This window comes from Trachurus trachurus (assembly GCF_905171665.1).
Source record: "Trachurus trachurus genome assembly, chromosome: 1".
NCBI lineage: Eukaryota > Metazoa > Chordata > Actinopteri > Carangiformes > Carangidae > Trachurus > Trachurus trachurus.
In genome coordinates this window covers 39,699,798-39,765,543 of record NC_139891.1, presented here as the reverse complement: position 1 = coordinate 39,765,543, position 65,746 = coordinate 39,699,798, and the positions used below count along the sequence as shown (strand labels likewise).

At 44.2% G+C, this 65,746-nt stretch overlaps 3 protein-coding genes across 3 annotated transcripts; 1 reads left to right on the top strand and 2 right to left on the bottom strand.

Annotated features, from left to right (window-relative positions):
• Window positions 1-5,369: 5,369 nt before the first annotated feature.
• LOC310993806 (E3 ubiquitin-protein ligase TRIM21-like) lies at window positions 5,370-9,141 on the bottom strand (the record flags this gene model as incomplete). Its single annotated transcript, XM_083982285.1, has 2 exons — window positions 5,370-6,774; window positions 8,984-9,141. 2 exons carry the CDS (start codon window positions 9,139-9,141, stop codon window positions 5,370-5,372), a joined length of 1,563 nt encoding a protein of 520 aa, XP_083838411.1.
• Window positions 9,142-14,187: 5,046 nt separating this feature from the next.
• Window positions 14,188-31,025, top strand: LOC310990679 (double zinc ribbon and ankyrin repeat-containing protein 1-like; the record flags this gene model as incomplete). The annotated part of the gene is made up of 19 exons (XM_083978157.1): window positions 14,188-14,296; window positions 15,555-15,696; window positions 16,607-16,740; window positions 17,860-17,956; window positions 18,098-18,201; window positions 18,519-18,582; window positions 18,812-18,929; window positions 21,200-21,313; window positions 21,584-21,664; window positions 21,789-21,890; window positions 22,793-22,954; window positions 23,487-23,766; window positions 24,973-25,076; window positions 26,410-26,617; window positions 28,925-28,983; window positions 29,345-29,422; window positions 29,672-29,802; window positions 30,445-30,519; window positions 30,829-31,025. 19 exons carry the CDS (start codon window positions 14,188-14,190, stop codon window positions 30,989-30,991), a joined length of 2,325 nt encoding a protein of 774 aa, XP_083834283.1. The 3' UTR covers window positions 30,992-31,025.
• Window positions 31,026-37,906: 6,881 nt separating this feature from the next.
• Window positions 37,907-60,496, bottom strand: LOC310990671 (E3 ubiquitin-protein ligase TRIM21-like; the record flags this gene model as incomplete). Its single annotated transcript, XM_083978145.1, has 8 exons — window positions 37,907-39,139; window positions 39,181-39,330; window positions 54,010-54,084; window positions 54,255-54,312; window positions 54,442-54,529; window positions 55,791-55,979; window positions 56,098-56,469; window positions 60,481-60,496. 8 exons carry the CDS (start codon window positions 60,494-60,496, stop codon window positions 37,907-37,909), a joined length of 2,181 nt encoding a protein of 726 aa, XP_083834271.1.
• Window positions 60,497-65,746: the final 5,250 nt, after the last annotated feature.

Below are 65,746 nucleotides of genomic sequence, written 5' to 3'. Positions count from 1 at the left end.
GAGGTCATAAGAGTGCCTATTAGTTAATAACAACTGCTGTCTTCCTATTGGCTGAGACGTGCGTAACGTGATGTGTGCGTACTTTGGTTCAGTTATGATTATGGAGGCGAGGAGAGCACACTAGTTTTTGACCATGCTAATGATTATTGCCTGATCTTGGATTGCTACACAGTTTTTTTTACACATTTTTTGGTTGTAACTTGAAGAAAGGTTTCAATAAACCCCTGTGAGAAAGAAGAACTGTGGAGTTTTTGTGGCTTAAGACACGTGTCAACTACATGCTCACGCTCCATAGTTTTAGTGTGTGTTTAAAAAAGTAAAAAGAGACGGAGCCACACTTTACAACCTGTTCCGCCACTTATCTGGTGGTTGTTTCTTCTCTTTACCTCTTTCTATCTTGGTTTGTGTTAACTGCTTCTTGTTCATACGGCTGCTACTTTGGAAACCAAGAAAGCAGCAGAGACAAAGCACAGCTCTTGAATGATTTGCATTCATCATTTCTTGTCCTGCGCTGCCCACTAATGGATGTCACAGGCAGAATAGGCTTTATGCACAGCTCCACTACTTCCTGAACTTAAGACAGCTCCTTTATTTCCTGTTTTACATTATTGGACAAATTGATTAATCCAGGTGTGTCTGAACTCACAACAATGGTCAGACACCTGGAGTAATCAGTTTGTCCAATAATGTTTTTTGTTTTCTCTTTTCTCAATTTTAGCATGTTTATGTATTTATTGTTTCTTTATTGATCAAATGTATCTTTATGCATCCTGATACATTGTATTTCTTTATTTTATTTTTATTTTGTCAACCTCTGCTTTTTGTGTGATATTTATTACACACTCCCTGTACTTCACTGTTGTTTCATGTTTGTATGATGTCATGTTGTTTGTATAATGTCTTTAATATGATAATAACGTTTGTTAAAAAAAACTGACGGAAAAGGATTTTTATTTTAATTCTCTGTGTATTTTTAATCATGTACGAACATGACATTTGACATGTGAAATTTTAACATACATATGAAAAGAAAAACCAACCAAGACGATGTGGTTTATTGTTGAACTGAGACAGTTCGTCTCAACTCGTGATTTATTTTTCAATGACAGTATATATTTTTTTATTTTTTATTTCCCAAAGCAATGTGAGTGATGAAAATGAAATTACAAACTGCAATAAAACTTGTAAAGGTGCGTTCACACCGGACTTTTTATTTTTGTCGCTGTCGCTCGTATCGCTCCGAAAAAAACGCTCAGACGCTCAGCTGCAGTCACTCGTCAATTTGGCACAGACTCGCATTTTCTCTTTGATGACGTCATGCCCACTGCCTGTGTCTCTGTTTACACCGACACCACCGGGATTACTGCAGCCAATCAGCGCTGAGCGACTGACGACCGGAGAATTGGGATTTCTCATCTCGAGCGACAGGAGCGACTTGAGCGAAAAAACGCTCCGAGCCCCAGCGTTTTTTCGCCTGGGCGATTAAACGCTCCATCGCTTGTTTGCATTCACTTAACATGTAAACTCGTCGCTCGTTCTAAAAACAAAAGGTCCGGTGTGAACGCAGCTTTAGGAAAACTCTCTCTCACACACACAAGGCACTGTTTTAGTTGGTCAAAGGAATGGTTACACAATTAAAATTGAGATATTCACAAAATAAATTTAACACTAATTTCATATTTTCCGTATTGGCTTAAACTATTCAAAAGATATATATAACTGTATAAAAATGTGTGTGACTTTAACTTCACTGTGGGGATTTGAACATAACAATAAGACAGTTGATGTAAAAAACAACAACTTTTTAATGCTAATATTTTTCACACAGATCAGAAAGTGAAAATTGAAACAAAATAATCATAGTACTTCTAATGTTCACCTGTAAATGTCCCTATTGAAATGAACACACCTGCAGAATGAAGTTTTGTCTGTTTGTTTTTCAAAACAGAGAGAACAAACTTCATTTCAAACAAATGAACAGAGAATAAATAAACCTCCATACTGTCTGTCATCCATCACACCGCAAATCAAAGAAGAAGGAAACAGGTCTGTAGCGGTGCAGCCCGGCGGGGCGGACGGGGATGTCACGGTGATTAAAACGAGCGCTGCGGCTGTCGTGCAGAAGTGGTTTCTATGGCGACGTGTCTGTAAACTGACCAGAGTACCAGAAAGCGATGAAAGTTGCAAAAACTACTTATTTTTCCAACCTTGTGTCTAGTAACATTAATAGGCCTAAAGCTCTCTTTAATGTTCTGGAATCCATTGTCAACCCTTGTAATAGTGACCCAATAACACCTACTCCTGCTCTCTGTGATAGTTTTATTAACTTTTTTGTTGACAAAATCTCTGCTTTGCGATCAGTCTCACCTGCTGCTTCCCCTGACCCCTCTGAGCCCCACTTGTGCTCAGCTGTTTTTAACCAGTTTGAGCTGATAGCACTAGAGGAGCTGTCAGATGTTGTTAAAGAGCTTCGCCCCACAAACTGCACGTCTGACTGTATTCCCTCTCGCCTCTTTAAGAATGTTTTTTAACTCTACTGGCTCTTTCATTCTGAGGTTAGTCCATGCCATACACCGCGGAACCGGGGGGACCATGGCCCAGGTAACTTTTGTTCTCTGATTATTTTATGAAGCTGTAGTAAAAAGTTGTATCTGTGTTTTTAAGAGCCAAGTCACCACCACGCACACCTTCACTGCTGCCGATAAAAAACTGTCACTGAGTACTGCATTTCGATTTGAATTTGTGAGTCTATGAAGTGCATTGTAGGCGTATCATGAAGCGAGCTCAGCATACCCGGGGTTAGCCTACTCTCAGCCTATCCAGCTGAACCGATCCACAACACTGTCACTCCGGATCAGCGGTAGCCTACCACGACGCTGGTTATCAACTCGGTAACTCAACCCCGGCTTGTCTTGCTGTGAATCTATGAACGCGCACGTATAAAGGGCGGATTCAAGGCAGCAGACAAATCACAACCGGAGCACCGCAGAGTAGCGAGGTGAGCGCAGCACACGCCTTATTTCTCCTGTGATGAAGAAAAAAAAAAAGAAGCCCGTGGTCCGACCTGACCCGAGTTATTGAATGTTTACGTTTATTTAGAAGAAGTTTAATTGGTGCTGATTAAACTTGTAAATGATGCTGCTCTGGATCCGATTCTTTCCTTATATTCTGACTCTTTTAAACAGTGGCCAATCAGCAGAACCATTTTATTATATTAGACTAGGCTATAGCCTATATTTTCCATCTTTGCTGAGCATTAGGTTTGTTCTAAATTAAATAAAAGCCTGTCCCATATTAGACGCGTGTCTCTCTAGACGGGTCCGCTCGGCGCACACACACACACCCTCCAAAAAAAACCAAAACTATTGTCAGAAGTCCGGGCAGTGAGAACCGGCAGCCTACCTCTGGTATGGATAATCAGCGTGATGATCCAATGGATTTGATCGATCCCGGAAAATCTGTTGTTGTGATAGACTCATGTGTTTTCATAATGTTTCATAAACTGGATACAATCACCGCAACTCTGTCCGGAGTTTCGCTACTTTTATTTCCGTATCCTTGGTAACAATAACCCCCGGTACAAGGACACCCCCCCCTCCCCCCTCTCCCCGCTTGACTTGAAGTTATGGCCCCCCCTTGTCCAGATGTGTTCCGCGGTCCATGGTCCATGCTTGTTTCAGCTTGGGGTGTTTCCCAGCATCTCTGAAACATGCTATAGTACAGCCACTTATTAAAAAACCTAACCTCGACCCCACTGTTCTCTCTAATTTCTCCAAACTTTCATTTTTATCCAAAGTGCTAGAGAAGGTAATGGCTAACCAGCTATCGTCATTTTTGGAGGAGAACAACATTTCTGAAAAGTTTCAGTCCGGCTTCAGGTCTCGTCATAGCTGTGAAACTGCCCTGCTGAAAGTATTTAATGACATTGCTTTAACTTTAGATTCAGGATGCCCAGCAATGCTAATGACTCTGGACTTGACAGCAGCATTTGATACTGTAGACCATGGGACACTGTTGTCACGTTTAGAGCATCATGTGGGTATTAAAGGGACAGCCCTCATGCTGATTAAGTCATATTTGAGTGATAGGAGTTTTTCTTACAGATAGGCAGTTTTTCCTCTATCGTGGCCCCCCTCACGTGTGGAGTACCCCAGGTGTCGATTTTAGGCCCCCTGTTATTTTCTCTGTATATGTTGCCTCTGGGATCTATCTTCCGTAAGCACAATATAGCCTTCCATTGTTATGCGGATGATGTGCAGATCTACCTCCCTCTCCGGCTGTACGCCAAGGACCCACTGAAACCTCTCTTAGCTTGTCTTGCCCACATTAAGAGTTGGATGACTCTCAGCCAACTTAACCTCAATGATAGTAAAACTGAGGTAACTGTTTTTGGCCTTCCTGAAGGCTGTTTAAATTCATTTGATGGACAGGATCTCCTTGCTTTTAAAACCACCCCCTTTATAAAAAGCCTTGGTGTAACTCTCGATTCCAACCTTGATTTTAAAAAACAAATCAGCACAGTGGTAAAAGGGTCTTTTCATTAAATTCGTACTCTTTTTAAAGTCAAGCCTTATTTATCTTTTAATGACCTGGAAAGTGTCATCCATGCTTTTATATCCTGCAAACTTGATTACTGTAACTCCCTATATGTTGGTCTAGATCACAGCTCGCTTCACTGCCTGCCGCTGGTACAGAATGCTGCTGCTCGCCTTTTGACTGGCACCAAAAAAAAGTAAACACATCACCCCTGTTCTGGCTTCCCTCCACTGGCTTCCCATCCGTTTTAGAATTGATTTTAAAGTGTTATTAATTGTTTTTAAAATTTTAACTGGTCTGGCCCCACTATATCTTAAAGAACTCATACAAGTCCGATATCCAGCTAGAGCTCTGCGTTCATCTGGAGAACCGTTGCTGGATATACCTCAACAAAATTAAAGACCAAAGGTGACCGAGCCTTCTCAGTAGCTGCCCCCAAGCTCTGGAATAGCCTGCCACTACATATTAGACTTGCAGGATCAGTGGAGAGGTTCAAGTCTGCCTTAAAGACTTATCTTTTTTTCCCTGGCTTTCGGATCATGATCGAACTGATGTGTTCTCACCATGGTTATGTGTATATATTTATACGTGTACATAGCATGTGTATATTTCTGTATGTGTATTGATATGTGTGTGTGAATTGTTATGTAATTTTGTCTTTTTTTTAACTTCTGCGCTGTAAAGCACTTTGGCTGAGTGACAGGTCTCTTAAACGTGCTATATAAATAAAGATGAACTTGAACTTGAACTTGACCGCAGACCAAACTCAGTAGAAAACCAAAATATTTACATTGTTAAGTATTGACATTAAATATTTACATTTGTTCCCTGAATTAAAAATAAATCAGTTTATCCATAGAACTAGATTTTTTGATCTGAACAGTACAGATGATCAGAGGGGCAGAGTTTTTACCTCCATCATTAACACAGGGACCAAAGTATGGGTGTAGTTTGTCATTAAAGCAGCAGCCAGTGAAGGAGTAGATGAGAGCTGCAGCATCTACGTCATAAAAGGAGACCAGACCCTCCTCATAATCCACAAACACCCCCACCTTCTCAAGACCAGACCTCAGAGTGAGACGGACTGGGGGGCTAGCAGCAGCATCGTACTCATTTCCATTTCTCAAACATATCGTCCAGTAACCATCCTGAGGAGTCAGTGTGATGTCCCCCTTCCTGTTGATCGACTCTCTGGCCACTCCCACTGTCCAGTCAGTTTTTCCTTTGACCTGAACGTCAAAGTAAAATCTGCCTGAAGAGAAACTCTGTTTTCCTAAGACAGTGGCACATTTATAAAATCTCTCTGGGTTGTCTGGGAGTTTCTTCTTCACATCACCATGATGAACTTGTTTTCCATCATCAGACAGGATGAGTTCAGGATGTGCTGTATCAGGATCCAGAGTCACATCCACTGCAAACTGCTGGACCATCTTTATCTTCATCTTCATCTCAGCCTCCATCTTCATCTCCTCCATCTGTCCACGGAGCGTCTCCTCCAGCTGAGTCACAGCTCTCACCACAGTCCTTTCATATGATGGTGGACAGACTCTGACCTGTGTCCAGTCCTTGGTGGGTGCAGCAGCTTTCAGGGATGGGAAGCTTTGGAGGAGGTGGAGGTGGTCTTCAGAGAGTGAGAGCTGCTCCACCTCAGTGCTTCTCTTCTCCAGCTCAGAGATTTCCTGTTCCAGCTCTGTGATGAAGTCTTCAGCCTGTTTCTCTGAGCTTTTCTGTTTCTCTTCCATCTTCTTGATGAACTGCTTCAGGCCTCTGTCAACAGACTCCTTCAGAGCAGTGAAGACCTCAACACCTTCTGCTTTCTCTCTGTCTGCAGCAGCTTTACTGATCTTCACTGACTCTTTGATCTCCTTAATCTTCAGTTGTCTCTTCTGCATCATCTGCTGAGTTTCAGCCTTTGTCTTCTGCAGCTCTGCCTTCTTTCCTTCATATGCTTTTCTCAGAGGAACAAACTCATGAGTCTTGTGGTCTAAAACAGAGCAGAGCGTGCAGACACATGTCTGGTCGGTCTGACAGAACAGCTCCAGAGGTTTATTGTGCTTCGTACACATCCTGTCCTCCAGGTTCTCCACAGGCTCCATCAGCTGATGTCTCCTCAGACGTGACACTGTCAGATGAGGCTCCAGGTGAGTCTCACAGTAGGAGGCCAGACACACCAGGCAGGACTTCAGGGCCTTCAGTTTGGTTCCAGTGCAGACGTCACAGGGAACTCCTCCTTTCCACCTGTATTGGGTGTGGTGGAGGAAGTTTGAGAAGCTCTGGTTTACACAGTTTAAACAAATATGACAACTGTTCTGACATGATATTAGTTACAGTCACTTTGAATCATACAGTATGTTTAATGTTTTCATCACGTCACTGAAAGAGAAAACCTCTGACAGAGCTGAGCTGAGCGACAAGGACACTGTGTTTCCTCTGGCTGATTCACAATAAAGGTGTGAGGCTTTTATTGTGAAGTAAGGCAGCAGTAGGAAGTGATACCTTGACAGCATGAAAGCAGGAAATGAGGTGACGTAGAGAGTGAAGCTCAGAGACTGAGTGAGGAGTTCCAACAGGGGATCATCCCTATGTTCCCCAATTTGTATGGGACTGGGGAACACAGGACCCTTTTTCTAAAAAAAGGGTCCTATGTTCTCCGCTGTGTATGTGATGGGGGAACATAAGACCCTTTTTTAGAAAAAAGGTCTTATGTTTCCCGTTTTTCCCAAAGGACCCGGGGAACATGTAATTTTGGCCCCATACCTGGGAGTGGAGTTGTAACTCTGGGGTTTAGGCAATGAAGAAAGGAGTTGGTTAAGTTTAGTAAAAAAGACCAGGTAGAGGCTAGACAGGCAAGATAGAGAGAGAGAGAGTCCAGATAAGTAGAGAGAGTCCATCAACCGGCAACAATGTTCCCCAGTAACATAGGACCCTTTTTGGGAAAACGGGGAACATAGGACCCGGGGAACATAGGTACGTTCCCTTCTAAAAGTCACTGGCTCTGCTCTTTCCTGGCTCAAATCATACCTCACCGACAGACATCAGTTCATCAACATCAACAACTGCACCTCCTCCACTGTCCCCCTCCCTCAAGGCGTCCCCCAGGGCTCGGTGCTTGGTCCCCTCCTCTTCATCCTCTACCTACTCCCCATTGGTTCCATCATCGGCCGTCACGGTCTCTGTTTCCACTGCTACGCCGGCGACATCCAAATCTACATTTCTACAAAATCCATCTCCTCTTCCACCCACTCCACCCTCACCAACTGTCTGACAGAACTAAAATCATGGCTGCAAACTAACTTCCTACAACTGAACTGTGACAAATCAGAAATCATACTCATCGGCCCAAAATCCCTCGCCACATCGGCCCAGAACTTCTCCCGCAGCATTGCCCATTCATCCGTAACCTTGGTATAATTTTTGCCTCACCCAAACTGCTTTCTTCCACCTCAAGAACATCGCTCGCCTTCATCCATTACTCTCCTTCTCTGCCGCCGAAACTCTCATCCATGCATTATTTTATTTTATTTTATTTATTTATTTAAAAGGGACAATACACATTAATGAACATTCGTACGTGTGCACAAATGTAAATGCGTCAGAGTTAGCAACTCGCTAATTTGCATCCGTAGTCCCTTGGCAGGTAACACACAAACAGACAGAAATGCACAAGAATTATACAGTGGTTCACAATCATATACACATTCATACCTATACATAAAGTGCATGTGATCTGTAAAGTGCCTGGTATAAAGTGCCAGTTTCTAAAGGGCAAGTGCAAGTTTAAATAGGTAAAGTGCAAGTCTAAATGAATGGATCCAGAATGTGATGGCCCGCACCCGCCGCCTGGGGTGGACCAAGACATTGGAGACTACAGTAGCAGCAGTTATATTGTGCCATTCACACACATACTTACAGAGATAAATTGCAATATAGAAAAATAAGACAAATGCAGTGCATGCATACATATGTATATGCAGGCATGCACTGCACAACAACAAGAAAACCAGACGAATGACCACACAAAAAAACAAGGCAAGTGCAGCGCACGCATACATACGTATATGTAGGCGCGCACTGCACAACAAAACAAAAATCATGACAGCCAAAAGTATAGAGTAAGGCGGATGGACACCGAGCACGGCGCATGTGTCGCGCTCCGCGAAGGTCCCGCCTAGTCATGATTACAGACTTGGTTTGTTTTAAGCCAGTTTTTGAGGTGGACCATTCATTACCTCACGACTCGACTACTGCAATAGCATCCTCTATGGCTCATCATCCAAGGTTCTCAACAAACTTCAGTACATTCAAAACTCAGCTGCCCGCCTCCTCACCCACACCCGCTCCCGCTCACCCCTGTACTGCAAAACTTACATTGGCTCCCTGTCCCACACCGAATTACAAGCTCCTCCTTCTCACCCACAAAGCCCTCCATCACCAAGCCCCTCCCTACCTCACAGGCATGCTCCACCACCACACTCCCTCCCGCAACCTCCGATCATCTGATGCAAACCTCCTCTCACACCCGCTCAGGACCAAGCACCGCACCTGGGGCGACAGAGCCTTCTCCGTAGCCGCACCCTCCCTCTGGAATGCCCTCCCCAAACACATCCGTGACTTTACTGACCCATCCACCTTCAAATCATCACTCAAAACCCACCTTTTTAAATCTGCTTTTAACCTGTAACCTTAGCTGTCTTTCTCTGTGCCCCCCATCAGTTTTCTTAATCACAAACACACATAGTTATTGCACATTGTTTGTCCTTTCAATGTATTTTTCATTCGTCTCTCTTTCTTCCTCTCTGCACTGAGCACTTATGTATTTTTGTTGTTGTATTTTATTTCCTCTGTATTTGGTTTTATGTAAAGCGTCTTTGAGAGCTGTAAAAGCGCTGTATAAATAAAATGTATTATTATTATTATTATTAAAACTGCTGCTCACACAGTGAATATGATGAGCTGTACTCACCAGTGTTTGGTAGAGACTCTGCTGTGTTGCTGACAAACTCCTGATGGACTCACTTTGACTTTCTGTCTCGTCTCTGCTGCAGCTCAGTCGTCCTCCTCTCACACTTTACTTTCTCCTCTGGACTCTGCAGCTAGGTGTGCCTGTAGGGGGCGTGGTGGAGGAAGTTTGAGAAGCTCTGGCTTAAAGTAAATCTGTTTACCCTGGCATCAATGTGGAAGTGAAGTTTAGCCTAGTTTCCAGTCTATGGTTATTGTGCTATGTCGCTATGTCACAAGATGCAGAGCTTATTGACTTATTAGATTATTTAACATCCACAAACTCGAAACATGTTTTCATGACGTCACTGAAAGAGAAAACCTCTGACAGAGCTGAGCTGAGTGACAAGGACACTGTGTTTCCTCTGACTGCTACACAATAAAAGTGTGAGGCTTTTATTGTGAAAGAGCTGCAGGAAGTGTGAAGTAAGGCAGCAGTAGGAAGTGATACCTTGACAGCATGAAAGCAGGAAATGAGGTGAAGTAGAGAGTGAAGCTCAGAGACTGTGGGGCTGTCCCATTCCTCCACACTTGGCTCAGTGCGCTTGGTTACGCACACACTTTGGTGACGTTTTGCCGGCGGAACGTATATTTGCATAGTGTGCAAGCATGGATGAAGTGGTCAAGCGTGTGGGGGGAGATTTAAAAGCAATCGGGACATACTTGACAAGTGCAGCCTGTGCTGTTGTGCACAGTAGCACAACTACTACACACACACAGCAACAGTTTTAATCAACAGTGCTGCAGGATCAGTCTCATCTACTCCTAAAGTGTCTCTATGCGCAAGATTCAGATCATAAAATGTGTAAACCCAACTGTAAGTAAATAAAACAAACAAGAAAAACGAAAATATAAAAACATGAACAGAGCATGATGAATATAAAATATCACATTAAAAGGTCATAATTATGAGATAAAAAGTTAATTTCATTTTATTGGGATTAATTCAATCGCATTTCCTGAACGTGGCTTGTGGCTGCCGGTGACGGCGGACTTCACCGTGGTGCATTGTGGGATTTATACTTGGCCAAATACCGCTCGGATGCGGTCTTACCTTAAGTGTGGGTAAAGTGCAAATCAAGCGCGCTGCACTTTCGGTCGTTGGAGAAATGGGACACACTTGCGCACTGACACTAAGAACATGAACGTGCACGCCAAGTGCCCAAGTGTGTAAGTGTGATCGAGTGTGCATATTGGGACAGGCCCTGAGGGCGTTCACGGGCTTAGTGTCAGTGCGCAAGTGTGTCCCGTTTCTCCAACGACTGAAAGTGCAACGCGCTTGATGGGCCAAGTATAAATCCCACAATGCACCACGGTGAAGTCCGCCGTCACCGGCAGCCACAAGCCCGTTTAGGAAATGCGGTTGAATTAATCTCAATAAAATGAAATTAACTTTCTATATCATAATTCTGACTTTTTAATGTCATATTTTATATTCATCATGCTCTGTTCATGTTTTTATTTTTTCGTTTTTCTTGTTTGTTTTATTTAGGCAGAGTTGGGCTTACACATTTATGATCTGAATCTTGCGCATAGAGACACTTTAGGAGTAGATGAGACTGATCCTGCAGCACTGTTTATTAAAACTGTTGCTGTGCTGTGTGTGTCGTAGTTGTGCTACTGTGCGCAATGGCACAGGCTGCACTTGTCAAGTGTGTCCCGATTGCTTTTAAATCTCCCCCCACACGCTTGGCCACTTCATCCATGCTTGCACACTATATGTAAATATACGTTCCGCCGGCAAAACGCCACCAAAGTGTGTGCGTAACCAAGCGCACTGAGCCAAGTGTGGAGGAATGGGACAGCCCCTGAGGGCGCTTTCACACCTAATAGTCAGGACCAAGGTCCGGACTTTTTTTTTTTTTTTGTTACATTGTTTCCATATAGTCCAGTAAAGTTCGCTTTCACACTGCTATTATGACAGCGGACTAAAGGATCTACCGACGTCATGACGGATGAGCGTGCGTCTGACGTTAGCGCATAGAAAGTGCTCTGAAAAAAATAAAAGAAAAATATGTGTAAAAAAAGAAAAATATAGCCTACTGCTGGAAGCACACTGTGGTTTGTAATCGCGGTGCAGAAGAGTGAGTTTAGAGCTGATGAAAGGAGAGAAAAAAAGAGGGTTGTGCCGCGCTCTCATTGATGAGAGTGGCAGTGATCAGCTGTTTTGTGTAGTGGAGGGGAACACACACACACGCTATGCGCACACACGCGCGATCCTCCTGTCAGATGCGGCTGCATCTCTCCAGGTCACTTGTGTGTGAGTGTGAGAGAAATAAAAGCTCTGACCTGCTGGGGCAGACGTTGTTTGGTGTCACCCACTGATAAATATCCGTCTTTTTCAGACTTTTTTCGGCGGAAAAAAAATATATTCGGGTCATTAGCCTATATAAAAAAAATAGGCTATATAAAAAAAATGCATGTATCGTTTGGGGATTTATATTAAACACTCTACTGTTTAATTCCGTGTAAACGTAAACAAGTGTAGCCTACACCCATCCTTCTGACCAAATCTGGATATAATATGATCTCCTCCTCTCCCCAAGTGTTGCCGCTGGTTGCCGCGGCTCCTCTTTCCTTTTTTCCTGTTTATTTAGCCTACTTTTTTCGGCACGAGCTAATCTGACGTGACTTCCTGTATTTGGTCTGATAGTTCGAACCTTCCAAAAAAATGCTTTCACACTACGCAGCAGCGGACCTTGGTCCAGGATAGTCCGGACCGAGACCACGTCCTGAGGCTGGACCAAAGACTCGGTCTTTAGTCTGGACCGTGGTCCGGGGGAGCTTTCACACCTGTCAATTTGATCCGAACTATCTGGAAAGTCCGAAAGTCCGGACCAAAGGAGGTAGGTGTGAAAGCCGGTTACACCCCGCCTTTCCGAAGCCCCGCCTTTCCGACAATAGACTTCCATTCATCGTAATAGCGGGGTTTTCTATTTTTTCTAAAGACCCCGCTACTCCGAAAAGGCTATTGGGGGAAACCCCCAGTGCGCATTGATCCTTTTTTCCTTTTTGGGGTCAAACGGATCATGTGCATAATTAACTGCAAAACAAGCAAATACTTCATATTAATGACATATAATGTTCATTATGCTTCTAGCCTGTCTAGCCTCTACCTGGTCTTTTTACTAAACTTAACCAACTCCTTTCTTCATTGCCTAAACCCAACCAAAGCATCTCCCTCAGTCAGCTGTGAGCACGAGCGGCGGCTGCAGCAGCCTCGCGCCCCTGTGAGCTCAAGCCGGGTTCAGCCGCGCTCGAGCGGAGCAGGGGGGGAGAAAAAGAAAAAAAGTGTATTTCTATTACTGTGTGGGAGATCTCCAACAACGGAGTCGGGGAGAAAGCAAGTGGGACAGATCTGCCCAGTCCCTGAGCAGCGCATGTTTCACAGACAAGCCACAAAGCAGAATGTAAACAACGTTACGCGGTTCAGCACCTTGGACAGCTGCGGGGGGGAGGGGGGGGGGACAGCTGCGGGGGGGGTGTCGGAGTAGCGGTGTTTCGAAGTGGGGGTATTTCGGAACAGCGGGGTGTCGAAGTGGAGGTGTGTCGGAATGGAGAGCTGTCCCCGTGAAAGCCCCCTGAGTGAGGAGTTGTAAAAGTCCTGAGCAGAGACACAGAGACAGTTTAAAGTGGACTATAGTGTCTCTGTGGACAAACAGCCTCAGGTCTGTTGTGAGCCAGTTCACTAGAGTCAGTGTGACATGAAGAGAGTGAGTAGAGATGAAGCTCAGTGTTAAAGCTGCTGCTCACACAGTGAATATGATGAGCTGTACTCACCAGTGTTTGGTAGAGACTCTGCTGTGTTGCTGACAAACTCCTGATGGACTCACTTTGACTTTCTGTCTCGTCTCTGCTGCAGCTCCGTCGTCCTCCTCTCACACTTTACTTTCACTTCTGGACGCTGACGCTCAACCTTCCTCTGGTTCCAGTGTTTCCATTGTTTCCAGTTTCCTGCTCCTCCCACTGCAGCTAGGTGTGTCTTTGCTATTATTGTTTTACAGCAGGTTTTATCTGGTGAACAGGGAGCAAAGTTTGACGTTCGCCTGACAGGGGGAGTTAATATTTATCTAGTTACACTTTAAACAGTCACATTGAAAATACTTATTTACATTATATACTGTAGATGGCAGTAGATGAAAGGGAAAGCACCAGGTCCAGATGGATTCCCTGCAGAATGTTTTTAAAAATGTCTGCCCATATTGGTGGAGCCACTTTCAAACTCAAAACTGCTACGATACCCTACTCTATGGAGGTGGCCACTATGAATGTGTTTTTAAAACCAGAAAAGGATGAACAACTTTGTAGCTCCTACAGACCCCTCTCTATGCTTAATGTCTCATTCAAGATTCTATCCAAAATACTAGCACTAAGGTTAGAGTCAGTCTTCACTAGTTTAATGTCGATCAGACTGGCTTTATTAAAGACAGATCATCTCAGAAAAATATTTCACCTCATCCATGACTCCTCCAAAATCTCTGAGGATAGACTAGTGACCACTGCAGGTGGAGTTTGTTGTTTCAGTTTGAGTTATATACAAACATATCCTATATGTGTATTGATTGATTGATTGATTGATTGATTGATTGATTGATTGATTGATTGATTGATTGATTGATTGATTGATTGATCAACAGGCAAACAGTCGTCGTCATGACAGCAGGAGCAGTGTCGGCTCCTCTCATCATTCCCATCATCCACCTGCAGGCGCACAGAGCCAGGAACCACATCGACACACACACACCTGTCTGCATCCACTCAGGTAACACACACACACACACACACACACACACACACACACACACACACACACACACACACACACACACACACACACACACACACACCTGTTGCCCGGATCGGTGTCACCCACAGGAAGGGTCACAAGGGGCTGGTGCGTTGTGTTGTGGGCGGCAGTTGTGGGCGGGGGCCCCGACGACCCAATCCCCGGACAACGACTCTGGCTTTAGGGACATGGAATGTCACCTCGCTGGGGGGGGGGGGGGGGAGCCTGAGCTCGTGCGGGAGGCTGAGAGGTATCGACTAGAGATAGTCGGGCTCACCTCCACGCACAGCCTGGGCTCTGGAACCAACTCCTGGAGAGAGGCTGGACTCTCTTCCACTCTGGAGTCGCCCACGGTGAGAGGCGGCGAGCTGGTGTGGGCTTGCTCATAGCTCCCCAGCTCAGCTCCATGTGTTGGACGAACGAGAGGGTCGTTTCCCTGCGCCTTTGGGTCGGAGACAGGTCTCTCACTGTTGTCTCGGCCTACGGGCCGAACAGCAGTGCAGAGTACCCGGCCTTCCTGGAGGCCCTGGGAGGGGTGCTGGAAGCTGCTCCAACCGGGGACTCCATCGTTCTGTTGGGGGACTTCAATGCTCACGTGGGCAGCGACAGTGTTACATGGAGAGGTGTGATTGGGAGGAACGGCTCAGCTGAGGTGGCTCGGGCATCTGTATCGGATGCCTCCTGGACGCCTCCCTCGGGAGGTGCTCATGTTCCACCGGTAGGAGGTCCCGAGGAAGACCCAGGACACGCTAGAGTGACTATGGCACTCGGCTGGCCTGGGAACGCCTTGGGATCCTCCCGGGAGAACTGGAGGAAATGTTCAGGGAGAGGGAAGTCTGGGTATCGCTGCTCCAACTGCTGCCCCCGCGACCCGGCCCCGGATGAAGTGGAAGAAGATGGATGGATGGAAGTATTCGCACGAAATATACGTCTCCGGTGTGAAAGGACCTTTAGAAGTTTAGAGTATCTTTGCTCTCATCATCTCTTTTTACATACAGTCCATGTTCACCACCTTGTTTGTTGGACAAGTCAAATATTCGTGTTGCCGCTGGTGTGAATGGTTTCAGGATGCGATGTAAGACTAAATAAAAACTAGTCAATTCCTCAACAATAAAAACTAGACTAAAACTGATTCATCACTAGTTGAACTCACTAAAACTAAACTGAAAAACTAAATAAAAACCATGGTCTGCATCCACTCAGGTAACACTCACACCTGCACCTGTCTCTGCAGACACTCCAGGTGCGCTGATCCTCTACACGGTGGACGGGTCGAGGCCAGGGGCGGGGCAGCGGGGGTCGACGGGCAGGAAGTACACGGAGCCCATCCTGCTGCCTGCGGGCCGGGTGACGGTCAGAGCTGTGGCCGTCTGCAGGTAAGTCAACACCTGACACTGCTGACATCACTTCCTGTCCAGCCAGGAGCTCCTCAGCCATTGGACAGACGTGGACAGGCCCCGCCCCCGACACTCACACCCAGTGTTGTAGTCAAATTTTTTGTAGTGGGTAAACTGCTTTTTAGGTGGGTACTTGTATCAATAGACCGGTGGTTCTCAAACACCAAGGACCCCAAAATTGACACAAATTAGACCACGGACCCCCATTGGACAAAATTTTGGAGCAAACACCAGAAATACACAAACAATCAATGTACGTTTAAATTAGGCGTAGCTACATTTTTGAAAGATTAGAGAGAAATTTCTGGAAAAAAGGGGTACAATTTCTCCAAAAAAGTTGAAACATTACTAGAAAAAAGTGGTAAAAATTCTCACAAAAAAATTAAATTTTTTTAGAGGAAACTGGTAACATTTCTCAAAGAAATTCTAGGAAAAGTGGTACAATTTCAAAAAATAAAGTGGTAAAAGTAAAAATAGTATATAGTAAATAGTAAAAAGTTTTTTTTTTTTTTTTTAAGAAACTGGTAAAATTACTCAAGAATTCTAGAAAAAGTGGTAAATTTTTTCAAAAAATTATAGAAAAATATGGTAAAATTTCTCAAAAAAAAGGGGGGGGGGGGTAAACAATAATACAAAAAAGGGTAACATTTCTTTTTTTAAAAAGTAAAATGTAGAACAGAAAAATTGAGAAGAAACTGGTAAAATGTCAATAAAAAGTAGTGGACCCCCTTGAACCCTAGTGTCAACCCTCCCACTTTGAGAACCATTGACATTTACTTTAGTTAGATTAGTTAGTTTAGTTGTACTGGCTATACTGAAGTATTTATACTGAGTACACCTGAGTATCACGTAGACTACACCACTGCTCACACCTGTCTCTCTGTCTCAGTGACGGCAGACAGAGCTCCGTGGTGACGAAGGTGTTCTCTGTGGACCGGGTGGACTCTGACCAGCAGAACCAGCCGGTAGACAGAACCCCCGCTTCTCCTGAGAACCCAGCTGGTTCTACACCGAGGCCACCAGGTGAGTCCGGTTCTGTTACCATGGTGACACACTCATACCTCTTTTCCACCAAACTGGTTCCAGTGCTGGTGCAGTTCAGTGCTTAACTGGTTCAACTCTGGTGCCTCCAAAGAACCACTTTGCTTTTCCACTGGTGAGGAGCCAAGTCAGAGCCTCATCCCCATCAGGAGCTGCTCCTGTCTTTGCTGCTGCTACAGTTATAAACAGACCTGAACATTAAAACCCGGTCCGACCTGCGGGTGTTGAACACCGGACCCGACCTGGAAGCACAGACAGGCTTTTAATTAAAGCAGAAGTAAGCGATATTTTTGTGTTAATATAAGTCTTAAATAGTTATATCTTCCGACAGCAATCACTTACATAGAGTGTTTGGTCTGAAACACGGGTCTGTCAGTCACTCTGCTCTGCTCTGAGCCCAGGAGAAAACTTTTCTTGTATCCTACAATTTTTATCCAATGAGGAGAGAGAACGGCATGAAGGGGCGGTCCTCTCTGTGTGTGCAGCCAAGGGATGCGCCTGAATGTGGTGACGTAGGGATGAGGACCAATAGATCCATGACGAAGGCGGGGGCTGCTAACTCCATCGGCTGACAAGACGTTATGGTGCGTTCAAGGCAACTCGTAACTCGTGTTTTTTCGACCTGTGAAGTCGTACCAGTTCGTTCTGGTACGAGTTCACGGGTCAGAAGTTACGAGTGGCCGTTATAGTGACTTTCACAGGTAAAACAGGTCGGAAAAATGTGAGTTGCGGGTTGCCTAGAACGCTACAAAGTCGTAAGTCGTGACTTGAAGCTGTAATTTACGGTTTCAAAAGCCTGCCTGGAACGCAGCATTAGCCAAAACGACCGGATCGCTTACTTCTGCTTTAACGATAACACTAAACCCGGCTGAAAAAAAAAGAAGCAGCCGTTTTCGCCGTAATCGCCGCGACCAGTCTACGTTTTGACGGCGATATGTTTTGAAATGAGCATTAGCTGCTGTTAGCCACCGCCTGTAGCTCAGCTAGTTAGCTTCAACTGTGTTTACATCGATAAACAAACTTAATACGTAGCGATAACGTGTCTGTATATCTTAGCGCTGGTCTTGTTGCTAAGGTAACCCTGCTGGTCTTGTTGCTAAGGTAACCCTGCTGCCAGCCCCTGGAAGAACCGGTTCTTAGCTCTGGCCCAGCAAGAAGTTGGTGCTGGTCTGGAACCAGTTCTAAGAACAAAGAACCGGTGCTTAGGCCGTGGAAAAGCAACGAACCGGTGCTAAGCAGGACTAGCTCCGAACCAGCTCGGTGGAAAAGGGGTATCAGTCACAAGACAGGTTCTGGTTCTGGTTCTGGTTCTGATATCAGCTGTCGTTTGTCTTCTCAGAGCCGAGGATGATGGGAAACGGTTCTCCTCCGTCCGGTCCTCGGTTCCTCAGCAGTCGACTGGGTTCCCCGACCAGAACCACGACCCAGACCGGTTCTCCAGAGGTAAACAACCCAACTCCAACCTCTGGGCTTTTATTTTGTGGGAGGCTACTTCCTGTGTGTGGCGAGGACTCTTATTTTGTTGTGCTTCCTGTGTGTGCGAGGACTCTTATTTTGTTGTGCTTCCTGTGTGTGCGAGGACTCTTATTTTGTTGTGCTTCCTGTGTGTGGTGAGGACTCTTATTTTGTTGCGCTTCCTGTGTGTGCGAGGACTCTTATTTTGTTGCGCTTCCTGTGTGTGCGAGGACTCTTATTTTGTTGTGCTTCCTGTGTGTGCGAGGACTCTCATTTTGTTGTGCTTCCTGTGTGTCAGTGCTCAGGTGTGCTGAAGCAGGTGAGCAGGACACAGACGTCCAGAGTCCAGCGAGAGACGGACTTCCTCAGGTACCAGAACCTCTGTGGACACATGGACACAAGACAAGTTCACCTGGACACCTCTACTGTCTGTCCTTCACCTGTCTGTCTGTCTCTCACCTGTCTGTCTCTACCTGTCTGTCTCTTACCTGCCTGTCTGTTTCTTACCTGTCTGTCTCTTACCTGTCTGTCTCTTACCTGTCTGTCTCTACCTGTCTGTCCCTCACCTGTCTGTCTGTCTCTACCTGTCTGTCTGCAGGTGTGCTCAGTGCCTGAGTCTCCGTCCTTCTGACCCGTTTGCTCGGTTCTGTGCTCAGTGTGGAGCGGTGGCTCCTCCGTTACCTGAGCAGAGGCTGCCCCCTGCTGAGGGAGGACAGGTACGACACACCTGCACCTGCACCTTATTATTATGAATAGTCCAGGGGCCTCATTTATCAAAGAGCGTGTAAAAGTCCTCTTAAATTTTCAGTACGACGGAAAGGCAAAATGTGCGTACGACCAAAAAATATACACTCTTTTCAGATCTATCAAACTCCGCGTACACACGGCTGCACGGTATTTCCCTTGAAAAGCGTGGATGAGAACACGCCTCATACCCAGCCCCCTAAACGGCCCCACACAACCATATATGGTCAATGCAAATCAGTACGTGCATGTTAAGTAGCCATGTGCACTCTGGAAACGTGTGGAATCACGTCAGTGGAAGACGGTGAAGACAACAGACGGACGGAGAGCGGAGAAAGAAGCGGAATTTCTCTGAAAGCGAGATACACGGTAACACGGCAATATCAGTCAGAAACATCATCTTGCATTGAAAGGCTACAATACAAACAAAAAACTCCCAAATCTAAATGAAACAGAACAGAAAGAAGAAGAATCATATTCATTCTGCCCCTTATTTTAGATTATGTCATAATAATTTAAAGCAGGGTTTCCACTGCCAGTTAGTACTACTTTGCACCCCTTACCACTAACCCCCAACTGCCGTTCACTGGACGACTTTGATTTCCATTTGTGCATAGCTCTATAGCCTATATAAATATATATAAAAAAAATTAAAAAAAACATTTAAGTCCACCAGTCTGTGACTTTTCCTAAAATGATGTTGGGCAGCACCCATTTTTGTTAAATACAATAAATATTATTCACACAAAAAATATCGATCATGTTTTCTCATTTGCTTTTATTTGCGCCGACATCATTGGGCTTGCTGCTTGCTTGTGTGTGTCCAGTGTGGCTACGTAACACAGGCACGTCTCAGAAATTATTTTCCAGACTGGACAGACTGGTTGTGGAAGAGGTGTAGCCTACATGCAAGGGAAAAATATCAATATGATATCAAAAGAAAATGAAATTTGTTTTATAAAGCCAGTATTTAGGAGCAAACTAGTGTAAATGCACAGGGGAAAAATCTGAGTCGCTGTGCTTTTCATGTAAAGTGCCGACGTCAACACGTGTGCGGTGGTGGTGGTGGTGGTGGTGGGGGGGGGGGTCATCATCACCACCACTCTTCTTCTTCTTCTTCTCCTCTCTCCCTCTCATACTGCAGTTCTCTGACTCTGCAGCGGCGTCGCCAATTCCTCCTAGTCTTCAAAAAGCGTGTAAATGCCGGTACGCCATGGTCAGACTGGTCGTAAATTTCGGCACTTTCTCCCGACAGGTTTTGGTTTGATAGATCCCAAATTAGGCGGAGAAATGTGCGTACGCACAAAACGGGGGAAAGAGCGTGTAAAAAAACGTGTATCCACAATGATAAATGAGGCCCCAGGTCTATAGGTCCTGGTCTAGAGGTCCTGGTCTATAGGTCCTGATCACTGGTGTAGTCTAATGTTTTGTAGTGGGTAAACTGCTTTTTAGGTGGTTAACTGTTCATAATTGTATCACTGGTGGTTCTCAAACTTTTTTATATCAAGGACCCAAAATTGACACAAATTAGACCACGGACCCCCATTGGCCAAAATTTGAAGCAAACACCAGAAATACACAAACAATCAATGTATGTTTAAATTAGGTGTACATTTTTGAAAGATTATAGAGAAATTTCTGGAAAAAAAAGTGGCAAGATTTAAAAAAATAAAAAAATAAAAAAAAAGTAAGAAAGTAAAAAGGTTTTTAAAAAACTGAGAAAAAACTGGTAACATTTCTCAAAAGAATTCTAGAAAAAGCGAAAAAGTGGTAAGATTTGGCAAAAAAAATTAAACAATTTCTCTCAAAAAAAGGGGCAAACAACTACAAAAAGGGGTCAAATTTCTTGAAAAAAATAATAAGTAGAAAAGAAAAATTGAGGAGAAACTGGTAAAATTTCAAAAAAAAAAAATCAAACGATAATTAAAAAAGTGATAACATTTCTGAAAAATAAGTGAAAAAATCCTAGGAAAAGTGGTAGAATTTCCAGAAAAAGTTGGGGACCCCCTTGCACCCTGTCAACCCTCCCACTTTGAGAACCATTGACATTTACTTTAGTTAGATAGTTTTGTTGTACTGGGTATACTGAAGTATTTATGTATTTTCAGTGGGTCTACTGAGTAAACCTGAGTATCACATAGACGACACCACTGGGTTGTTGTTGTTGTTGTTGTTGTTGTTGTTTATACCTGAGTATCACATAGACGACACCACTAGTTGTGGTTCTGTGTTGTGTTTTCAGACGTTGCTCTGTGGGTTCTGTGACACCGAGGTTCCTGTCAACACTCAGAGCTGTTTGATCTGTGAAGCCTCCGTCAGACGACAACTAGGACCACAGGCCCGACGCACACTGACGGTACACACACACAGACACACACACATACACACACACACACACACACACACACACACAAAGGTTTTCACTTTGTTGTCTCCGATTTTTCCCCTGTTAAAAGGGTTTTCCATGGAGTTTTTCCTCAGTGGATGTGAGGGTCTAAGGACAGAGGATGTTGTTATGATGCCATGTAAAGCCCTTTGAGACAAACTGGTGGTAAAAACGGGCTATACAAATAAAATTGCCTTGCCTTGCCTTTGTTTTGACATTGTGTGTGTCTGTGTATAGGAGCATGTGTTGTGTGTTTCCTGTGGAAGTGGGAATCCAGCTCACATCAACAACTGTCTGACCTGTGAGAGCCGCCTGCAGCCGGTAACACACACACACACACACACACATAGACACAAACACATCAAAATGTCTTAACAAAGACAGCAAAGTGTAAATGTCCAGCGTGTGTGTGTGTGTGTGTGTCTGTGTGTTGTTGTTGCAGCAGGTGTGTGTGGCCCCGTCACCTGACAGCAGGTTGTCGTCCTGCTCCACATGTCAACGTCTGAACCGCTCCGACGCCAGATACTGTGACTGGTGTGGCTGCAAGGTAACACACACACACACCTGAGGACACACAGCTAGCTTAGCTTAGCTTAGAACAAACAGCTAAAACCAAAGATCCTCTACTACTATCAAGATGTCTCACTACAAGCTGCTCCAATGATATGAAATGTTACAGCTTCACTTCCTGTCTCCTAAAGTGGGCGTGGTCACTGGTCTCCTAAAGTGGGCGTGGTCACTGGTCTCCTAAAGTGGGCGTGGTCACCGTCCCTCCACCTCGTGTTGTGAACGTGCATAACATTAAATATTTACACAGCTAACAGTCAGATTTAACGTTACGAACATTAGTTATTGTGTACGTTCGTAAACTGATTTGTCTGAAATCTGTCCATTTTCATGTCTAAATGTTCAGAAGATATGTGACTTGTGATAAAATGAGTCCAATATTTACTTCAGTGACTCTGGAGCGAAAGAATCGACCATAATCTGAGCTCACATTCACTTCTCCCATTGGAGTCAATAGACTCAAGACCTGCTGCTGATGCTGGTCTCCTAAAGGGGGCGGAGTCACTGTCTGCTGGTCTCCTAAAGGGGGAGGAGTCACGGTCTGCTGGTCTCCTAAAAGGGGCGGAGTCATGGTCTGTTGGTCTCCTAAAGGGGGAGGAGTCACGGTCTGCTAGTCTCCTAAAAGGGGCGGAGTCATGGTCTGTTGGTCTCCTAAAGGGGGCGGAGCCACGGTCTGCTGGTCTCCTAAAGGGGGCGGGGTCACGGTCTGCTGGTCTCCTAAAGGGGGCGGAGTCACGGTCTGCTGGTCTCCAATGTATCAATCAGATAACGGAGCTTTAGACCAGTGATCTGGGCCTGACATCAGCGGAGCTAGCTGTGTTACATGTAGCTGTTCAGGTGTCGTGCTAAGCTAATGTTAGCCTGACACTGATTGGTCTGCAGCCTGGCCACGCAGCTCGCTGTGTCGTGTGTTGGCGGTGTGGAGCGAGCGGGCACCCGTACGCCCTCTACTGTGCAGCCTGCGGCGTTCACCTGGAGGCACCGGCCCCGCCCACTTCCTCCGGTGACATCACAACGTCCGTCAGGGGCGCTACCTCCAAACAGGTACATTGTGACATCACTCTGACATCACACCGTGCACCCAGGTGATAGTCTGATAGGAAAAGAGAGTAAGGACACCACCATTGACTCCCGTGGTAAGGGTTTTGCGCCCCTAGTGGCAGGATGTGGGTATTGCAAAAGCGCCCAGAAAACCCATTCACTCCAATGTATTTGTGTTGCCCACTTTCTTGTAAATTGATGAAAACGGCCGTGTTTTTGTTTTTAGGTGTCTTGGTCATATCAAATTATACTTATAATTTGTTTATTACAAAATGTAGATTGAAACATTAATGTAGAAAACTGTTTTTTTTTACTCGCGTATGTGTTAATGTTTATCTATAAAGGATCCTCAATGATGCTATTAACGTGGGTGATCTATAAATGTCCTTAAATTATTGAAAATACCACACTTGCTCATTCACCAACAATGCAGAGATGTCAGTTCTTGGGCGCTTTTGCAAAACCCATATTCCTCCACCAGGAGGCGCTGCCATTGGACCAATGCTGTCCTTACTCTCTTATTCCGGTGCTCTAGTCTGGTCCATCAGCTGATAACAAGACGTTGTGTCCTCAGGCTGCAGCCTCAACTTCCCATGATGCCGTTCGGCAAACCAAGCCTGCGTCCGGCCCCGCCCCCAGTGTGAAGGTGACTCCGCCCACTGCTGATCAACACACACAGACGGTCGGACTCTATTACCCATCAGCCACTGGGCTCCAGAAGAAAGACCAGCAGAGCAGACAGCAGCTCAGCAGACAGCAGACGACCAGGGACAAGGACCGGCCGCCGCCGCTGACCGCCGTCAGCCCAGGACGAGGTACTACTACTAGTACTGTTTTTCCCTGTTAAAAGGGTTTCCATGGAGTTTTTCCTCAGTCGATGTGAGGGTCTAAGGACAGAGGATGTTGCTACGATGCCATGTAAAGCCCTTTGAGACAAACTGTTTGTAAAAACGGGCTATACAAATAAAATTGCCTTGCCTTGCCTTACTAATACTACTGATACTACTACTACTACTACTACTACTACTATTACTACTGGTGCTACTACTACTACTACTACTGTTACAAGTACTACTACCAATCCTCCTCCTCCTCCTCCTCTGTTGCCGTGGTTTTGATGCTGTTTAGTTTAGTTTATTATTACAGGACAGTGTACAATACCATTAATCAATTGTAGAACAATGAGGAGATGGTTGTACCAGATTTAGCCACTAGGGCTAATTTCCATCTGTAGTCCCAACATAAAACTCACAATACAGATCACAATAAAATACAGATCGCAAGAAAATACAGATCACAGTAAAATACAGGAGGAACCCAAGACATAGAACGACACAGGTGAACACTTGGACGGCACAGAGGCATCACACACACACCGCCGCTCAATTCGCCACATGGACAACAGGGGGACAACATTGAAAACACAGACGTACATCTCCTCATTCAGAGTGGAGGAACACAGAACACCAAAAAAATTGTAGGCAACGTACAAAGTGCTCATAGCAGCAGGATGTTGATTGTCATACACTGTATGTGTGGTGGACAAAGTGCAAAGTGCTCATAGCAGCAAGATTATTCACAGTATTGATAGTAATAAATAAAGTAATAATAGGTAAAACATGAAAGTGGCCACAGTGGCAGATGTAATACCAACGATGGTAATTCTCAGTTACAAAAAATAAAAAGTTACCAGCTATGGTGATGTGACAGATGTAGCCTATCTGTGGATATCAGATGAAAACAGAGACAAGAAGTGCTAACGACAAAGAGAAACAGCCTAATGAGTCAGACAGAAAGCCTGACAGCTCCATCTAGTGTTGGAAACTTTGATGACTAAGGAGCCATTTCTTTGTGGCAAGATAGAAACTGCGATAGTTTTTGTTGATCTTCAGGTCATTAGGGAGACTGTTCCATTCACCAATGGCCTTAACAGAGAAAGCTGATTGGCCAAAGGTGGATTTTTGCTGTGGTGTTGGTGCTGTTGCCATGGCGTTGACCTGATGACCTGCTGCTGTGTGCAGGTTACTGGAGGAAGCAGTTGGACCATGTGTGTGCTCACCTGAGGAGTTACGCCCAGAACAGCGCCCCCTTCAGGACTCTGCTGGGAGAGCCTCGTCTGGGCCGGGTAACCTGGCAACCAAATTAATTACATGAAATGAAAACAAATGTATGGAGGTACATTTGTGTCTTTATTATTCAATCAAAATAAAAGTTGATTTAAGCAAAAAAAGAAATTTTCAATCAAAACAAATTTCACTTCAATTAAAAAAAAAATATTTGAGAACAAAATTTGCATTCAAGCACTTTATTTTTTGGGCCATATGGGTAGGATATTTGTGTCTTTATCATTCAATCAAAAAAAAAAAAAGACAAGACATTTTCAATCAAATAATAACTCACTTTTCAATCAAAGAAAAAAGGGTTCAAACGCAATTTTTTGGGTCTCAAATGTTTTTTGCATTCAAAAACTTTTTTTTGATTGAAGTGAAATTTGTTTTGATTGAAAATATCTTTTTTGTTTAAATCAAGATGATTTCTTTTGATTGAATAATAAAGACACAAATGTACCTCCATATATGGATAGGATATTTGTGTCTTTATCATTCAATCAAAAAAACAAAACTAGTTGATTTAAACAAAAAAGACATTTTCAATCAAATAATACCTCACTTCAATAAAAAAAACAAAACTTTTCAATCAAAGAAAAAAGGGTTCAAACGCAATTTTTTGGGTCTCAAATATTTTTTTGCATTCAAAAACCTTTTTTTGATTGAAGTTTGTTTTGATTGAAAATATCGTTTTTGTTTAAATCAAGATTTCTTTTGAGTGAATAATAAAGACACAAATGTACCTCCATATATGGATAGGATATTTGTGTCTTTATCAATCAATCAAAAAAAAAAGACTAGTTGATGACATTTTCAATCAAATAATACCTCACTTCAATAAAAAAACTTTTCAATCAAAGAAAAAAGGGTTCAAACGCAATTTTTTGGGTCTCAAATATTTTTTGCATTCAGACACTTTTTTGATTGAAGTGAAGTTTGTTTTGATTGAAAATATCTTTTCTGTTTCTTTTGATTGAATAATAAAGACACAAATGTACTTCCATAAATGGTAGGATATTTGTGTCTTTATCATTCAATCAAAAAAAAAAAAACTAGTTGATTTAAACAAAAAAGACATTTTCAATAAAATAATAACTAATTTCAATCAAGAAAAACAAACTTTTCAATCAAAGAAAAAAGGGTTTGGGTCTCAAATATTTTTTGCATTCAAACACTTTTTTTTTGATTGAAGTGAAATTTGTTTTGATTGAAAATATATCTTTTGTTTAAATCCAGATTTCTTTTGATTGAATGTACCTCCATATAAATGCTGTTGATTGATTGGCTACCTGAGAGAAGCCGATCAGACTCACCTGAGCAGGCGGCGTGTTGTGGCTCCGCCCCCTTCAGATGGTGTCGGCCGTTGTCCGGGACGACGGGTACGAGGTCAGCGTGACGGTCGGCTTCGTGGCGGCCGGGCGGGGACGGCAGCAGCAGGTTGTGAGTCCTGAAGGCGACGCCGCCGCTGCAGGAAGTCGACCTGGATCAGCACCAGCAGGTCGGACCGACACTCTGAGCAGCGTCACGGAGCGACTCGACAACAGCAGCAGGAAGCAAGGTTCACAACTACACAACACACACACAACTACACAACAACTACACCTGAACTACACAACAACAGCCACACAACTACCCAACAACTATACCTCAACGACACCTGGACTACCCAACAACACCATAACTACGCAACAACTACACCTGAATTACACCTGAACTACACAACAACAGCCACACAACTACACAACAGACATACAACTACACAACAACTACACTTGAACTACACAACAACAGCCACACAACTACCAACAACTACGCCTGAACTACACTATAACTACACAACAGCAACTTAACCCTGACTACACAGTAACTACACAGTAACTACCCCCTAACTACACAGTAACTACACCCTAACTACACAGTAACTACACCCTAACTACACCGTAACTACACCATAACTACACAGTAACTACACTCTAACTACACTGTAACTACACCATAACTACACAGTAACTACACCCTAACTACACGGTAACTACACCCTAACTACACAGTAACTACACCATAACTACACAGTAACTACACCATAACTACACAGTAACTACACCCTAACTACACTGTGTAACTACACCCTAACTACACAGTAACTACACCCTAACTACACTGTGTAACTACACCCTAACTACACAGTAACTACACCATAACTACACAGTAACTACACTCTAACTACACTGTAACTACACCATAACTACACAGTAACTACACCATAACTACACTGTAACTACACTGTAACTACACCATAACTACACTGTAGCTACACCCTAACTACACAGTAACTACACCATAACTACACTGTAACTACACTGTAACTACACCCTAACTACACAGTAACTACACCATAACTACACTGTAGCTACACCCTAACTACACAGTAACTACACCATAACTACACAGTAACTACACTCTAACTACACTGTAACTACACCCTAACTACACGGTAACTACACCCTAACTACACAGTAACTACACCCTAACTACACAGTAACTACACCCTAACTACACCCTAACTACACGGTAACTACACCCTAACTACACAGTAACTACACAGTAACTACACCCTAACTACACAGTAACTACACCCTAACTACAGGGTAACTACACCCTAACTACACCCTAACTACACAGTAACTACACCCTAACTACACAGTAACTACACCCTAACTACACAGTAACTACACCCTAACTACACAGTAACTACACCCTAACTACACAGTAACTACACAGTAACTACACCCTAACTACACAGTAACTACACCCTAACTACAGGGTAACTACACCATAACTACACAGTAACTACACCCTAACTACACGGTAACTACACCCTAACTACACAGTAACTACACCATAACTACACAGTAACTACACCCTAACTACACTGTGTAACTACACCCTAACTACACAGTAACTACACCATAACTACACAGTAACTACACTCTAACTACACTGTAACTACACCATAACTACACAGTAACTACACCCTAACTACACTGTAACTACACCATAACTACACAGTAACTACACCATAACTACACTGTAACTACACTGTAACTACACCCTAACTACACCATAACTACACTGTAGCTACACCCTAACTACACAGTAACTACACCATAACTACACTGTAACTACACTGTAACTACACCCTAACTACACAGTAACTACACCATAACTACACTGTAGCTACACCCTAACTACACAGTAACTACACCATAACTACACAGTAACTACACTCTAACTACACTGTAACTACACCCTAACTACACGGTAACTACACCCTAACTACACAGTAACTACACCCTAACTACACCCTAACTACACGGTAACTACACTGTAACTACACCCTAACTACACAGTAACTACACCCTAACTACACCCTAACTACACGGTAACTACACCCTAACTACACAGTAACTACACAGTAACTACACCCTAACTACACAGTAACTACACCCTAACTACACCCTAACTACACAGTAACTACACCCTAACTACACAGTAACTACACCCTAACTACAGGGTAACTACACCCTAACTACACAGTAACTACACAGTAACTACACCCTAACTACACAGTAACTACACCCTAACTACACCCTAACTACACAGTAACTACACCCTAACTACACAGTAACTACACCCTAACTACACAGTAACTACACAGTAACTACACCCTAACTACACCCTAACTACACAGTAACTACACAGTAACTACACCCTAACTACACCCTAACTACACAGTAACTACACAGTAACTACACAGTAACTACACAGTAACGCCCTTGTTGTCTCTCTGTGATGTCATCAACAGGAAGTGATGCGTCCTCAGGCCTGAAACCTCACAGACTGAACCTGGCGCCCAAACCTCCGGTGAGAAGCTGCAGATCTGAAGGAGCCGGTTCTCAGGTGTAGATGTTAGAGCCCCGGAAAAGAGAGTAAGGACAGCATTGGTCCAATGGCAGCGCCTCCTGGTGGAGGAATATGGGTTTTGCAAAAGAAGTGACATCTCTGCATTGTTGATGAAGTGGGCAACACACATACATTGGAGTGAATGGGTTTTCTGGGCGCTGTTGCAACACCCATATCCTGCCACTAGGGGCGCAAAACCCTTACCACGGGAGTCAATGGAGGTGTCCTTACTCTCTTATTCCAGTGCTCTAGTTCTCAGGTGTAGATGAGGCCACGCCCCCTGCTGGTTTCTCTGCTCTCTGATTGGTTGTCCTGGTTGCAGGTGAAGGACGGCCAGCTGCTGGCGGAGCTCGGACCGGGTCGAGGTCGGCTCGGTGTCGTCCAGCAGCTCCTAGACCAGGTACCAGTCAGCAGCCAATCAGCAGCCTCCTCCGGGTCACCTGATCGGCTTTACACTTTACTTTACTTTACTTTATTTGTTTATTTGGTCGGGACAATGCATATTAATGAACAGTGAGTGCTAGAGAGTAAATACACCGGATTTAGCACATGTGCTAAATTACATCCGTAGTCCCTAAAACAATACAACAAATTAACATAAAAAGTCCACTGACCGCTGTTTGTTTGTTTGTTCTTCGTCCGCCACCAGGGGGCGGATCCCTCCTGCTGCCGCGGTGACGACGGCCGACACGCCCTGGTGGTTGCCGTGGTGAACGGGCATCACGATGTACTTCCTGTTCTGGTGCAGCGAGGAGCCGACGTGGATCAACAGACCGGACAGTAAGGACTCACCAGGACCTTTGACCCTTCGGATTCAAACTTTATTTGTTCTGAGATAATAGGACATCACAGAATAACATCAAGGAAAAAAACAAATCATACATAAATGTATAGTGCAAGTATATATATAACGCCAAACAGAGAAAAAATTAAAATAAAACTGTATATTAAGATGATAGAAGAACAGTGAATTTGGAGCACACATTTAGCGTCTTTATAGAGGTAGTTATAGATTTAACATAGAATTCAATCACTTTTTTTTAAAGGGATAGTTCAACATTGTGTCAAATTGGCCCATTGCCATAATCCCTATAGTCATAGCAGTAGGTTCGTTACCTTTAACTGTCGGTGCAAGCTATTTTTAGAACGGTGGAGCAGAGCCGTGAGCTGCTCAGAGCTACGCTACGGAGGCTCATTATGGGATTTCTTGGTTTCCCTCATCAAACTCATCAAATACACAATCCAACAACTCCACAACGCTCTGGTGGACAAGTTGTGAGCTGCACATTCACCACGCTATGAGATAATAACACAACGTTACCACACAGAGTTGTTTTAGAGGGAAATACAGAGACTGTTGATGAAAAACTGTCCCTGAAGGCAACGTGCATCAGAGGTTTTGTATGAATTTGTGCTCCTCAGGATGAAGAACACGGCTCTGCATGAAGCTGCAGCTCTGGGCTCTGAGGGTCTGCAGTGTGCCGAGGTGCTGCTCAGGTAACACACACCTGGACACACACACACACACACACACACACACACACACACACACACACACACACACACACACACACACACACACACACACACACACTTCTACACGATTCACCTCAGCCCAAAGATATAAAGACGATCAATGGAAAATCACCAAGAATTAATCAATTAACAAGAAAATAAAAAGGTTTTGGACATAAAGAATTCTGTCTAAATAAATGAATGAGACATAAATTCATTCAAAACATTTTTATTTTGCATTTATTCATGTCATTGTCTACATTGTGTGTGTGTGTGTGTGTGTGTGTTCAGCTGCAGGGCCGGTGTGAGGCGGAGGAACGCCGCCGGTCAGACGCCGTACGACGTGGCGGTGAGCTCCGGCTCTAACGACATGGTGTCTCTGCTGGCGGCTCGGGCCGGACTGGACTTACTGGGAAAACTGGGAAGAACCAAACTGAACCTGGACCTGGTCTGAGGAGCCAGAGGAGTCCAACAGAACCAGGATCTCAGACTGTGGTAGCTGAGAACGAACGGGAGAAGATGAAATACTCTGCAAATTTATGTTCAAAGCGCCTTCAGACTGGAATAATCTTCCTTTAAATTTACGCTCATTGACCTCTTTTCATAGGTTTAAATATTCTGTGTCTTCTTATTTTGAGTTAAATTGCACATGTTTCAGATGATTTATATCAATATATATATTTTTTTGTAACACACTGTAATTTCAATTTGAATATTATGTTATTATTTTACATTTCTCTTAGTTTATTTAGACTATTGCTATGGCCATTTGCGGCCATCGAGAGGTTGTGTCCATTTTTGTACTCATTTCTTTTATGTCTGTGTTGATGTCTGTTGTCTTTGTTGTTGTATGTTTGTAGATTGTGGATTGTGTCTTGTCTCTTTTTGGTTTGTAATGTATATTAGGACCCCCTCGAAAACGAGAGGATTCCTCTCAAGGGGGTTTATCCTATTAAATAAAATTTCTGAATTGAAATATTCCATGTCACAGCCAGTTCATTGGGCTTCGGGGGGGGGGTTGTGCTGCAGCCGCAGTTTTCAATCAAAGACTTTTACTTTCATGGTAACTATTTCAGCTCTAGAGAGAAACACCTGTGTTAGAGCCATTTTGTATATTACACATAAGGTGATAAATAATCTAGATTTGTTGGATTTATCCTGATTTTGTATATTTGAGGTCATAAGAGTGCCTATTAGTTAATAACAACTGCTCTCTTCCTATTGGCTGAGACATGTGTGACGTGATGTGTGCGTACTTTGGTTCAGTTATGATTATGGAGGCGAGGAGAGCGCACTAGTTTTTGACCGTGCTAATGATTATTGCCTGATCTTGGATTGCTACACAGTTTTTTATTTTTTGGTTGTAACTTGAAGAAAGGTTTCAATAAACCCTCGTGAGAAAGAAGAACTGTGGAGTTTTTGTGGCTTAAGACACGCGTCAACTACATGCTCACGCTCCATAGTTTTAGTGTGTGTTTAAAAAAGTAAAAAGAGACGGAGCCACACTTTACAACCTGTTCCGCCACTTATCTGGTGGTTGTTTCTTCTCTTTACCTCTTTCTATCTTGGTTTGTGTTAACTGCTTCTTGTTCATACGGCTGCTCTCAGACTGAAATGCACTGGAACTTTGGAAACCAAGAAAGCAGCAGAGACAAAGCACAGCGCTTGAATGATTTGCATTCATCATTTCTTGTCCTGCGCTGCCCACTAATGGATGTCACAGGCAGAATAGGCTTTATGCACAGCTCCACTACTTCCTGAACTTAAGCCAGCTCCTTTATTTCCTGTTTTACATTATTGGACAAACTGATTAATCCAGGTGTGTCTGAACTCACAACAATGGTCAGACACACCTGGATTAATCAGTTTGTCCAATAATGTTTTTTCTTTTCTCTTTTCTCAATTTTAGCATGTTTATGTATTTATTGTTTCTTTATTGATCAAATGTATCTTTATGCATCCTGATACATTGTATTTCTTTATTTTATTTTTATTTTGTCAACCTGCTTTTTATGTGATCTATATTACACACTCACTGTACTTCACTGTTGTTTCATGTTTGTATGATGTCATGTTGTTTGTATAATGTCTTTAATATGATAATAACGTTTGTTAAAAAAACTGACGGAAAAGGATTTTTATTTTAATTCTCTGTGTATTTTTAATCATGTACGAACATGACTTGACCACCTGGTTAATTTAAACACTGCTGTAATAACTTATAAAGCAATAAACAACCTATTTCCACCCTGCATACAAAAGCTGTTCTCAACTACAGAGTCCCAGTATGACCTCAGGGGGACCTGCATTTTAAAGGGCCCATATTATGCAAAATCCACTTTCTACAGGTTTTGTAGTGGTCCTATGTGTTCCTGTGGCCTTTCTATGACGCCTGGAGGTGAAAAAAGTCTGTTCACTCCCTTAATTGATTTCTACACTTTTTTGAGATCGTGTCTCCAAACGGGCGAATTGGAAGTGCTGGCAGACTTGACGTCAGGATGCACTGAACTCAGGTGACTCCACCTCCCGGTACTTCCTTATACTCCCCCTGGGCCAGTCTGGAGAAACGTGAGCTCCGCCCGCTGACACTTTTCCGGAACAGCGAACCTCTCTCTCCCCGTCCGCCGTCCGTCATTTGACATGAAGCGGTCGACCTACGGGAGGAGCGGTCCGTACCGCGGCGGCCAGATGATCATTTTGAATCATTGACTGAAAAACCGCCGCCTGTCATTAAAAATGAAATCGCGGATCAGAGAATATTGGGATGATACCGCTTCTCATCAGCGCAGCGGTCCTCATCACGGAATGAGAGACAACTGAACGAGGAAGTCTCCTCTCCCGGCGCAAAACCACGTCAATATTCTCCGGTAACTTCTCATCAGTCCATACAACAGTGCACAGTTTGTGCTGCGCTCCTCAGTTTCACTACACGTTTTTTTTATTTGACAGTTTCACACAGAACTTTCTGGTAGGAGTCTCTCCATGTTTTTCCTTCTGCAACAGTAAAAAGAAAAAAGAAAAAAAAGGAACATTTACATTTTTTCAGACAAGATGCCAGTCTCAGATTTTTTTTTTTTTTTTTTTTTTCGGAAATCAATGCCCGACCCCTGTCCCAATGTCAACACTGGCACATGTACCTGTAGTGAAAACCACACCCTCTGCCCGTGACAGGTGTGGAGTGGACGTGGTTTGCACATCTTATTTGCATTTCAAGGTGCAGACACAGAAATGGCTCGTTCTCAGGAGAGCTCTGGAGAGCCACTTTTAGATTACTGAGATGTAGAGCTGCAGATTGATTTGGAGACAATACACTAGGAATACAATATGGTTGGACAACTTAGAACCATGTGAAATAGTTGAAAAACAGCATAATATGGGACCTTTAAACAAACCAAAAGCAAGGACAAATACTAAAGCTAAATGGAGTAAAATTATGGAATAGCCTTGACAATGAATTAAAATCATGCACAACTATTACCCAATTTAAAAGGATGTTTAAAATCAATGTATTGAATAAACATGTAACACTAGGATAAAGTAAGTTGTTTATTATTACTAAATGGAGGTTCTGTTTGTTTCGTTTTGATACTATTCACTTTACTTACTCTCTTCGAGTGTAATTTTCCTACAAATTTTGTTTTGTTTTGTTATTGTAATTTTTCTTCCTGTAAACAGGGTAGACATTAATACGCTTTGCTTCTGCCTTTGCCCTTTCGCCCATATTGATCATGAAATTTGGACTTGTTTGTGTATGTTTATGTTTTGTGGAATGGACGAATAAATCAATCAATCAATCAATCAATGTGAAATTTTAACATACAGTACATATGAAAAGAAGAACCAACCAAGACGATGTGGTTTATTGTTGAACTGAGACAGTTCGTCTCAACTCGTGATTTATTTTTCAATGACAATATATAAATATATTTTTTATTTCCCAAAGCAATGTGAGCGATGAAAATGAAATTACAAACTGCAATAAAACTTGTTAGGAAAACTCTCTCTCACACACACACGCACACACACACACACGCACACACACACACACACACACACACACACACACACACACACACACACACACACACACACACACACACACACACAAGGCACTGTTTTAGTTGGTCAAAGGAATGGTTACACAATTAAAATTGAGATATTCACAAAATAAATTTAACACTAATTTCATATTTTCATATTTTCCATCTCGAGATAACAAAGTCTGTTTTCTCGTGATAACGAATTAATTTATTTCGTTATCTCGAGATAACAAAGACCGTTTTCTCGTGATAATGAAATAATCATAGAATGTGTGGTTGACATGGTTGCCTAGCAACATGTTTTCCCCGGTGCAATCGCTTCTGCTTATGGGGAAGTAGCAGCTGGTTAGCCGCTGTTATGTTCGTAGCAGGGGGCTACTACGTATTAACTGACTCGCCGCTCTGTGTGTGTGTCGCGGTGATAATTTAACCGTGAAAAGTAGGCTAGGCTACAACACACACAACTTCATGAATCCGCTTCACAGACCCCGGTGCTTGGCCGCCGCCGCCGCTGCTCTAGTGGCGGCCGGGCACCGGGGTCTGTGAAGCGGATTCATGAAGCCTGGTTGTCCCGACATGATTCACTCACAACACTGCGGCTGTAACGTTATGTTGTGTGTGTTGTAGCCTACTTTTCACGGTTAAATTATCACCGCGACACACACACAGAGCGGCGAGTCAGTTAATACGTAGTAGCCAAGGGGGCAGTTGTCGGTCTGAGAAGTGAAGCTCACTTCCGCGTTCAAAAAGCTGCAATCCCCTCGGCTGTCGCTGGGGGCTGGCTCCAGAAGGGAGCAACTCCAATTGAGCCCCATGTTAAAATAGCCGATTTTACAGCTTAAAAAAACATATTTACAGCCTGGTACATTTCATTTTTTTGGTCTCAACCGATAGTTTCTACCCCCGCACACACTCTGGGGGGGGTGAATTTTTTTTAAACTCTACCATTTTACTGTTATTAGGTTTAAAGTTCTGGCCAATTAGGGCGCAGAACCGTTGAGTGACAGGTCCGGCGACCGCTGCTACGAGGCCAGTGGGCGGGCTCTCGGCCGGCCAACGGCCGCACCGCTCCAAATATGGCAAGTAGAATCCAACATGGCGCGGCTCAAACCCCCGTAGTAGAGACACAAAACAGACTCCCCCAAACCAATGGGTGACGTCACGGTGCTACGTCCGTTCTTTTTACAGTCTATGGTAGTAGCCCCCTGCTACGAACATACAGCGGCTAACCAGCTGCTACTTCCCCGTAAGCAGAAGCGATTGCACCGGGGAAAACATGTTGCTAGGCAACCATGTCAACCACACATTCTATGATTATTTCATTATCACGAGAAAACGGTCTTTGTTATCTCGAGATAACGAAATAAATTAATTCGTTATCACGAGAAAACAGACTTTGTTATCTCGAGATAACGAAATAATAAGTCGTTATCACGAGAAAACAGACTTTGTTATCTCGAGATAACGAAATAATAAGTCGTTATCACGAGAAAACGATAATAAAAAAATTTATACGGACTTGGCCCTTTAGGGCTTCCGTAGTATTGGCTTAAACTATTCAAAAGATATATATAACTGTATAAAAATGTGTGTGACTTTAACTTCACTGTGGGGATTTGAACATAACAATAAGACAGTTAATGTAAAAAACAACAACTTTTTAATGCTAATGTTTTTCACACAGATCAGAAATTGAAAATTGAAACAAAATAATCATAGTACTTCTAATGTTCACCTGTAAATGTCCCTTTTGGAATGAACACACCTGTCATCCATCACACCGCAAATCAAAGAAAAAGGAAACAGGTCTGTAGCGGTGCAGCCCGGCGGGGCTGGCGGGGATGTCACTGTGATTAAAACGAGCGCTGCGGCTGTCGTGCGGAAGTGGTTGCTATGGCGACGTGTCTGTAAACTGACCACAGACCAAACTCAGTAGAAAACCAAAATATTTACATTGTTAAAGAGCAACTAAACCCCTCAGTTTTGGATGACGTGCTCTAAGCTTGAAATTCAAAAAATGCCTTGATTATGGGCGGGGCTCCAGGAGCACTCTCCCCTGCGCTGCATTCACACCCGCAAAAGAGAAAAAAAAGTAATAAACACACATCGACACTTCTGCTAGCACTAACGAGCTACTAACGTGCGACTCTAACAGCACTAGTAGCGCGGACACTACTAGGAGAGGACGCCAGAGCCGTGACACAGCATCTACAGCCGATCCGCCGACTCGTTAGCTCGTTAACGGCTCGTTAGCGCCGGCCGCACTAACGATTCCCATTCAGGCAGCTGTTAGCCGCAGTAGAGGGGAGCTAGTGGACGGTGACGAAAGCTGCCTCCAAAACGTCATCTGCCTCCATCTCAGCCAATAGAAACATTTGATTGTAATAGCCGTGTTTCAACCCATAGAGGGCAGTCACTCTACATTTTTTACTACAAAATACACCAAATTGAAATATTTTGACTAAAATGTCAAAAGTTGGACCAGAATCTAAATGGAAAACACTAACTTATACCCAAATATATTTGTTTTCAGCAGAAAAATGTGGTTTAGGGGTTTAGTTCCTCTTTAAACCAACACTAAGGAACTTTTCAACCTTCATATAATATTTTCATAACTTTTGTGATGGTACATCGACTTACAACAGGCTGAATGACACCTCTGTCATGGCCTGAGGGGGTCTGTATCATTATGGTCTGTATCGCCTTCACTGGCACTAAGCAACTTTGAGGAGCATGGTAGGAACCCGGCTCTCACTTAAGTTTCACTTTCACTTTCACGAGTCACGACGAGGAGGGAGCAGCAATACGGCACCTTTCTGTAGGATTGTGTATGTGTGTTTACTGAGAAATGATCCGCTAGTAACAGAAACTTAGTTTGGACGTCTTCTGTTCATTTCCATGCACCAGGGGATCAGGATGTTTACGGCGCTACGTGCTGGTGCTCATGGGAGATGGAGTCTTCCATCAGGCAAAACACTACCGCTTTAGGCCACTGGCGCCGCCAAACTCAACTAAAACTGAAAGTTCTTTAGTACTGCTTTAAGTATTGACATTAAATATTTACATTTGAAGAGTTCATTTGCAAAAGCAGATAAGTGCCATTTTGAAAAAAATGAGCTGAGGCTTTGTAATTATTCTTTGCTAATTATTCTTTTCAATAAAACTTTATTTTTTTGAGATATATCTGTTTTGTTACATCTCAAAGTCACTCAACTTTTGTTTGACTGATATCACCTTATGTAAATAAAAAATTAAAAATGAAGATTCTGGAATTTTTTAAAAACGGAGTTATCTGCTTTTGCAAATGAACTCTTCATTTGTTCCCTGAATTAAAAATTAATCAATTTATCCATAGAATTAGATTTTTTGATCTGAACAGGACCGATGATCAGAGGGGCAGAGTTTTTACCCCCATCATTAAGACAGGGATTGATGTATGGGTGTAGTTTGTCAGTGAAGCAGCAGCCAGTGAAGGAGTAGATGAGAGCTGCAGCATCTACGTCATAAAAGGAGACCAGACCCTCCTCATAATCCACAAACACCCCCACCTTCTCAAGACCAGACCTCAGAGTGAAATCGACTGGGGAGTCAGTAGCAGCTTTGTATTCATTTCCATTTCTCAAACATATTGTCCAGTAACCTCTCTGAGGACTCAGTGTGATGTTTCCCTTCCTGTTGATCGACTCTCTGGCCACTCCCACTGTCCAACCAGTTTTTCCTTTAACCTGAACCTCAAAGTAAAATTTGCCTGAAGAGAAACTCTGTTTTCCTAAGACACAATGACATCTATCAAATCTCTCTGGGTTCTTTGGGAGTTTCTTCCTCACATCACCATGGTGAACTTGTTTTCCATCATCAGACAGGATGAGATCAGGATTTGCTGTATCAGGATCCAGAGTCACATCCACTGCAAACTGCTGGATCATCTTCATCTCAGCCTCCTTCACCTCCTTCATCTGTCCACGGAGCGTCTCCTCCAGCTGGGACACAGCTCTCACCACAGTCCCCTCATATGATGGTGGACGGACTCTGACCTGTGTCCAGTCCTTGGTGGGTGGAGCAGCTTTCAGGGATGGGAAGCTTTGGAGGAGGTGGAGGTGGTCTTCAGAGAGTGAGAGCTGCTCCACCTCAGTGCTTCTCTTCTCCAGCTCAGAGATTTCCTGTTTTAGCTCTGTGATGAAGTCTTCAGCCTGTTTCTCTGAGCTTTTCTCTTCCTCTTCCATCTCCTTGATGAGCTGCTTCAGGCGTCTGTCAACAGACTCCTTCAGAGCAGTGAAGGCCTCAACACCTTCTGCTTTCCCTCTGTCTGCAGCAGCTTTATTGATCTTCACGGACTGTTTCATCTCCTCAATCTTCAGTAGTCTCTTCTGGATCATCTGCTGAGTTTCAGCCTCTGTCTTCTGCAGCTCTGCCTTCTTTCCTTCATATGCTTCTCTCAAAGGAACAACCTCATGAGTCTTGTGGTCTAAAACAGAGCAGAGCGTGCAGACACATGTCTGGTCGGTCCGACAGAACAAAGTCAGAGGTTTATCGTGCTTCCTACACATCCTGTCCTCCAGGTTCTCCACAGGCTCCATAGCTGATGTCTCCTCAGACGAGACACTGTCAGATGAGGCTCCAGGTGAGTCTCACAGTAGGAGGCCAGACACACCAGGCAGGACTTCAGGGCCTTCAGTTTGGTTCCAGTGCAGACGTCACAGAGAACTCCTCCTTTCCACCTGTATTGGGTGTGGTGGAGGAAGTTTGAGAAGCTCTGGTTTACACAGTTTAAACAAATATGACAACTGTTCTGACATGATATTAGTTACTGTAGGAGCCATTTGCGCTTTTATTTTGTTGTTTAAATGTTGGCGGGTTTTATTTTGGTAACTTCCGCTGACACCGGAAGTGCATGATGCACAACGGGTCACGGGGGGTTATTTAAGCCAGGACAATTAGCCTACCAGGTGTGCTGGTCGAAGGCATACAGTTTTGACCGTGTCTTTGTGTGGTTTCGTGTCCTACCCGCCAAGGAGGTATTGTATTGTTATAATAAATGTGTGTTTGTAGCACTGGAATCTCGCCTTGGGCACTCTTTGTTGTCACCTAACTTGCACGCATCCAAACACTGGAGACCAGCAACCGTGCCCCTCTTATAGGGAAAAGAAGGGCACGTACAGTTACAGTCACCTTGAATCATATGTTTAATGTTTTCATGACGTCACTGAAAGAGAAAACCTCTGACAGAGCTGAGCTGAGTGACAAGGACACTGTGTTTCCTCTGGCTGATTCACAATAAAGGTGTTTCTCGTTTTTCCCAAAAGGACCCGGGGAACATGCAATTTTTGGTCCCATACCTGGGAGTGGAGTTGCGACTCTGAAGATTTTTACCTATTTCTGAATAAGAAGTTGAGTTGTGACTTTGAGCGAGAAGTGTAATTGTCCCATTGGTTGGGTTTAGGCAATGAAGAAAGGAGTTGGTTAAGTTTAGTAAAAAGACCAGGTAGAGGCTAGACAGGCCAGATAGAGAGAGAGAGTCCAGATAAGTAGAGAGAGTCCATCAACCAGCAACAGTGGGGAACATAGGACCCTTTTTCAGAAAAGGGGTCCTATGATCCCCAGTAACATAGGACCCTTTTTGGGAAAAACGGGGAACATAGGACCTGGGGAACATAGGTACGTTACCTTCTAAAAGTCCTGAGCAGAGACACAGAGAAAGTTTAAAGTGGACTATAGTGTCTCTGTGGACAAACAGCCTCAGGTCTGTTGTGAGCCAGTTCACTAGAGTCAGTGTGACATGAAGAGAGTGAGTAGAGATGAAGCTCAGTGTTAAAGCTGCTGCTCACACAGTGAATATGATGAGCTGTACTCACCAGTGTTTGGTAGAGACTCTGCTGTGTTGCTGACAAACTCCTGATGGACTCACTTTGACTTTCTGTCTCGTCTCTGCTGCAGCTCCGTCGTCCTCCTCTCACACTTTACTTTCTCCTCTGGACTCTGCAGCTAGGTGTGTCTGTACTTTTATTGTGTTACAACAGGTTTTATATGGTGAATAAGGAGCAAAGGTTGAGGTTCGCCTGACAGGGGGAATTAATCTAGTTATACTGCTATACTGTCACATTAGAAATATTGATGTACATGATATACTGTAGATGGCAGTACATCAAAGTGTTCAGTAAATACGGACCACAGTGTTCACACCAGAGAAATTACACAACACTGAGAAAATGAATAATACAAGAGAACAATATAACATAGAATAAACCTAAATTAAATTACAGTGATGTGAATATATCACAACACACAGAGGTTTCAAAGGAGGTTAAATCGAAAGCAACTGGACTTAGTTATTTGTCTAGGAAGACGTTTCACCTCTCATCCAAGAGGCTTCATCAGTTCAAGTAGCATCTGACCAGGCTGGGACTGGTCCAACTATCTGGTGTGGAGACTCACTATTTAACCTCTTGTGTGGGCGTTCACAAGGGTGATGATGTCACTGGTTCCCTTTCGTGCTCCAAGTGCCAACAACAGTCGTTTAAAGGACTGTCTTTGATGGAAGGTTGGTTTCGACTTCGTTAGTGCCCTATTGTGTTATAACGACAGTCGTTGGAGTCACTTGCCACTTGTGAACAGTGGTTGTTCTTTGAGGCTAGATGGTTGAGTCTCCTGGGAAGGGATGAAAGGGCAGCATTGTAAATTGGAGATAGGTGGTGTCTCAGGCCACCTCCCCTGTTGAGGGATGGTTTCTCTGCTTTTACATAAATGGCTTCTTTAAAGCAGATATCAGTGGAATGTTTTTGTTAATATAAGTCCTAAATAGTCCTATTTTCCGTCAGCAATCACTTACATGAAGTATTTCAGCCTAAACACGAGTCTCTCCGTCACTCTGCTCTGCTGTAACCCGAGGAGAAATTTTTCCTTGTGGGATACAAGTGTTATCCAATGAGGAGAGAGAACGGCATGAAGGGCTGTGTGTGCAGCCAAGGGATGCGCGTGAATGTGGTGACGTAGCACGAGGACCAATTGATGCCTGACAAGGGCGGGGGCTGCTAACTCATGGTGCGTTCAAAGAAACTCGTACTTTGTGTTTTTCCTTCCTGTGAAGTCATACCAGTTCGATCTGGTACGAGTTCACGGGTCGGAAGTTACGAGTGGCCGTTATAGGGAACTTTCACAGACAACAGGATGGTAAAAACACGAGCTACGGGTTACCTGGAACACTACCAAGTCGTAGTTGTGACTTGAAGCTGTAACTTACGGTTTCAAAAGCCTGCCTTGAACGCAGCATTAGCCGAAACGGCCGTGAAGCTGATATCTGCTTTAACTCAAATTCAAACCATCTGTCCTCTCTGTCTAGGATTTGGACATTGCTGTCCTCAAAGGAGTGGGCTTTCTCCTTGAGATGTAAATGGACAGCAGAGTCCAGTCCTGAGGAGTTCGCTCTCCTGTGTTGGGCCATGCGTTTATGCAGTGGTTGTTTTGTTTCTCCAATGTAGAGGTCTTTGCATTCCTCGTTGCATTGGACTGCATACACCAGATTGCTTTTGTGGGTGTGTAGCAAAAAAAAAAGCAATCTGGTGTATGCAGAGAGAGGCGGCGGCCGCGGCTGCTGCACTCGCGCTGCACTGTGACTCTCCCACTCCTCACGCTCCACACTGACAAGCCACCGGCAACACAGCGCCTCTGTCTGCCCTTTCAAAGTAAAAACCCGCTGTCTGACGTTTAATAGCGGCGGGGATGGTTGTGAAAATAGATGCGGTGGTGCGGGGCGGGTCAAATTACTTCAAACTAGTGCGAGCGGAGTAAAACAAACAAACTAGTGTGGACATTTAGGAACCGAAAAAAAGGATCGAAATTCAAACGGCTTCCGGAACCGGACGTTAGGAACCGGTTCCTATTTGGAACCGTTTTTCGGTGCCCAACCCTAGTTACGATGCCATGTAAAGCCCTTTGAGACAAACTGTTTGTAAAAACGGGCTATACAAATAAAATTGCCTTGCATTGCCTTGCCAATCCATTTAGCTAGAGTCTAGATGTGGACTGTGGTCTGGAGATGAAAGTAATTTTCCAGCGGCCCTTACCATTTATTAAATGTCTTTTTAACACCTTTGTCTGCATATGCATTCACCTCTGTTGAAAGGCAATGGTAAATTTATCAGTTGTTGGTCGTATTTTCGGCTAAAGTTTATATTCTATTTTATCACCACACAAGGATTTGGCTAATGTTATTTTAATGGATGTAAATGTCGCCATCTGTTGGTGAATTTAATCTATGACAGGCAGCTTTGGAGGAGATATTAGAGATAAATATTGATAGAAATGAGTGTATTTGATACTTCAGTTGACATAAGGAACTAAATTTGAATGTAGCTACATTTTGAAATATCAGTCTCTTTGGTACTACTGAATTAGTATGTTTTATTAGGATTGTAGTTGTGGCCTATATAATAATAATAATAATGATGATAATAATGACAATAATAGTAATGATAATACTAATGAAGCTCAGTGTTAAAGCTGCTGCTGCTCACACAGTGAATATGATGAGCTGTACTCACCAGTGTTTGGTAGAGACTCTGCTGTGTTGCTGACAAACTCCTGATGGACTCACTTTGATTTTGTCTCGTCTCTGCTGCAGCTCAGTCGTCCTCCTCTCACACTTTACTTTCTCCTCTGGACTCTGCAGCTAGGTGTGTCTGTACTTTTATTGTGTTACAACAGGCTTTATCTGGTGAACAGGGAACAAAGGTTGAGGTTCACCGGACAGGGGGAATTAATATTTATCTAGTTATACTTTAAACAGTGACATTAGAAATATTTATGTATACTGTAGATGGTAGTAGATCAAAGTGTTAAAGGGGAACTATGCAAGTCCGTGCCTCTCCTCCATGTGCATTTGGGTACAACGAAGCCGGCGAAAAATCAATAAATGGAGCGGTGGATAACGTTACATAACATAAACGATGTTACGGCGTGTGTGTTTGTGTAGTCTTGACCGCCATAAACAAGAGATTACGGGTTACGGAGCGCTTTTGTGTCGCGGTGCAGAGACGAGAGCTGGGACACCGTGGCGGCGACCGAGTCACTACACTGATGTTGCCAGGTTGGTTTTCAGCCGTGAGACACCAGGTAAAGACAGAGAGCCTCCGTTCTCACTCGTAACAAGTCACAAGTCATGTAGTTAACGATCACAATTACTCCGGAGCTTTTTAATTAAGGCAAAAATGTAGCATAGCCATGGGAGAAATCCTGCTTAGTTCCTCTTTAAGGCTGCTGCTCACACAGTGAATATGATGAGCTGTAGCTACTCACCAGTGTTTGGTAGAGACTCTGCTGTGTTGCTGACAAACTCCTGATGGACTCACTTTGACTTTCTGTCTCGTCTCTGCTGCAGCTCCGTCGTCCTCCTCTCACACTTTACTTTCTCCTCTGGACTCTGCAGCTAGGTGTGTCTGTACTTTTATTGTGTTACAACAGGTTTTATATGGTGAATAAGAAGCAACGGTTGAGCTTCGCCTGACAGGGGGAATTAATCTAGTTATACTTTAAACTGTCACATTAGAAATATTTATGTACATGATATACTGTAGATGGCAGTACATCAAAGTGTTCAGTACAGACAAACATTTTACTGTCACTGCAGTTGACACTTAAAGCTCCATACAGTATAAAGGTAGATGTTTGTGTTAAAGCTCCATACAGTATAAAGGTAGATGTTTGTGTTAAAGCTCCATACAGTATAAAGGTAGATGTTTGTGTTTTTGCTACTCTAGATGGCATCACCCTGACCCCGAGTACAACTGCGAGGAACCTTTCCTTTCCTTTAGCTCCCACATAAAACACGTGACTAGGACCGCCTTCTTCCATCTGTGCAGTATCACTAAGATTAGGAATATTCTCTCCCAGAGTGATGCTGAGAAACTGGTGCATGCATTTATCACTTCTAGGCTAGACTACTGCAACTCTCTCCTGTCAGGATGTCCCAAAAACTCTCTAAAGAGTCTCCAGCTGGTCCAGAATGCCACAGCGAGGGTTTTGACAGGAGTTAGGAAGAGAGAGCACATCTCTCCCACCTTAGCTTCTCTCCACTGGCTTCCTGTAGGATTTAGAATAGACTTCAAAATCCTTCTGCTGACTTATAAGTCTCTTAATGATAAAGCTCCAACCTATCTGAAAGAACTAATCATTCCTTACTGTTCTACCAGAGCACTCCGCTCCCAGAATGCAGGTCTGTTAGTGACTCCCAGTATCTCTAAAAACAGACTGGGAGGTAGAGCCTTCAGTTACCGGGCTCCTTTACTGTGGAACCAGCTCTCTCCATGGGTCAAAGAGGCAGACACTCTAACTACATTTAAGTCTAGACTTAAGACCTTCCTTTATGACAGGGCTTTTAGTTAGGGCTGGTTCAGGTAGCTCTGAACCATTTTATAGCTACGCTGCTATAGGCTTAGACTGCTGGGGGACACATCTGGATACACAGAGCCCTCTCCTCTCCTCTCCCCTCCTCTCCTCTCCTCTCCTCTCCTCTCCTCTCTTCTCCTCTCCTCCTCCTCTCCTCTCCTCTCCTCTCCTCTCCTCTCCTCTCCTCTCAGTACATTTTTGAACTATAATTTTCTGTTGTACTTTGTAGTTTGGCCTTGGTGTCTCGCACTCTCTCTGCCTTTCCACAGATCCACCGGAGCTCCATCTCTCTGCAGCAGCCGCCGCCTGCATCCCCCCCCCCCCCCTTCCCCTGCTGTTAGACTGGCCTCCCCTCCCTTCCCATGGACCAGTCTGCCATCCAGTCCCCTCATTAAGCTGGCCAGCTCTCCCTGCCCCCCCACCAGAAGCTGCCTTCATCAACTCTTGTTAAAGTAACATTGCAGAGTTTTTCGGCCTTAAAATAATGTTTCCAGACTCATTGCAATGGTAGAAAAAAGGTTAATAGGATGAATGGTGCTGCCGCTGCAGCCTGAGCTGAGTCGCGTCGGCTGAAACTGCACAATGTAACTTCCCTGCACGGGTACGAAACACATCTATTGGTCCTCGTCCCTACGTCACCACATTCATGCGCATCCCTTGGCTGCACACACAGCCCTTCATGCCGTTCTCTCTCCTCATTGGATAAAGCTTGTAGGATACAACGAAGTATAGAAGAAGTTTTCTCCTCGGCTTACAGCAGAGCAGAGTGACTGACAGACCCGTGTTTCAAACCAAACACTCTATAGAAGTGATTGCTGTCCGAAGATACAACTATTTAAGACTTAGATTAACACAAACATTCCGCTTATTTCTGCTTTAACATTTCCATGTTTCCCACATTCTGTGTCATAAACTGTTTTGTTGTCTGTAACAACATCTATTGCATGTCTGCCCGTCCTGAGGTTTCTCCAATTTCTCCCTGTTAAAAGGGTTTCCATGGAGTTTTTCCTCAGTGGATGTGAGGGTCTAAGGACAGAGGATGTTGTTACGATGCCATGTAAACCATTAGCGCACCTGACGGGGAATTAATCTAGTTACACTTCAAACGGTCACATTAAAAATCTTCACTAACATTTTATACTGTAGATGGCAGTACATCAAAGTGTTAAAGGGGAACTATGCAAGTCTGCTCGCTTTTCCGCTGTTCTAGTTACGCTCCTCTCCTCCATGTGCATTTGGGTACAACGAAGCCGGCGAAAAATCAATAAATGGAGCGGTGGATAACGTTACATAACATAAACAATGTTACGGTGTGTGTGTTTGTGTAGTCTTAACCGCCATAAACAAGAGATTACGGGTTACGGAGCGCATTTGTGTCGCGGTGCAGAGACGAGAGCTGGGACACCGGGGCGGCGACCGAGTAACTACACTGATGTTGCCAGGTTGGTTTTCAGCCGTGAGACACCAGGTAAAGACAGAGAGCCTCCGTTATCACTTGTAACAAGTCACAAGTCATGTAGTTAAAGGGATAGTTCAACATTTTGGCAAATTGGCCCATTGCCATAATCGCTATAGTCATAGCAGTAGGTTCATTACCTTTAATTGTAGGTGTAAGCTATTTTCAGTACGGCGGAGCGCAGCAGCTGGCTGCTCAGAGCTACGCTATGGAGGCTAATGGAATTTCTTGGTTTCCCTTATTAAACTCATCAAATTCAACATCCCAAAACTCCACAGCGCTTTTGTAGACAAGTTGTGACCTGCACAACCACCACGCTATGAGATAATGACGGAACGATACGAAACGGAGCCGTTTTCGAGGTAAATACAGGGTAAATACGGAGACTGCTTGCTGAAAAACTGTCCCTGAACGCAACGCGCATCAGCGGTTTTGTATGAATTTACCTCGAAAACGGCTCCGTTTCGTATCGTTCCGTCATTATCTCATAGCGTGGTGGTTGTGCAGCTCACAACTTGTCTACAAAAGCGCTGTGGAGTTTTGGGATTTTGTATTTGATGAGTTTGATGAGGGAAACCAAGAAATTCCCTTAGCCTCCATAGCGTAGCTCTGAGCAGCCTGCCGCTGCGCTCCGCCGTACTGAATATAGCTTACACCTACAATTAAAGGTAACGAACCTACTGCTATGACTATAGCAATTATGGCAATGGGCCAATTTGCCAAAATGTTGAACTATCCCTTTAAAGTCCCACTCCCGCGACCCTTTTTGGTCATTTTAAAACCAGCTCATTAGCCATGCACATTAGCAATGCACCTCTGGGGGGTGGGCGGAGACTGCGCTGCTTTGCACCCGCCCAGCCACCTCCTTGCACCCCACCCCCCGCTTGCTGACAGCTGGACATTGTACAATTACAGATTCAGCGCGTTTAGCGTAAAACTCCATACTGGGATTCAATCCCAGACTGGACTGCAGGCCTTGCTCACGGTGCAAGCTGCTCTACCAGGTGAGCTATACCTGTTATACCTTGACAGCTACACCGAGCTGTGAAGCCTTTCACCTCTGAGCCAAATGCAGAGCGGGGCGGGAGCTTGTAGCACTAGTGCCCTCCCCTGGAGCTGTGACACGTCAGCTCCAGTCTCCCTGAAACTGCCAGTTTGAGTCTGCCATTGGTTCACAGCAGTTTGAAGGCAGAAAAACTCAGAAATGCAATTTTGCACTTCCTTTTCTGCTGATATGTCCTCTAACACAAGAAAAATGCCACAGGAACATGTGAAAATCTCAAAAAACACGATTTTCACGGGAGTGGGTCTTTAACGATCACACTTACTCCGGAGCTTTTTAATTAAGGCAAAAATGTAGCATAGCCATGGGAGAAATCCTGCTTAGTTCCTCTTTAAGGCTGCTGCTCACACAGTGAATATAATGAGCTGTAGCTACTCACCAGTGTTTGGTAGAGACTCTGCTGTGTTGCTGACAAACTCCTGATGGACTCACTTTGACTTTCTGTCTGGTCTCTGCTGCAGCTCCGTCGTCCTCCTCTCACACTTTACTTTCTCCTCTGGACTCTGCAGCTAGGTGTGTCTGTAATTTTATTGTATTACAACAGGTTTTATAAGGTGAATAAAGAGCAAAGGTTGAGGTTATGTACTTGATATACTGTAGCTGGCAGTACATCAAAGTGTTCAGTAAATACGGACCACAGTGTTCACACCAGAGAAATTACACAACACTGAGAAAATGAATAATACAAGAGAACAATATAACATAGAATAAACCTAAATTAAATTACAGTGATGTGAATATATCACAACACACAGAGGTGTTTGTGATTAGAGCATAATGAACTGGGTAAGAAAAATACATAAATTAAAAACTATGATCTTCTGACAGTTGAGGTTCCTGTCACTATGCCTCCAATTGATCATGTGCCCTGGCTACTTGGCCAAAGGGATGTCCCTTTGGGTGACTCTCAGTACATTTTTGAACTGTCATTTTCTGTTGTACTTTGTAGTTTGGCCTTTGTGTCTAGCACTCTCTCTGTGTTTCCGCAGATCCACCGGAGCTCCATCTCTCTGCACCAGCTGCCGCCTGCATCGCCCCCCCTGCTGTTAGACCGGCCTCCCCTCCCTTCCCATGGACCAGTCTTTTCTTTTCTCTTCAGGTTTGCCAACAGTTGAACCAGCATTTGTAGCACTCATTTTTTATACACAGAATAATGATCACAATGAGAATCCAATGCAAAGCTAGCAATATCAACAGCCACAAGAATCGCATGGGATAATAACTTCATCAATCAATCCAGCGCTGCGCAAACACACACTGACCGGAGGAATCAGTCCAAACATTGCATCAGAACTCCTCTTAATCAGCGTCAGTGAAAACACAAAGGCAACACGCTGATTTCCAGTCATGAGCAACCATTTCAAAAACTGTTTCCAACAGACCAACGTAACAGCAGAAGAGGTTACATACCACTGATCCCCATGCGTTTTTGCTGGCTGATGCACTGTGAGGCGTCCGTACATACGTACATCATACATACGTGGCTTGTCGACTCATTTGCGGCTCCGGTCCAGTTCAGTTTGTCATCTAGATGGAACAATTAATGGTCGCCGAGAGGCTAAGCGAGCAAAATGTTTGTACTTGCCGGACGCGCTTCAACAATAAAAACTGAGCTCCAGAGGAATGCCGATTCACATAAGTTTATTAAAGAGGAACTAAACCCCCAAACCACTTTTTTCTGCTGAAAACAAATATATTTGGGTATAAGGTAGTGTTGTCAGTTGATTCTGGTCCAACTTTTGACATTTTAGTCAAAATATTTCAATTTGGTGTATTTTGTAGTAAAAATGTAGAGTGACTGCCCTCTATGGGTTGAAAAGTTACAATCGAATTTTTCTATTGGCTGAGATGGAGGCAGATGACGTTTTGGAGGCAGCTTTCATCACCGGCCACCAGCTCCCCGACCAATCAGCACCGGCTGCTGCCTGCCGCTAACGGTTGCTAGGCACTCTAGCTGCTCTGCTGCGGCTAAAGGCTGCTAACAGCTGCCTGAACGGGAATCGTTTGTGCGGCCGGCGCTGGCGCTAACGAGCCGTTAACGAGCTAACGAGCCGGCAGATCAGCTGTAGATGCACTGTGTCACGGCTCCTAGTAGTGTCCGCCCTACTAGTGCTGTTAGAGTCGCTCGTTAGTAGCTCGTTAGCGCTAGCAGAAGTGTCGATTTGTGTTTATTACTTTTTTTTCTCTTTTGTGTGATTTCGCGGGTGTGAATGGGGCGCGGGGGGAGGGGGGATCGGAGAGTGCTCCTGAGTCCCGCCCATAATCAAGGCATTTTTTGAATTTCAAGCTTAGAGCACGTCATCCAAAACTGAGGGGTTTAGTTCCCCTTTAAGGTAAAAAACATAGGCAATGAAACAATCCCACATAAACCTAAAAAAGTCCAAAACAGTATAAATTAGCAGTCAACAAAAGTAGGACTTTCCCCCCTCACCCTCTCAGTTCATTCATTCACAGGTGAAGAACAGCTGATTTTACTACTCTTGGTGACGTACCATCCCACCTGACTCCTCCCCGGATGTGACACACCCACAAAACACTACATGGCATCTACAGTGTACGTTACATAAATAACACATTTTTTTCAGTCCATCAACAAGACGGACAAAAAACGTTTATCTGGAACTGACCAACTCACTCAGTACCCTGTGCAGAGGAATACTGAGTGAGTTGGTTAGTTCCAGATAAACGGGAGGTCAGGTCGGTGAGTCCAAGTTATTTAGGGGGGCAAATACATGAGCATTTCATAAACAACTGCTCTCCCATCCATCCCTCTCACAACCATTAAATTTGCCGACGTTAATACTGTGGGATTATTACCAGAGGTGATGTGTCTGCATACAGAGAATACAGAGATACAACCTTTAACTCAACACCAGTAAAACAAAAGAGATGGTATTGGAATTCAGGAGGCTCAGAGCAGATCCCACTCCACTTTTCATAAATAGGGAGGAGGTGGAGAGAGTCTCCACCTTCAAGTTCCTGAGGACCAGCACCTCTCAGGACCTCTCGTGCTCTACAAAAACATCTGTGGTAGTCAAAAAAAAAATCCCTGAAGCTGAAGGAAACTCTGTTGGTCTCATTCTACAAATCCACAGTTGAGAGCATACTGGCTTATTGCATCACAGTGTGGTTTTCTGGCTGCTCAGCTGCAGACCGAAGACCCCACCAGAGGGTCATCAAGTCGGCAGAGAAGATCATTGATGTCCCCTGCCATCCCTGGAGGCCATAGCCGAATCACGGTGCCTCAACAAGGCCAAAAACAAAACCAAGGATGGTAGACACCCAAGTCAAATGTTAAATGCAAATTCATATTGAACATACTTGCATACCCTATACTCAATTTATCCATCTATCCATCTTCTTCTGCTTCATCCGGGGCCGGGTCGTGGGGGCAGCAGTCTTGCAGACTTGGGATACCCAGACTTCCCTCTCCCCGGACACTTCCTCTAGCTCTTTCGGGAGGATCCCAAGGCATTCCCAGGCCAGCCGAGTGACATAGTCACTCCAGCGTGTCCTGGGTCTTCCTCGAGGTCCCCTCCCGGCGGGACATGCCTGGAATACCTCCTTCCCACTCGGCTGCAAACTGCCCCAGTGCATGCTGAAGGTCCTGGCTCAACTCAAAGTTCTTAAAGTCGGTAAATAGCAGGTAAATAACATGCACAGGAAACATCACCGACACTTCAAAGTGCAATTATAGAAAACATGTAAAGGTGCTTCTGTACACACAACTCCTTCTTCCTTATATAATGTAAATGCAGGATGAGCCAGATAACAAAACATAACATGAAGAAGGATTGTAACATGTGGTTTTGTGCAAACTATGAATTTATTAATGTGATTAATTAAAGAGAATGAGAATCTAGTTTTGTGGTTTGTTTGTACCAAACCTGTATCATCCACATCACATCAACCCAGAGACACAATGGAAAAGATTTAGAGACAAATGAAAAAAACAAAACAAAACATGAAAAACAAAAAAGAAAGACACAATAAAAGTCAAAAGTTTTCACAATTTCATTACTGAAAATATTTACAATTGAGGTTATTTACAGTGATGAAATCAAAAAAGAAAGACACATTAAAAGTAAAAAAAATTACATTATTATCTATTCAGTGACAGTAAATACTGCAATTTATTTGAAGAATGGGTTCTTAATTTCACAATTTCATTATTGAAACTATTTACAATTGAGGTTATTTACAGTGATGAGGTCACATTGTTGACCAACATATTTTAGATATTTTATTGTTAAACTTTTGTAATTACAGCTGTCAAATAAGATAGTGGACTCGTATTACTCTTAGTCTTAAAGGACTTCACATTTTGGTGAACTATATCCTGCTTTATATAAGATCAGGGGCCGTATTCACAAAGAATCTTAAGGTTAAAAGTAGCTCCTAAGGGCCGAATTTAGGAGCAACTCCTAAAAAAAGTGGGCGTGTCAGTCTTAAATTTAGGACTCCTAGTTTTTTAAAATAAGAGTAATTCACAAAGTATTTTAGGCCTAAAAGTAGCTCCTAAGTCTGGGAGAGCTTAAAAGTCCTCGTGAGGACTCCTAACTCAGTAAGACCTATTCACAAAGAATCGGAAATGGCTGCAGGCAGGCAAATGTATGGAGGACTGCAAATTGCTGCAGAGGGGGGTGCTGGAGCACCCCACCTGGGGGGGGGGGGGGGGGGGGGCGTCGGCACTCAACAACCAATCACCGTGTTGAGCGCCTCAAATTCGTTCACGAGAATTGACGTAATCCATAGCAACGGGGCGTCACCGGGGCGTCACTCTTACTCTGCTCTTAGTGATTTATCCTTAGTAAGAGTAGGTCTCAGCGGCTTTGTGAATAGCTTTTAAGAAAAAACTCCTACGTAAAAACTTTTAGCGCGAGTTAGGAGCACTCCTAGTGGTAAGATAAAAGGCTTTGTGAATACGGCCCCAGATCTACTTCAATGAAAACTGTCTTTGCATCAGTAACATCCTAAACCATAACGAACCACTGCACTGTGACACATTTCATCCATAAAGAGACAAAACTGAGTAAAAGTCATTAATTAAAACTTAATCTGTCTCCATAGCTGGTAAATAAAAATGTTTAGATCCAATCAATGTTGTTCTTCTTCCTGTTCCATCAGGGGCCGTATTCACAAAGAATCTTAAGGTTAAAAGTAGCTCCTAAGGGCCGAATTTAGGAGCAACTCCTAAAAAAAGTGGGCGTGTCAGTCTTAAATTTAGGACTCCTAGTTTTTTAAAATAAGAGTAATTCACAAAGTATTTTATGCCTAAAAGTAGCTCCTAAGTCTGGGAGAGCTTAAAAGTCCTCGTGAGGACTCCTAACTCAGTAAGACCTATTCACAAAGAATCGCAAATGGCTGCAGCCAGGCAAATGTATGGAGGACTGCGAATTGCTGCAGAGGGGGGAGCTGGAGCACCTGCCCCTTTGCCCTTTGATGCCCAACGTGCCTTTTTGTCGGTGTTTTTTTTTTTTTTTTTTTTTTTTTTGGGTCATCTACAACATTTTCGCTACAAAACGGGAGTAGTGACGGTGACGAACTGTCCAATATAGGCGTCACAACGGTCGGACCGAGGTAACTGTGACCGCTGCGATGCAGTCATGCTGATGTGAGCCAAAAATATTTTTAAAAAGTTGGTGGGTGCGCTAGATATACACATCTGTTAGTAGTAATAGCTCACGTGATAGGGCAGCTCCCCCAGTAAACTAAACTTATTGTTAGTCTGGGTTCAAATCCTGCTATAGGCCACAAATGTGTGTAATGCATTTTCTTTTCTCATCATTATTATGATCACCATATAGGGCTGTCAACGAATGTGAAAATTAATATTAAAATGTGGGAAGAAAAAAAACCAGCGGCTGCTTTGCGAGTGTGCGCACTGACCCTCATTGCATTTGCACAGCGTCACTCACTGCTGAAAGTGAGACGCGACAAAAACTGTAGCAGAAAGATGCAGATGGCAGAGAGAAAGACAGAAAGTTCAGAGCCCAACTCGGCAGCAGAGACAGTGGTTTGGACTCGAAGCAATCTAAAAAGCCCCGTCGGACCTGACGGCAAAAAAAAAAAAAAAGCGGCCGGCGGCGAGGAGGAGGAGGAGGAGAAGGAGGAGGGAGGGGAGGGGGGGCGCCGCCGGCACTCAACAACCAATCACCGTGTTGAGCGCCTCGAATTCGTGCACGAGAATTGACGTAATCCATAGCAACGGGGCGTCACCAGGGGCGTGACTCTTAGTTTGCTCTTAGTGATTTATCCTTAGTAAGAGTAGGTCTCAGCGGCTTTGTGAATAGCTTTTAAGAAAAAACTCCTACGTAAAAACTTTTAGTGCGAGTTAGGAGCACTCCTAGCGGTGAGATAAAAGTCTTTGTGAATACGGCCCCAGGTGAGTCCCATCTTCACTTCAACAGCATCTAAAAACATCACATCAAACCTGTGTAAAGTTACAGTTGTAATTCTCAATGTGGAGTCTGCATGTTATTGATCTGTTGTTATTGAATGTGAGAGGCTCTGACCTGACTGTAACTTCACACCAGGTCTTCCTGCTCCTCTGTGTCTTCTGTCTGTGCTGCTGTGGTGACGTCCTCATAATCAGGACAAGAGTCCACCTGATGGACAGAGGGGACAAAATGAGACTCATTCACCAAACCTGCACACAATTACATGTCATTTAGAATATAAATTACACTCAAACATGAATTCACTTCACATCCTCTGTAGTTTCCAGAGCATTTATGAGCTAAGTTGTGTAGTTTTGTAGTTTCTCAGTGTGTCTCACCTCCATCATCTCTACAGCTTCATTTGGTTCAAGGTTTGAACTCTGAGTTTTCTTCTTCCTGGATTCAACCCAACAACAACAAATACATAATATAACATTAATGAAATTCATTAAACTAAAAGCTACAGGGAGTAAAAGAAGAAAATAAAAGAGCAGTGAGTGAACTGATGGGTTTTTATAGTTTTACCTCGTCCACAGATTCACAACAACCAGTGTGATCAGCATCAGGACCATCAGAGTCGACCTGATGATGTTCATGATCATCACTGATTCACCTGGAAAGTGAGAACAACAACAGGAGATATTATCATTGAGGTTAATGAGCTGTGGTGCAGTAAACAGGTGTGTGATGATGAATGTGTAGAACTCACCTGACACAACAACAGTCAGATTTAAGGTGGACTTCTGACGTCCTATTGTGTTCTGGGCTTCACAGGAATAATTCCCACTGTGTTCAGGTCTGAGGTCAGTGATGGTGAAGATCTGTCCTGAAACTTTTGGTGAGTCTTCATCCTCCTTGTACCAGGTGTAATTAGCTGCTGGGTTAGCATCACTGCTACAGGTCAGAGTCACTGAACTGCCCTCCACTATCTCAGCAGAGGGACTCACTGACACAGAGGGAAGCTTTGGAGCATCTGGAGGAGGAAACATGAGGAGAAGTCAACTTTAACTGTCTTTTCACAGTAGAAGTGAATATGATGTAGTTGATAGTTTATACAGAGGTTGATCCAGTATGAGACATAAACTGTGTAGTGGAAGGTTTTAGTTTGACATAGTTTTGACATTGTATTATCTCGACCGGAAAAAGGTGGCTTGCACCCTCCAGGCCGGGGGAGAGTTCCTGCCTCAGGTGGAGGAGTTTAAGTATCTTGGGGTCTTGTTCACGAGTGAGGGGAGAATGGAGCGCGAGATCGACAGGCGGATCGGTGCGGCGGCCGCAGTAATGCGGTCTTTGTATCGGTCCGTCGTGGTGAAGAAGGAGCTGAGCCGAAAGGCAAAGCTCTCAATTTACCGGTCGATCTACGTTCCCACCCTCACCTATGGTCATGAACTCTGGGTCATGACCGAAAGAACGGGGTCCCGGATACAAGCGGCCGAAATGAGTTTCCTCCGCAGGGTGGCGGGGCGCTCCCTTAGAGATAGGGTGAGGAGCTCTGTCACCCGGGAGGAGCTCGGAGTAGAGCCGCTGCTCCTCCACATCGAGAGGAGTCAGCTGAGGTGGCTCGGGCACCTGTATAGGATGCCCCCTGGACGCCTCCCTCGTGAGGTGTTCCGGGCATGTCCCACCGGGAGGAGACCAGAGGAAGACCCAGGACACGCTGGAGTGACTACGTCACTCGGCTGGCCTGGGAACGCCTTGGGGTCCCCCCGGAAGAGCTGGAGGAAGTGTCCGGGGAGAGGGAAGTCTGGGCATCCCTGCTCCGACTGCTGCCCCCGCGACCCGATTCCGGATAAGCGGCGGACAATGGATGGATGGATTGTATTAGTGACACTGTGGAGTAAACTCACACACTGGAGGAGAGCGGTGATCCTCACATCCTTTAAGAGCACAGGAATATCTGTTGGTATCATTAACAGAGACTCTGATGGAAAATGTTTCCTCCTCCATCTTCAGTTCGTTCTTGTACCAGACAAATGAAGGACCATCAGCTGCTTTAAAACTGCTGTGACACTTCAGCTCTACCTGGTCTGATGATCTTTCCACCAGCACCTGGAGGTCTGGATCTGTGAAGAAAGAACAGACATGAACTAAACTAGAAAAGTACAAACACAGAGACAAATAAAGATTCTCAGTCGTCAATGACTTGAACCAAACTGATAAATATTCCAGTGAAAACGTTACCTCTGACAGACAAAGTCACTCCAGGTTCACCTGTGTATTTCCCATCTTCAGTTGTTGTAATTCTGAACGTGTAAACAGCTGAGTCGCTCTCTCTCAGGTCTCTGATTGTCAGAGTGCAGTGTTCCCTCTCATCACAGTGATTCTCCACACGACCTGTGTAGTCTGAGTCTGTTATCAGATCCACAGCATCATCATTACCTCCCTTAGTGAACCAGAATCTTTTCTGAACTGTAGTCCTATGCCATAGATCTCGTGAGTCCTTTATCCAGTATGGGTAACTGTATGTGCAGCTCATTTCCACTGTTGATCCTTTAGAGGCACAGATGTGAGTGTCAGTGTAAGTCACTCCCCAGCCACTCTGACCCTGTATCACTGTAACACAGAGCACAGCAGAAACCACAGTCAGACTCAGAACAACACTGAAGTTTTATGGAGCTAATTCAACATGTAAACCTGCTACATGACTAAAACACATTTACTAAACTACTTGGCTCCAACACGTCTCACTGCAAGTTTAAGACAAACATGTCTGTGATATTGTTCTATATTGTTATTTATATGTTACTGAGGAAAAGTCATGTTTTGCTCCTGTGGTCTCTTTCTTTTTATTCACTTTCAAACTCACAATGTGAATAATGTTGTTGCTGTATGAAGCCACAGTGAACACACACATAACTACACAAAACTACTGGACCTGTGAATATTAATGCATCTTTGATGACCAGTGTGAGGAACAAATATTTATATTTGCATTTCCTCTCTGTTCATTCTGTGGTCAAGTTGATCGTTAGTATGTATACATGTATTCACACTTAGCTGCTGCTGTTTGTGATTGTAGATAAGAAAAGGCGGGTGAACCATACAAGGAGTGGAAACATCACACTTACATCAACAAGTAACACAATTAACCAACGATGTACGGTTCCTTATTTTGAGCCCTGGTAGCTGTTCTCTTGTTCTCTTAAACTGAATGTACAGACATTTGTAGATAAACTCTACAGTTACTGAAACCTTCAGATGAACCACATACAGCTTCATTCATACAGTTAATTGAAACAGCACCAGCCTCACTGTGCAATAACACAGATACACAACAAAGACTCACATGTGTTTGAATGATTTACATCATATGAGATCAAATCAACCATTAAACATAAAAGGAGAATAATGAGTTATGTATCTATTGACTCGAACCTCTTTTATCTTGATCCCAGTGTGTTAACTAAATGTCCTACAAAGTAAATGTAGATGTACAGTACCTGGTACAGTGAGAAGAAGGACGAGGACAAATCCACTTGATGCTGCTGTTAAACTCATCACTGCTCCTCTCATCTCTCTGTGTGACTTCAGACACAATAAAACACATCAGCTGCTCAACAGTGTATGAAAGAAACATCAATCTGATCAAAAACCTGTTCTAGTCTGACAAGAGAGGAGGGTGATGATCGTCTGTGTTCAGAGGACAGAAGTCAAGTTGTTAAAAGAAGATGAGTAACTTCCTCTTTACATTATGAATATTCATGATGTCGGTACAAGTCTCATTTACAGTCATGTTGTTGTCTTACAAACTACTGAGGAAGTCATGAGAGACACATGGGAACTGAAGAAATAATTAAAAACAAGTTTCAATCTTTCTAAAGTTTATCAAGTCTCTATTCATCTCCCTTGCACATTTCCCTTTGGAGCATCCTATCTATCTATCTATCTATCTATCTATCTATCTATCTATCTATCTATCTATCTATCTATCTATCTATCTATCTATCTATCTATCTATCTATCTATCTATCTATCTATCTATCTATCTAATGTATAAGCAGGTGAAATACAAACGTTTTGCAGTTGAAAAGTTACAGCTCTACTCGGCTCGACTCGGTTAAGGTCCTTTTCCATTATAACTGAGTACTTCATAGTTCCTCTTCAACATGGGTGGGGTCGTCATAACTGTTATTGTCGCATCATATTTTTTCCGATCGTCTTGTCAGCTCCAAACACACTCGTCTGCATCTTGATTACGGACCACGGTGTTGTTTTTCCACACAGCAGCCATTTATCTCACGTCAAAGAATAACAACAGTGTCAGTACAGATCAGTGGCCGCTGTTGCTGCTGTGTTTTTGAAAATACTGTGTTTGATTCTCGGGTCGAATGTCGCACTCGCTACTCTTCCAGTGGCGACGCTCTGGCCACTAAGTGGAAGGCAGTTGATTGACGTTACACTTTAGTATCGTGTCTCGGCTCACTTGGAACCAGGGCTGATGCGTTACCAAAACAGTACCAGGTACCAGGTACTAGTGGAAAAGCAAAAAATCCAAGATGAGTCACGTTTGTCACTCACTAGTTACTGGACTAACACCTAACATCACTATAGCCAAAGCTAACAGCAAATTAAAAAGTCTAATTGTGTCGAAGTCCTTGTTCTGTTAAAATAAAATAAAATATCATTAAATGTGTAAAATCATCCGTAACCATTGAAAGCATTAAAAAAAATAGTCTTAAAAAGTTTTTAAAACTTTCCACTCGTAAATGGTGTTGTTGTTGTTATCATGACTACAGTAAGCTAATGGTACAGATGACTTAACCTTAATAGCAATGGGTTAGCCATGTGCAACGTGTTAGCTAATACCTAATCTAACTACACAGTTGAACCATTGGTACATAAAACAATTCACTGTCAGACATTGACATGTTAAGCAAACTCTCATTCACACACTGTCACAAAGTCCAGGGCTGAGATCCCCAAAGAGGAAACTCTAAAGATGGAGATGTGAGCACCTCCCACTGTTCCTCCCACTTTACAAATAGAGGCCCAGTTGAGGCCTTCCCCCTTTTCCTTTGTCTCCAGACTCTGTGTGTGTGTGTGCTGGTGGTGCTCACCTGAGTTTGCCATGCGTGTTTGACTTCATCTCATTGTAAGTAAATCTAAACTTATTTCAATGTATTAAGGCTAAGGTCAATGTCTAAGTTTCAAGTATTTTAACATGCCTAAGTTTAACGAGAATCATTTGGTTTGATGTGTTAATGGATGATGAACTTAAAAGATTGATTGATTATATTCTAATTTAATGGTATTTCGTTATATTTACCAGGCATGAATTACTTTGTTTCCTTTCTTTCTTTTCTTTGTTTTAGAACCATGGCACTCGGTGACACCACCCCCTTAATTCAAACGACAAACTAATAAACAGAGATTAAATACAAGCAACTTCTGTGTCCTGGTGGTTTGTGTGGCTCCAGTCTGAACCTTCACAACAAATTGGTCCTTCGAGCCGGAGACTGAGCCACACTCCACATGTCCACAGACTAGAGCAACTTAAAATGGCTGATTCAGCTGATTCAAAGGCTGTTGGCATTAACCCGGTTGATGGGCTGATCACTGATGAAGCGCAGGCTTCTCCTGAATTCACGGATGAACACCAAGGTGGACAAGACATAACCCAGCCTAACATGGATAAGGCTCCCCCTGTAATGTCTCAAACATCACCTCGGCCATCCTCATCCACTCAACACATAGAGCCTGCCCTTCCACCTGAACCATCAATTCCCCCCTTGCCATCAGCATCCTACACAATCCCTGAGAACCCACTCACAGAGCCCAGCGGCCAAGAGAGACCCAGGAGGCATAGACGCCCCCCTGACTATTACGGAGTCCATGTACTGCCACGACAAACATCTATAAAGTCCCATGGCCCACGCAGTGGTGCTTATAGTAAGACTGGCTCCAAGTCAGTTTCCAGTCTCCCCTCAGCCTCTCGAATTAGTAGGTTTTCCAGAGGCAGCAGTACTTCAGTCTTAAGTGATCTCCAAGCCAGCCTCCTTGAGGAAAAGAAGAGGAGAGATGAGCTGGAGGAGTTGAAAAGACAACAAAGGGAGGATGAGGAGCTTGATACAGAATGTGCATTGATAGACAAGGAAGCCAGAGATGCTCAGCAAAGACAACAGGAAGCCCAACAGAAGAGAGAGAAAGTTGTCAGAAAGGTTGCAACAAATCGACGCATCCGCATTAAGGAACAAGAGCTTGAGGCAGCCCAGCTTGTTTCAAGTTTTATTAGAGAAAACCTCTTAGATGATCACCCTGCTCCAGCTTCTGCACCAACATCATCATCTCTTCATGACCATGTAGCTTCCACTTCCTTTTATGATCTCCCTCCCTCCAGAATATTTACTCCTGCCCCTGTAAACATGAGATATGCCGAGTCTCAAGCTGGTTCAACGCCCCCACTATCACAAATTGGCTATTCCATTGCCCCTCAGATTCATCCTATGCTTCAGCCCTCGCAGCGAATCCAACCCCCTGTCCAGGTTCCCACCTCTACTGTCCAGTCATATATCCCCCCTCTGCCTGCTGACGCCATACTACCGTCCCTCTCTACCCACCATGTACCTGTAACTTTAGGCATGGTCCAAGCCCCTATTCAAATCCCATCTAGGCATGCACCTGTAGCTTTAAGCTCAGTCCAAGCCCCCAATCAATCTGCATCCATGCTTGGCCCTGTGCAGCCCACCTTCGCAGGGAGTTTACTGCCTATGCAGATATCATCTCTGCCTCCACGTTCTGTGCACTCGCAACCCCCCAATGTTATGGATCTGGTCCTGGCCTCAGCCTATGGAATACCAAAGCCCTCACTCCCTGTGTTCAAGAGTGGTAGAGAAAGTGATTTTGCTCTGTTAAAAATGGCCTTAGATAACCTCCTTGACAACCACACCCATCTTACTGAGCAATTCAAATACCAGGTCCTCTTAGAACATCTTAAACACCCAGGAGCCCACAAATTGGCCAGATCTTGCATGCATGATATGAGACCATATTCTACTGCCCTTCAAGCGCTGCAGGAGAAGTATGGTCAACCAAGGCTATTAGTTCAGAGTGAGATTGGTTCAATATTGAATTCTCCTGTTATTCGTATTGGTGATGTTGAGGCCTTTGATGATTTCTCTCTCTCTATCCATGCTCTGGTGGGAATGTTGCTGACACTGGAGGGCCCTACAGGATCTGAATTAAGATGTGGCTCCCATGTGGATAAACTCCTCAGTAAACTCCCTGTACAGTACAGAGATGGATTCATTGAGCACTGTATTAACCGAGGCATTCTCACTGGACAGGCAACCAGAACGTATTCCCTCCTTGACCTCTCAACCTGGCTACAGTTGAAATCAAGGGCAAAACGCATATCAGAGAGAGCTGTGGAGTTTCACAAACAAGAAAAACAGCAGACTGGAAAACGCCAGCCCTCCAGACCAGTCTCCTCTGTCTACTTGTTGTCAACATCTGATGAGAATGGCACATCGAGAGCACACTCCAAGGAGAAGGTAACTGCCAATTCTACTATTAAACCTAAACCTTACTGTCCCTACTGTAACATTCGAGACCACTTCCTTGGCTCATGTGCAGAGTTTAAGAAACTCACAATGACCGACATTGAGAAATGGATCAGTGAGAAAGGGAGATGCACTAAATGTGGGAGAACACACAAAATGGATAAATGCACCTTGAAGAGGCCATGTAATGTATGTAAAGAGATTCACTTAACCATTCTCCATGATCTCCATATATCTAAATCGGCCACAGTGATGTTTGCATCTTCCCCCTCTGAGCTCCTCTATGTTGACCAACCTAATCGCTCTTGTAAAGTAATGCTGAAGGTTGTGAATGTACTCATACACAACGGGGATAAAACCCTTAAAACGCACGCAGTTCTTGATGATGGCGCAGATAGGTCCATTCTGCTCCCCCAAGCTGTCCAACGTTTGGGCCTCGCCACTCAGCCTGAAACCCTCTCCCTATGCACAGTAAGACATGATATAGTGCAATTGGATGGGGCATCTGTGTCCTTTGAAATTTCCCCTCTTAACCAGCCGAATGAAAGACATGTTATTAATCAAGCTTTCACGGCAGAGAACCTTGGGCTGTCTCAACACACGTACCCCCTGAAGCAGCTACAAGAGCAATATCACCATCTCGATGGTATCCCATTACAGCCCATTGACCATGCGTGTCCCCTGGTTCTCATTGGCTCAGACTATGCCCATCTAATCACGGCCACAGAGGAGATACGGATGGGGCCCCCTGGTGGTCCACTGGCAGTGCACACCCGGCTTGGATGGGCTCTCCAAGGGCCAGCTAATGTAATACAAACCCAGCCAAATGTTTCCTTTGCTCTTACCTGCTTCAAAAGTGAACTACTCAGGAATGTGGAAAGGTTGTGGCAGATTGACACCTTGCCCTATGTGAATGAGAAGACAGCCACAAGATCAAAACAGGATAAATTGGCCCTTGACCTTCTCAATTCTAAGACGGTGAGAGTAAACATAGATGGTGTAATGCGCTATGCCACTCCATTGCTTAGAGCCCCTACTATGCCTGTCCTTAGAGCTCCAAAGGAAGCTGTCCTGCCCCGTCTCTGCGCCACAGAAAGACGCCTATCCAAGGATCCCAAACTGTCTGAGAAATACCAAGAGGAACTGGATAAGCTGGTGCAGTCTGGCTATGTTTGTCAAATCCCCAGTGAACAGATAGACCAACCTGAAGAGATCTGGTATTTCCCACATCACATTGTTGAACACAACAACAAACACAGGGTTGTATTTGACTGCTCCTTTGAGTATATGGGACAAACTTTGAACAGATGTCTTCTGCCTGGTCCAACACTCGGCCCCTCCCTGCTGGGAGTCCTCCTCAGATTTCGCCTACATCCCATCGCAATCTGTGGAGATATTAAAGGTATGTTCCACCAGGTGCGCCTTTTGAATGAAGACAAGTCTTTATTGCGTTTCATATGGAGAGGGATGCAGCTGGATCAGGAGCCAAGTGTGTATGAATGGCAAGTGTTGCCCTTTGGAACAACCTGTAGTCCATGCTGCGCCATCTATGCGGTCAACAGACATGTCCAAGATCACTGTAATGGAAATGAGGAGGTTCTCCACTCTGTCCAACAATGTTTTTATGTTGATAACTGCCTCCAAAGTTTCCCATCCCCTCACCAAGCCAAGTCACTCATTGAAAAGATGCGCCCTCTGCTGGCAACTGGTGGCTTTGACATCAGACAATGGGCTAGTAATGATCCAGCTGTCATACACCATCTTCCACCAGATGCAAAGTCCAAAACAAGCGAGTTGTGGCTCTCAGGAGATGGAGACCCCAAAGAACTGACATTAGGTCTCCAATGGAACTGCCTGACAGACATGCTGAGCTACAAAACTAAATCAATCACCTACCATCAACCTACAATGAGGAATATATACAGAGTGCTGGCAAGTCAATATGATCCTCTGGGCTATCTGACTCCCTTCATAACCCGAGCAAAGATCCTGGTTCAAGACCTATGGAAACAGGAAAGAGGATGGGATAACATCATCAAAACAGAAAGCCTGTTGAAGCAATGGCAAGCATGGGAGCTGGAACTGAATAATCTCCCTGACATTCACTTCCCTCGCTGTTATCTACCCACCTGCATCAACTCGGCCACATCAGATTCCCAAATGCATGTGTTCTGCGACGCTTCAGAGCGCGTCTATGGCGCAGTCGCCTACCTTCGGGTTGAGGACAATGTGGAGAACATTCATGTCAGCTTCATCATGGCCAGGTCTCGCATAGCCCCTAAACGCCAGCTTTCCATCCCTCGTCTTGAACTGTGTGCAGCTCTAGCAGGTGCCCAGCTGGCTCATCTTCTCAGTGCTGAGCTCACTATTCCCCAACAGTCTGTGACACTCTGGACTGATTCAACAACAGTCTTGTCCTGGTTGACCTCTGACTCCTGCCGTTACAAGGTGTTTGTTGGAACCAGAATAGCCGAGATTCAGACCCTGACTGACACCAGGAGCTGGAGGTATGTTGACTCAAAGAATAACCCAGCTGATGATGTAACCCGGGGTAAAACCCTCCTGGAGCTCTCTCAGCAACACAGATGGAGTCAAGGCCCCCCATTCCTCCTCTTAACTGCTGACTGCTGGCCAACCAGTCCACTTGTACCAGCTGAACCAGAACCAGTTGAGGAAATAAGGAAGTCAATGTTCTGCGGAACAATGATGTCAACTGGCATAAACCTTCCTGATTTTAAGAAGTATGGCAGCTGGGATGACTTAATAGAGGAAACAAAGACTATGCTTTATGGGGCGGCAGATCACAGTTCAAACATAGCCCAATGTTACATCGACTCAGAGAAGCACCTTCTGCAAAGAGCTCAATCAGGGTGTTTCCCCGAGGAGATAAACGCCCTTAAAGGTGAGAAATCTATTCCAAGGAATAGCAAACTACTCCCCCTGTCTCCTGAATATGACCGTGAACTCGGCCTAATCCGAGTGGGAGGCCGACTCCGAAGAGCAGAAACCCTTGACCACGACACCATTCACCCAATTGTCTTAGATCCCAGACATTATGTCACAAGACTCATTATTAAGCATTATGATGAAAAACTATTGCACCCAGGCCCTGAGCGCGTCCTGGGAGAAATGAGGCGGAGGTACTGGATTCTGCGTGGTCGTCAAGCCATTCGCCAGCATCAACATCAATGTCAAGACTGTCAGAAATGGAGAGCCAAACCAGTTATTCCCAAAATGGCCGATCTTCCTCCAGCCCGCCTTCGATTGTCAAAGCCCCCATTCTGGTCCACAGGCATGGACTGTTTTGGGCCTTTCACAGTAAAAATCGGCCGCCGCACAGAAAAAAGGTGGGGCATACTCTTTAAATGTTTAACAACACGCTGTGTACATCTTGAGCTACTTAACGGTATGGATGCAGATACATTTCTGATGGCCTTCAGAAGATTTGTCTCACGCAGGGGAAAACCCTTTGAACTCCTCTCTGATTGTGGAACAAATTTCAGAGCAGGAGAGACAGAGCTAAAAAATGCTTTCCAGGCTATGGCGTCGGATTTGAAGCAGAAACTAGCCCACACACAGGTGAGATTCCAATTCAATCCTCCATCTGCCCCCCATTTCGGTGGGAGCTGGGAACGTGAAATAAGATCAGTTAAAACAGCCCTCTATGTTGCATTGGGGAAGCAAACAACAACAGACACAGTCCTGCACACAGTACTGGTTGAAGTTGAAGGCATCCTTAATTCAAAGCCCCTTGGATACGTCTCCTCTGACCTTGCCGATCCAGATCCAGTAACACCAAATATGTTGCTCATGGGGCGGCTTGACTCCTCTCTTCCTCAGGCAATCTACTGCTCAAGTGAACTCCTTGGCCGAAGGACATGGCGGCACAGCCAGATCTTGGCAGATCGTTTCTGGACAACATTTATTCACTACTATCTCCCTACATTACAGATCAGACAAAAATGGAAGTCGGACAAGGACAACCTGGATTTAGGTCAGGTCGTACTGATTGTCGACCCTCAGTACCCTCGAGCATCATGGCCCGTAGGAAGAATAACTGAAGTGTACCCTGGACAGGACGGTAAGGTTCGCAGTGCCAGGGTCAGGATGCAGGGAAGAGAATACGTACGACCAGTTGCTAGATTGATCCCACTTCCTGGGATCACAGATTGACGGAAATGTACGTATTTGCTGCACAAATCCGGGGGCGGCTGTCACAAAGTCCAGGGCTGAGATCCCCAAAGAGGAAACTCTAAAGATGGAGATGTGAGCACCTCCCACTGTTCCTCCCACTTTACAAATAGAGGCCCAGTTGAGGCCTTCCCCCTTTT